Here is a 70,312-nt window from a genome sequence, read left to right on the forward strand (position 1 = left end):
TACCTTTTGGTCACAGACTTGGCGCTCCAATACGGCTTGCCAAGCAGTAGCGGTGGCTGGAGTCTTTGACAGTTTTTAGGGCCTTCCTCTGACACCGCATGGTATAGAGGATCTGGATGGTAGGGAGTTCGGCCCAAGTGATGTACTGGGCCGTATACACAACACTCTGTAGCGCCTTGCGGTCGGATGCCGAGCAGTTGCCATGCCAAGTGGTGATGCAGCCAGTCAAGACATTCTCAATGGCGCAGCTGTAGAACTTTGAGGATCAGAGTGCCCATGCCAAATCTTTTCAATAGAAAAGGGCCCATGACAAATCCTACAACAACCACCACCCCGACTCCATCCTACAATAACCACTGCCGACTCCACCACATCCCATCCCATTTACACCATCAATTAAGAGCACGTAAGGAAAGAGCGAGCCCGATATCAGTAGCAGGATATACAGTATCCATGACCTACAGAATAGTCTGTAGTCTGTGGTCCAGTGTCAGAGGGAAGCATTTGAGTCAGTGGACAGACAGACAAGACTTTCCAGTGGATACCTGACTGACCTATCAGCCCTGTGTCACCCATCCTCAGGCCATCTGCTCCAATACTTCAAGGGCTCTGCATTTATTAGCATGCCATTACACTTCACTGTATACACAGGGAGGCTAGTGAGAGGGAGCAGGAGGAGAGGAGGGAGGAATAAATGCAGGTAGTGAAGGCAGGGGCTTATTCCCCCTTGTCCGCTTTCCCGTCAATGTATATTGTTGTGCATATGGGACTTGTTTTGCCATAATTACACTGGTGCATTGAGGTTTCCACTTGAATGTTGGGGGTAGTGTCATGTAAAAAATCAAGGCAATGGGGGACAATGTGCCAAATGTTAACTTGAGGGGGGTTCTCACCTCAATAATAAATATCCAATTGGACATGGAAGGCTGGGAAGGGAAGCGTGACACTTATGGCTGTGTGTGTATATGAGTAGGGGAGGGGAAGAGGGATTGTGTCTATCTATTTTTGTCATGAATCAAATTCATTAATTCATAGCTCTTTGAACCTGGATTTTTCTTGCTTATTTTATTTTAGATACACATGGAAAAACATTGTCCATAATTGCAATTCTGAAAGAAACAGAAAGGGGGGATGGAGGGAGGGAGATAAGTATGAGTAGATTAAAGGGATGTCTCACAAATTAGTCATGCAGCCAGTATGCCACGAAGTGACAAAATGAGATGGCACCCTGGGTGTCCTCTCCTCACCATGTAGGGTGTTAACAAAAGAAACTTCACATGCAGAGCAGAAAGCAGAGTAGACGGGAGTCTCACAATTGGACTGTAACGAGAAAAATTCACATCCAAGTCCATCTTCGATCGAAACAGCAGGAAGTCAAAGGCAGTCAGTTTTGCCTTCTGCTGGAACACAGTTCCACTTAAACTTCCCAGACCCAGCAGCCATCACTACACAAAGAGATAAAGAAGGAGAAAATAAACTGTTAGCTTTTGTCTGTGTACACAAAAGTTTGGTATATTTTTAAGGGAAATCCCCAGAACTGGAATAAAAATACTATATTTTGTATTGAATTGTATTGTTGTATTTTGCTACATAGCACTGCAACTCAACTACAAGCATTACGCAGAGTGGAAGTAGCGTATGTCATGGCACTGAAAGCTGTGGCTATACTGACTCGCTTAGCTGTAGCATTGCTCTGAACATACAGTGAATTCACATTTGAATAAAGATATAAAGAAGATCCAGTAAGAGTCACTTTTCATAAATCTCTGTCAACCAGATCCCTTATCATATTTGAACATATAGTATTGCTTTCATGGAGAGAGTGGCTGCTTTGTTGTACGGTGGAGTAGAAGGAGATGAGATATGGGCCGGGTGTTGGTGGCATCTTCGGGTCGAGATCTATGTGGCACACACTCCTCCAGACCTTCTGACGTTCGTTGTCTTGGTTCGCTCTGAGCAGGTGTGAAGAATAATTAACGGATAACAGCCAGAGAAGACGGCTGTACGGTCTCATTACAGTACGCTTTGGTGCAATTTTCACAAGTATGTGTTAAATTGTAACAACTCTTTGTACAAAAGGCAGTTGTTTCAAAACTCTAAGCACATTTTCAATTGACAAAGTACAACACATGAAATCATACAGTCACTTTTTCACCAAATGTAACCAGTGTTTCATCTTACAATACATGTTTATATAAAGTAGTTGCCTTTCACAATGCAATGCTCACATTACTTTTGATATGATTCTCTTCTCTTTTGTTAAAATACATTTTACTATTACTTAATCCGACTGTTCTTAATTGATGATCATGTAAACTGTTTTGTCTACTACAACTAAATAATGAAAATGTACAGCACAAGTCAAAAGTTTTTGTATTTTGACTATTTTCTACATTGTAGAATAATAGTGAAGACATCAAAACTATGAAATAACACAAATGGAATCATGTAGTAACCACATCAACACCATCATCCCAGACCCTGAGACGGAACACTGGGACTAAAGGACAACACTTAAATGAACAGGTGTGTCCAAACTTTTGACTGGTACTGTACCGTATGTATTTTTTGCTTTTGGATTAACTCGTTGTTAAAATAACTGAATTAAAAACATAAAATTATGTTGTGTTTTGGTGGTTAAACCAATGTACTCACAGTAAACACATTAGTAAACATATTTTGGATCAATGGTTGTGTGATCAATGGTAGTGTGGTGAAAGATGTCTACAAACAAAATGAATGCACAATGAAAGGTTTTGAATATAGGACTCTGCGTTACAAGTGTTACCAATTTAGAGTATTGTACTAAGAGTTTTGAAAATTCACAACATACTTTGAAAGTATTACCAAAGGGATAAAAAACCTGTAATGACTATAGATCTGGTCTGGTCTCATTGAACAGACTCTCTTCCACATCCATCTGACAGCTTCTGTAGGAGATTTATATTGTAACATGTGCATTAAATATGTAAAACACTATGTCAAATTACAATTCAATATAAGCTCTAGTAGAGACATATCACTCATGAAAAAAATTGGTTTGTACAGTAAAATCTGAGATTTGAACTAGAAGTTGTGTTGTGTAGTTCTAATCTAAACAGTCTCATTCATTCAGAGCATCAGGAAAAGGGGACAGGCTGCTGGTCTGCTGGCCAGGGAGAGTGATCAGCAGGTGTTCCTCCAGTGAGGGAGATAAAGCGATGAGACTCTGAACTGAGAAGCCCCCTAAAGGCCAGAGGCACAGGACTCTGCCTCCTGGCTGTCTGAGCACTAATCTGCTTCCCTCCATTTCAGCAGGGCTCCAACTCGAGGAGCCCTACAGATGCAGGTTGATGCTTATTGTCATGATTCTTGCCCTGGAGGCAGAACTGAGCGATTTCCGCTAGAAGGACCAGCTGCGAAATCAAAATTGGCTATATCGTAAAAATTCCTGAAAACAAAAATGTGCTTTTTGTTCTTAATTTTAGTTTGGTGTTAGGCATTAGGGTTAGCGGTGTAAAGTTACGGTTAAGGTTAGGGTTAATGTTAAAAATCAGATTTTATGGCTGCTAGTGACCACTCTGCAGAGCTGCCTCCGGGGCAAGATTCATTACAATAAATTCCAAGCTGCTCCACAGACGCACATACACAGGGACACTTAGTGTATGCACTGAGCCAGAGATACCTGCACACAAACATATCAACAAACCCAGAGAAACCATGCAGACAAAAAGACACGGATTCTGTCTCAAAGATGGCTGCCGCTGTATAGTGTCTGTAAACATTCAAACTGTTCACAATTGTGAATATTCTCTCTTTTATACCTCGTTCTCTCTCTTACACACACACATACAAACTGAAAGCTAATGCACACACACACACACACACACACACACACACACACACACACACACACACACACACACACACACACACACACACACACACACACACACACACACACACACACACACACACACACACACACACACACACACACACACACACGCACACACACATACACAGCTGGCTGGTAAGTAGAGGGCTTGCAACAGTGCCAGCTGTACCGTTGCAGCAGCCAACCTAGGATCCAGCCAACCATAGGATGAGTGGTGCCAGGCAACCCAGGGAGCACATTGAGAGGGGGGCCATTCATACCTCAGTGGGGAGGGGAGGGGAGAGGAGAGGAGGAGGAAGGAGCCAGGGCTGCTCTGGGATCAGCATGGAGGATCCTCCCACAGAGACACAGATGGGCGACTTCAGCTGGAGCTCTGCACCAAGACTAGTCATGCTGCATCTGGAATAGCGTGATCAGTTTCCTGGTCACAGCAGAGCCACAGAGGACCTGCCCTTTGGGTCTCACCCATATCCCAGGGCTAAGAACATATGTATCTCTATTTATTGACCCATTGGGCATGGTAACACACTGTGTGGTTAAAAACAAAGACAGAGGGCAGGACACTTCCTCACTGGTCAAAATGCAAGAACATTATTCAGAAAAAGGTGAAATCCTCTAGAGAATGTTTAGAAAAATGAGTGCATATTTCCAAACCACCGTATGTTTGCATAACCTCATCTATTTATATTTGAGTGGGACTGTAATGACATGAAATCTTTCAACTATGAAATATTAGTAATATTACAATTTTATTAGCATTAGCTGTAATTTATGAATGACACCATACAGGGTTTTTTATGGAACATTTTTGTTCAGTGAAGAAATCTTAGGGTTATTTATTTGGATCAGTGAACAAGAACCCCGAGGGTTCTGATCAAATAACCCCACAAAATACTTTTATATTCAGTAAATTGTTAAGGGATGCCAAGCAAGGGATAGAACCCTTTTTGGTTCTACAGTTGAAGTCGGAAGTTTACATTCACTTAGGTTGGAGTCATTAAAACTCATTTTTCAACCACTCCACAAATTTCTTGTCAACAAACTATAGTTTTGGCAAGTCGGTTAGGACATCTACTTTGTGCATGACACAAGTCATTTTTCAACAATTGTTTACAGACAGATTATTTCACTGTATCACAATTCCAGTGTGTCAGAAGTTTACATACACTAAGTTGACTGTTCCTTTAAACAGCTAGGAAAATTCCAGATAATGATGTCATGGCTTTAGAAGCTTCGGATAGGCTAACTGACATCATTTGAGTCAATTGGAGGTGTACCTGTGGATGTATTTCAAGGCCTACCTTCATAATCAGTGCCTATTTGCTTGACATCATGGGAAAATCAAAAGCAATCAGTCAAGACCTCAGAAAAAAATTGTAGACCTCCACAAGTCTGGTTCATCTTTGGGAGCAATTTCCAAACGCCTGTAGGTACCACGTTCATCTGTACAAACAATAGTACGCAAGTATAAACACCATGGGACCATGCAGCCGTCATACCGCTCAGGAAAGAGACGTGTTCTGTCTCCTAGAGATGAACGTACTTTGGTGCGAAAAATGCAAATCAATCCTAGAACAACAGCAAAGGACCTTGTGAAGATGCTGGAGGAAACAGGTACAAAGGTATCTACAGTGTATCCACATTAAAACGAGTCCTATATCGACATAACCTGAAAGGCCGCTCAGCAAGGAAGAAGCCACTGCTCCAAAACCGCCATAAAAAGCCAGACTACGGTTTGCAACTGCACATGGGGACAAAGATCATACTTTTTGGAGAAATGTCCTCTGGTCTGATGAAACGAAAATAGAACTGTTTGGCCATAATGACCATCATTATGTTTGGAGGAAAAAGGGGGACGCTTGCAAGGCGAAGAACACCATCCCAACCGTGCAATACGGGGGTGGCAGCATCATGTTGTGGGGGTGCTTTGCTGCATAAGTCAGGAAGTTAAAACTTGGTCGCAAATGGGTCTTCCAAATGGACAATGACCACAAGCATATTTCCAAAGTTGTGGCAACATGGCTTAAGGACAACAAAGTCAAGGTATTGGAGTGGCCATCACAAAGTCATGACCTAAACCCTATAGAAAATTTGTGGGCAGAACTGAAAAAGCGTGTGCAAGCAAGGAGGCATACCAACATGACTCAGTTACACCAGCTCTGTCAGGAGTGATGAAAGAAATAATAGCTGAAATAAATATTTCTCTTTACTATTATTCTAACATTTAACATTCTTAAAATAAAGTGGTGATCCTAACTGACCTAAAACAGAGAATTATTACTAGGATTAAATTGTCAGGAATTGTGAAAAACTGAGGTGAAATGTATTTGGCTAAGGTGTATGTAAACTTCAGTCTTCAACTGTATTTAGCAGTATATTAATTTTTCTGACGCTCTAGAGACACCCACATGAAATAATATACATGAAAAATACCTTGATCATGTGTCGTACTTCCTATAGAATGTTCAGATCAACTTTCAGATCAACTTTATTATCGCACCAGGGTGAAATTCATTTGGTCATGTGCTTAAATAGATGGTACATGAAAACACAGAAACTACACAATCAAATGAATTGTGCTACAGCTACACATTTAAAGTGAAAGTGCAATATGCTGTATACTCAAGGGACCAACAGACTATCCATTATACAGCCTAATGGCTGTTGGAGTCCCCATATCTATCTGTTTTGATTTTCTTTTTAAGAAGTCTCTTTCCCCTTGTCCGGCTGCTGCTGTGACTAAGTTTTGAGTGAAGGGGTACTGTCCTGCAAAATGCTTTCAAGTTTTAGGAGGATGAGTTTTGTGTACGGGTTGATGGCTGATTCTTGATCTATACCAATTATCCTTCCCGCCGTCTTGATCAAGCTCTGAAGCTTGACTTGGTCTTGTGCTCACATGTTTCCAAACACGCATATCAGATAAAGGACAGCACACTCTGCAGGACAGATTTATAGAACACACAGTCTCTGTTGCAATTTCTTTATCTTTGCAAGGGCACAGTCATTGAATTTCAGTGTATTGTCTATTTCACTTCCCAGGTATTTATATGTGGTCACTCTATCGACTGATTCCCCATTGATCTTCGTAGGAGGTAGTGCAGTTTTTTATTCCTTCTGAAATCGATTTCCATCTCTTTTGTTATAGTATATGTTGTAGTATAATGTAAAATACTATAATAAATACTACAGTATTATCCGCTATAAAACACTGTAGTAAATAGTACAGTAATGTCTGCAAAAACACTACAGTCCACAAAAACATTCAACTTTTTTAACTACAGTAAATACTAGAGTATTTCATTTGAATATACCCTGCACATTCCCCTCCCCCATATCCCAATTTGTGCCACTCATAAGTGAGAAACCTAAATGCCAAGTCCTAGACCCCAGTCCTACCTACAAGCTATGGAAAATGTCATCTTTTAGTATTTCTCCAGTGGGTTTCCTCAAGGAGAAAGTCTCCATTATCTGTCAAAGATAATAAATCAATAACACTATAGTAAATACTACAGTCAATACTACAGTATACTACAATCTGCAAAAACACTACATTATTTACTATATTATACACTACAGGTCTCTTTTACTACAGTATTCATACTATAGTTAACTGTAAATACTTCAGAATACTACAGTAAAGTCCGCAAAAACACTACAGTGAATACTAGCATTTATACCATAGTATATACTATAGTATTTTTTCATGTGGGGCAGCTCCGTACTAACACACTAACAAACGCTAAAAATCAGAGAGTTGCACTGCACCAACTAGCTCTAATGCTGGATAACCTCTGAAAACCCCACAGCACCTCTTCTCTAAGTTAGAAGAGGAGACCTCCAGTCAAAAGGCATGCGGTCAATTTCCTGGGTACTGAGATGTTAAGTATTTACTTGTGTTTTTTTAAGGAGTGAGTTTCTCAGAAATTCACGGTGTCACATAGGTTAAGTACCACCTTAAGGTACGAACATTTTAAACTGAAGGCAATTAGCCAATAAATAGTTTTTTAAAGCAAGCGGTTCGAAGGGAGACCGAACATCGTCATTTAAAAAGTGGGTTTGTATTTTTGCACCGCTCTAAAAAAAACTTATGCAGAAAATAGGACCATTGATTTTAAATGCATGTTTCAAAGCACTATATACGTACATGTCAAAAATAAATCAAATAAATTGATTAAGACAAAAGAAGAGAGGAAAAGGCTTGACAATCAAAATAAACATCTCTTATTTTAATTTACCTTGTTAGATTAATGAAATTACAGAACAGACTGAGATGGAGAGATTAATTTACCTTGTTAGATTAATGAAATTACAGAACAGACTGAGATGGAGAGATTAATTTACCTTGTTAGATTAATGAAATTACAGAACAGACTGAGATGGAGAGATTAATTTACCTTGTTAGATTAATGAAATTACAGAACAGACTGAGATGGAGAGATTAATTTACCTTGTTAGATTAATGAAATTACAGAACAGACTGAGATGGAGAGATTAATTTACCTTGTTAGATTAATGAAATTACAGAACAGACTGAGATGGAGAGATTCATTTACCGCCAAGGAAAAAGTTGTTGTAAACACTGTAGAATACTTTGTTCATATTTGTACTTTCCAGAACAAAGTTTAAAGTTGTATTTTCTTTTTAGGTTAACTGAAACACTGATGTCTATGGCACTGTAGTTGAGTAGGGAATATATAGTTATATTTTAAAATCATCATCACTATATGACATTATTGGGGCCCAGCAATTAGTTATTCTGTAAACGACGGAAATGATTACAATTTTCTGATTACTCTTTTAGTAGAATTGCCGCCTGCATTTCCTAAAATGCTCCTCTTTCCTCTCTCCTCTCTCTGAGCACTTACCCTCTGCCTCGCCGCTGTACCACAGGAGATGCCAAAACCTGGATGACTGCTGAAGGATAATCATCGCCATGACAGCAATGACAACAATACACCAGATGGATCGCTCAAACGCCTGACGTCCGCTTCCTGGCTGGCCAAATGTCCTGTGTTACCAACAACAGTGCCAAGAATTGGGGAGGTTGCCCATTGATATATCAACATAGCCTTTGTACTCATCTGAAATGAACAGTCTCAAGGAGACTGTTAGACTAAATGTATAATACCTTAGAGAGGGTTACTGGAGCAGCATCGACTGTCCAGTAACATGATCAATCCTTCTCCCAGTCCACCTTAGAGAAGAAATCATTACTTGACTATTCTATCATTCTGCACTTGAAAGTGATGAAGTACTTGTTCGTTATTGCGGTCCTTTGTTAAATTATGTATTTTGTTCAGGAACAGCGATGCATTGACTGGCCTGTTCTTTCATGTCCTACAGTGACTGATTTGCAGCTGGGTAGTGTGTTCCCATTGTTAAGGGCTCAGGTAAGACCCTAGGAGCCAGGTCTGATGGTGAGAGCCCCCTGTCTGTTGCTGTCTGTCTCCAGCCCTTGGGCCCTGGGGAGGGACTGGTGGTCACTAATGGTCCTGGGTCCTGGATGGGAGGCCTCTCACACTGGGCTGTCCTCTCTGAGACTGCTCCTGGCCTGACACCTCATCCATCTACACCTAGTTGGGCCACCAGGGGGCCATCAGTACCCTAACCTAATGAGGAGGAGAGGGTGGCGGGGGTGTCCTTGTTTCTTACCCTACCTGCCACATGTCCTGTCACCACAGCTCACTGGTGCTACAGTACCACTGTGACTAGACAAGGTGACCGCAGTGAAGTTAGTCACTGGAACCAACTGAAAATATTATACCACCATCTCTACTCTACACCCAGATTGTCAATACTAAATCACTGTCATTTATAACTCAATATTGCCTCATCAATTGTTCAACTTTCACCTCGCTGTGCTCCATCCAGTTAACTTTTCATATCATTAGCAAATAGAGACTGAAGCTTTAAAATGCGGTCGATTGCAGAGAATGAAAGTCTAATGAAAAGTGGGTTAAGTGCGCTCAGCTCAGTGGTGCGTGTGTTTGAGTGTGTGAAGGGTTATAGCGGAGCTGTGAGTTTGGTAAACACACATCCGAGTGCTCATTAAAAGCGTCTCTCACAGGGCTGGCAATGGACTCTGTGTGTCTACCTCCCGTCTACCGCTACATGCTAATCAGGCTAATTAGCCTCAGATTCTCCTGAGTGTCCTAATGATTCCGTTTCAGAAAGACAAAAAATGCAAAGGACTCCCGAGGAACATCAATCAGACCTTTTTAAATTGAATGGCATTTTCATTTGCTCATGTTTTGGGGATTTAAGAGCTTATATAAATGTACTCAAGGTGTGCACGGTTCTAGTGTCAACAATTGATAGATCTAGGGAGGGGTCAGACAATAACAACATAAAAGAAAATAACCCCTAAATATTCAGCTGATTTCACTAATGATACATATATACAAGAAAACATGGCTAGTGTGCTTACTGTACCAACCACATACTACAATCAAATTGAAGAGCTATTTTCCAAACAACAAACTAATGCAAAAAAATAAGTTACTTTGTCCTACAGCCACCCGTCACTCTCCCTCTGCCTCCCTCCTGGACATTCAGCCCCCCAGTCTGAGCTGTCACCCAGCATCAGTGGTAGTGTCAGTGAAGCAGGGAGCAGACAGCATGTGTGTTCTTCAGTCAGAGGGTCAGAGTCTCAGGGCTCAGCGGGCATTGTTACGGAGATGCCATCTGCTTGAACCTGTCTCTCTCTCACTCCCAGCATCACACCCGCCTGCATCACAACTCTCCAGTCCCTCTGTCCTGTCTGTCAGTGTCACCACCACAACCACCACCGGTGGCAGTAGGGGTCTTTGAAAGTGACCACGAACTACCACAGTCCTGGTTGAATGTTGAGCAGGGGAGGAATGGATAGGTCACAAGAGGAGACGACTAAGAAGTAAACTGACCCTGTCGGCCCTGTTGAGATGCAACACCAACCTCCTGGTTACAGAGGAGCAGAAGAATGCAAATGAAGGAAAAGAGAATTAGCAGCTGCTGAGGTTTGATGAGGCGAAGAAGAATCGGAATGTGTTGGGAATGTGGAATGTGTTATTTATAAGGAGAAGAAGAAGAGAAGGCGACGACAGGAAAACAAACAGTGAGGTTTCAATATTTGCCCTTCATTCTTATCAGCGGAGCTGTTCCCCTCTCATCCCATTCTCCATGCTCTGGAGCCGAGGCGGCTGCAGCACTGGAGCCAGAGGAAAGAGAAAATTGAACGATCAAGTAACAGGCTTTGTTGAAACAATGGTTGCTGGGGGCAGTGGGAGAAGAGAAGGCTTCACAAACAGCCAATAAACACTGTGTCCCTGGAGGGAACCAACTGGAGAATAAGGATGGGACAAGACTTCTGATAACCTACCCTTGCTTTGCCTGGCCTGTCCTCAGCCCACGCCTGCATACACACACGCACTACAAACACACACACGCAGGAAGCCTCCTCTAAACTTGCGTTCCGGCATGCAGGATTAAAGTGATTTGCTGAGATTAAAGTGCCACCAGTTAAATTCAAGCAGGTTTTTTAATGGTTTAATTCATGGGCTAGGAGACAGGCTTAAATAAGATTGTCAAGTGTGGTCAATTAAGCTCATTAGTTGTTTTAAGGGGCTGCTCGCATTCCCACTTCTGTAATCAGATCCTTTGAAAATTAGAATGAATTAGGAAGCCGGGTCCCATTCTCGTCTGTTGGTGAGCGCGCAGGGCCTAGGAGCCTGGGGCGCTTCCATTTATCAGGGCCAAGGCCTGTAATCTGGTGACAGTCACAGTCTGGAGCGCTAAAGGCCCCATTTAGAAATGTCCCATTTACGAAGCTCCGAGACACTGATGCCAGTGAGGGTGTACAGACACAATGAAACATCATTGATCTAAGTCAGTTACACAGTAAGCCTGTGTAAAAGAGCCTAGTATATGATGACGTGTTTAAGTTTCTATTATGACATTGTAGTTGTATGTAGATAACCCCTGCAGGGCATAAGTTCAGTTGCATCAGTTTGTTTTCCATGTTCAAGCAATCATTCGATGTGAGTAAGACATTTACTGCTGCCCTTTAATTATTTGTTACTTTAATTAATTTATTTTTTGGTGTATTTTTCTTAAAACTGCATTGTTGGTTAAGGGCTTGTAAGTAAGCATTTCACTGTAAGGTCTACCTGTTGTATTCGGAGCATGTGACGAATACAATTTGATTTGATTATTCATCAGAATGTGCGGGGGTACAGCCAATGGCAGACTATAAACGCAATATTCAATATCTGTAAATTTGACTAAATATTAGCACTTCACTCCACAGAGTTGTGGGCAATAACCTTCAATCTGGATAACAACACAAAACAAATGATAAAGCTAGAGAAACGTATTGACCAAAATTACCATTACAATCAACACCCAAACATGTCGTAGAGTAAACATTTAGAACGTATCCCCAAAAGAAAACGAGACTCCTCGACGGACACAGACCATTTATACTTTTCACCACTGGGAATGTTAAGTGTGGAAACCGACTTGCTAAAGTCGATAAATGATCAATTTTGTACCATACTTGAACTAGTCAGTAAAGGTATAAAGGAGTTGGAGGCGAGCCTCGAGATGAGTGACGGAAAAGCTGTGACAATGGAGAAAGAAAGAAACAAGATTAAAGGTGCACTCGATACTACTGAAACAGACGAAGGTCTGTACCAACTCTTCAAGGTGAATAGACTAAAAGGGAAACGTGTAGCTCTCGTAGTCGATAAACTGTATATTGATAATCAACTGTTCTGAGACACCAAGACTACTCCATGGCTTTTCTAAATAATACCAAGTTCCCATAGAGTTGAATAATGTAACACCCAATACTATCCAGGGGGCGTGTAATAAGAAAAACAGGAAAACAGTACAATACAACAATTGATCAAGAAATACACTATACCATTCAATATAGGAAATGTTTCAATCTTTCTATTTAAAAATAGATCAAAGACAGCAAGAAAGGATCATTATTGAAATAATACTTCTTCAAATATAAGGAACTGGAACACAAAAGTACTCAAAAGCCCGAAATTGGTAGGAATCAACATGGTAGGGATAAAAAAAAAAACAGTAAACAGAGGACATAGAAGGCACAGTATGTGGGTATGTGTAGGTGTGTTGTGATGGGAGGTGGTGTGTGTTTTTGTGTTTGGAAAAGTGTGGAGTTAAGTGAGTGAAAATGCCAGAGCCCATGTGTGTCTGTGAGCAGGAGTGGTGACAGAGAGAGCTTTAAATTTTGTGCATATATGGGATATACATTTTAAAATGAATTACAAATATAGTTTATTTATTTCTTGTTCTATCATGATGGAATGTCACCAACCCTATACCCTAGTCACCCACCTGAGTGACCCATACACTAAAGAGAAGTCCTTATCTGTTTTATAGGCCTACTGCAAGTAACCTATACGCAGCCAAGACAGAAAGATTAATGTGGTCAGAGACCCACTAAAGCAGCAGCGCCCTCTCAAGAGTCTGAGCCTGCCTGGCAGGGTTGGTCCAACAGAGCCAAATGCCCCCGGATGGGTGAGCATAATATACAAGGAATTTATCAAAGCTGCTAATGAGAACCATGACAACCTTGTACCTAGCCAATGGGAATTCCGGTGGGGTGCCCCCACCCAGGTAGTGGCAGTGCTGGCAACACTAGCTGCAGTAACCCATGGGGAGGGGGTCATACTCGGACAATCAGAAAAGGGTGAAATTATTGTGGCCATGGTGGCATAAAATTATCAAAAGGTCTGAGATGCTTTGTAACGGTAATCCTGGTTATAGGTCAAAATCCTTCGTATGAACTGCCTACATTATTATGCAGATTATTTGTTAATTCTGGAAATAGATCAAATATATGAAAGATTTTTTTATATGCAGTACCAGTCAAGGTTTTAGAACACCTACTCATTCAAAGGTTTTTCTTTATTTTTTACTATTTTCTACAATGTAGAATAATAGTGAAGACATCAAAACTATGAAATAACACATGAAATCATGTAGTAAACAAAAAAGTATTAAACACATCAAAATATATTTGATATTTGAGATTCTTCAAAGTAGCCACCCTTTGCCTTGATGACAGTCACCTGGAATGCATTTCAATTAACAGGTGTGCCTTGACAAAAGTACATTTGTGGAATTTCTTTCCTTCTTAATGCGTTTGAGCCAATCGGCTGTGACAAGGTAGGGGGGTATACAGAAGATAGCCCTATTTAGTAAAATACCAAGTCCAATACCAAGTTCTGGAAAGAACAGCTCAAATAAGAAAGAGAAATAACATTCCGTGATTACTTTAAGACATGAAGAAACTTGAAACTTTGCATTTTCTTTAAGTGCAGTTGCAAAAAGCATCAAACAATATGATGAAACTGGCTCTCTGCTGCAGAGGATATGTTCATTAGAGTTACCAGCCTCAGAAATTGCAGCCCAAATAAATGCTTCACGGAGTTCAAGTAAGAGACACATCTTAACATCAACTGTTCAGAGGACACTGCATGAATCACGCTTTCATGGTCGAATTGCTGCAAAGAAACCACTACTAAAGGACACCAATATGAAGAAGAGACTGTGCCAAGAAACGAGCAATGGACATGGTCTGATGAGTCCAAATTTGAGATATTTGGTTCCAACCGCCATGTCTTTGTGAGATGCATAGTAGGTGAGCGGATGATCTCTGCATGTGTAGTTCCCACCGTGAAGCATGGAGGAAGAGGTGTGATGCTGTGGGGGTGCTTTGCTGATTACATTGTTAGTGATTTATTTAGAATTCAAGGCACACTTAGCAAGCTTGGCTACCACAGCATTCTGCGGCGATAAGCCATCCCATCTGGTTTGTGCTTAGTGGGGCTATCATTTGTTTTTCAACAGTACAATGACCCAAAACACACCTCCAGGCTGTGTAAGGGCTCTCTGACCGAGAAGGAAAGTGACGGAGTGCTGCATTAGATGATGACAGCTGGCCTCCACAATCCCCCAACCTCAACCCAATTGATATGGATTGCAGAGTGAAGGAAAAGCAGCCAACAAGTGCTCAGCATATGTGGGAACTCCTTCAAGACTGTTGTGAAGCTTGAGAGAATGCCAAGAGTGCAAAGCTGTCATCAAGGCAAAGGGTGGCTACTTTGAAGAATCTCAAATATGAAATATATTTTGATTTGGTTAACACTTTTTTGGTTACTACATGATTCCATATGTGCTAGTTCGTAGTTTTGATGTCTTCACTATTATTCTACAATGTAGAAAATAGTAAAAATAAAGAAAAACCCTTGCATGAGTAGGTGTTTGAAAACTTTTGACTGGTAGTGTACATGTAGGCACATGTGGACACAAAATGTTGTCAGGTAACTAATTCTGTTCTAGAAAAGATGGGAGAGTGGGGGGTGATATGTCAAAGGACTGGCAAAGGAAAGCAAGACCGTTAATAATTAGGATACCACACTGTGCAATAAGTGACTGAAAAGCCAATTCATAATTCACAGTAAAGAAGACTCGGAAGTCAGAGTGAAGTTAAGATTTAAAATCTTTTTTTTTTTCTCTCGATACAATGAAACAATTGAAAGATAGTCCTTGAATCTGACCTTGAGTGAGAGTAAAAAGTTGAAAGGGAGGGGCAGCTACCATCAAAGGCAAGGAATGCGTAGGTGTGTCCAAACGTTTGACTGGTACTGTATATATTTACAAAAATATATATGGCGGATTTGGAAATTATGCAGACAATTATATTGATGGAAGCCACAATATTAAAGCTGATCCACCCCTAAAAAATACAAAACTTCATTCATCAGTTTATATGTCCTTACACAAAACATTGGGGGACAACCACAGTCAATGCTGTAGACCCATGCTGTTTTCTATCCTACATACACGCAACCCAGATATGTAATTACAGGACCTTTCAGAAGAAGTTAGCCAAACACAAAGCACAGGAACATGGAACAAACATCTCTTATCACAGACAAACAAGTCTTCAAAGGATTTTGAAAAACCAAGTCTATCAAGAGAAACAGAGCTGAAACAGATAAAGGTTATGACATCAGCAGTACTTCTGTCAGCGTTGGAACGTGGGTATAAATTGACAGTAGTTGATATGAGTTCTGCTAGTTTTAAATCCTCTTTGAAAACAAGAGAGAAGTACATTTTTTTGTCCACATTTTGGGTCCCGTTGGGCATAGAAGGGTTTTAAATGTGAACACTGGGGTGAGAACTCACCATGCCATCTGGCCTTTGAAACCTGCCAGCACTGTGCCTGTCCATCACACAGTCAGAATGAAAGAGAAATGAGAGAGCCAGGGGCAGAGAGATAGCAAGAGATACCTTGAGAAAGAGGTAGAACGTATTCTTGTTTCCATCCTTTGTCTGTTTGTTAGGAAATAGGTAGAGCCAAATCCTGTCTTTAGCAGCCCATAATTCAGCTTGCGATACACCCAAAGGACTGGTTTCCTAAGTTGCAGTTCCGGCTTAACATGATCTAAAGTAAATACACCTTTCCTATGTGTACTAGAGATCAGTTTTGAACAAAGACTGAATCTTTCTCCTGTCTCCTGGTCAGCACCTTCTCGTAAATTTACTGTAGCACAGTAGTGAAAAACAGATTTACTGTAGCATAGTAGTGAAAAACAGATTTACTGTAGCACAGTAGTGAAAAACAGATTTACTGTAGCACAGTAGTGAAAAATAGATTTACTGTAGCATAGTAGTGAAAAACAGATTTACTGTAGCACAGTAGTGAAAAACAGATTTACTGTAGCACAGTAGTGAAAAACAGATTTACTGTAGCACAGTAGTGAAAAATAGATTTACTGTAGCATAGTAGTGAAAAACAGATTTACTGTAGCATAGTAGTGGAAACAGATTGACTTACTGTAGTACAGTAGTGGAAAACAGATAGATTTACTGTAGCGTAGTAGGGGAAAACAGATAGTTTTACTGTAGCATAGTCGTGGAAAACAAATTTACTGTATCCTAGTAGTGGAAAACAGATTTACTGTAGCATAGTAGTGGAAACAGATTCACTGTAGCATAGTAGTGGAAAACAGATAATTACTGTATCATAGTAGTGGAAACAGATTGACTTACTGTAGCATAGTAGTGGAAAACAGACAGTTTTACTGTAGCATAGTAGTGGAAAACAGACAGTTTTACTGTAGCACAGTAGTGGAAAACAGACAGTTTTACTGTAGCAAAGTAGTGGAAAACAGATTCACTGTATCATAGTAGTGGAAAACAGATAGATTTACTGTAGCATAGTAGTGGAAAACAGATAGATTTACTGTAGCACAGTAGTGGAAAACAGATAGTTTTACTGTAGCATAGTAGTGGAAAACAGATATATTTACTGCAGCACAGTAGTGGAAAACAGATAGTTTTACTGTAGCACAGTAGTGGAAAACAGATAGATTTACTGTAGCACAGTAGTGGAAAACAGATAGATTTACTGTAGCATCGTAGTGGAAAACAGATAAATGTACTGTAGCATAGTAGTGGAAAACAGATAAATGTACTGTAGCATAGTAGTGGAAAACAGATAGATTTACTGTAGCATAGTAGTGGAAAAGAGATAGATTTACTGTAGCATAGCAGTGGAAAATAGATAAATGTACTGTAGCATAGTAGTGGAAAACAGATTTACTGTAGGTCAGTAGTAGAAAACAGACAGTTTTACTGTAGCACAGTAGTGGAAAACAGACAGTTTTACTGTAGCATAGTAGTGGAAACAGATAGATTTACTGTAGCATAGTAGTGGAAAACAGACAGTTTTACTGTAGCACAGTAGTGGAAAACAGACAGTTTTACTGTAGCATAGTAGTGGAAACAGATAGATTTACTGTAGCATAGTAGTGGAAAACAGATAGATTTACTGTAGCATAGTAGTGGAAAACAGATAGTTTTACTGTAGCATAGTAGTGGAAAACAGATAAATGTACTGTAGCATAGTAGTGGAAAACAGATAAATGTACTGTAGCATAGTAGTGGAAAACAGATAGTTTTACTGTAGCACAGTAGTGGAAACAGATTGACTTACTGTAGCGTAGTAGGGGAAAACAGATAGTTTTACTGTAGCATAGTAGTGGAAAACAGATTTACTGTATCATAGTAGTGGAAAACAGATTCACTGTAGCATAGTAGTGGAAACAGATTCACTGTAGCATAGTAGTGGAAAACAGATAGATTTACTGTAGCATAGTAGTGGAAAACAGATTCACTGTAGCATAGTAGTGGAAAACAGATAGATTTACTGTAGCATAGTAGTGGAAAACAGATAATTACTGTATCATAGTAGTGGAAACAGATTGACTTACTGTAGCATAGTAGTGGAAAACAGATAGATTTACTGTAGCATAGTAGTGGAAAACAGATTCACTGTAGCATAGTAGTGGAAAACAGATAGATTTACTGTAGCATAGTAGTGGAAAACAGATAATTACTGTATCATAGTAGTGGAAACAGATTGACTTACTGTAGCATAGTAGTGGAAAACAGATAATTACTGTATCATACTAGTGGAAACAGATTGACTTACTGTAGCATAGTAGTGGAAAACAGACAGTTTTACTGTAGCATAGTAGTGGAAAACAGACAGTTTTACTGTAGCACAGTAGTGGAAAACAGACAGTTCTACTGTAGCATAGTAGTGGAAAACAGATTCACTGTATCATAGTAGTGGAAAACAGATAGATTTACTGTGGCACAGTAGTGGAAAACAGATAGATTTACTGTGGCACAGTAGTGGAAAACAGACAGTTCTACTGTAGCACAGTAGTGGAAAACAGACTCACTGTATTACAGTAGTGGAAAACAGATAGATTTACTGTAGCACAGTAGTGGAAAACAGATAGTTTTACTGTAGCACAGTAGTGGAAAACAGATAGATTTACTGTAGCACAGTAGTGGAAAACAGATAGTTTTACTGTAGCACAGTAGTGGAAAACAGATAGATTTACTGTAGGTCAGTAGTGGAAAACAGATAGATTTACTGTAGCATAGTAGTGGAAAACAGATAATTACTGTATCATAGTAGTGGAAACAGATTGACTTACTGTAGCATAGTAGTGGAAAACAGATAATTACTGTATCATACTAGTGGAAACAGATTGACTTACTGTAGCATAGTAGTGGAAAACAGACAGTTTTACTGTAGCATAGTAGTGGAAAACAGACAGTTTTACTGTAGCACACTAGTGGAAAACAGACAGTTCTACTGTAGCATAGTAGTGGAAAACAGATTCACTGTATCATAGTAGTGGAAAACAGATAGATTTACTGTGGCACAGTAGTGGAAAACAGATAGATTTACTGTGGCACAGTAGTGGAAAACAGACAGTTCTACTGTAGCACAGTAGTGGAAAACAGATTCACTGTATTACAGTAGTGGAAAACAGATAGATTTACTGTAGCACAGTAATGGAAAACAGATAGTTTTACTGTAGCACAGTAGTGGAAAACAGATAGATTTACTGTAGCACAGTAGTGGAAAACAGATAGTTTTACTGTAGCACAGTAGTGGAAAACAGATAGTTTTACTGTAGCACAGTAGTGGAAAACAGATAGATTTACTGTAGCATAGTAGTGGAAAACAGATAGTTTTACTGTAGCACAGTAGTGGAAACAGATTGACTTACTGTAGCGTAGTAGGGGAAAACAGATAGTTTTACTGTAGCATAGTAGTGGAAAACAGATTTACTGTATCATAGTAGTGGAAAACAGATTCACTGTAGCATAGTAGTGGAAACAGATTCACTGTAGCATAGTAGTGGAAAACAGATAGATTTACTGTAGCATAGTAGTGGAAAACAGATTCACTGTAGCATAGTAGTGGAAAACAGATAGATTTACTGTAGCATAGTAGTGGAAAACAGATAATTACTGTATCATAGTAGTGGAAAGAGATTGACTTACTGTAGCATAGTAGTGGAAAACAGATAATTACTGTATCATACTAGTGGAAACAGATTGACTTACTGTAGCATAGTAGTGGAAAACAGACAGTTTTACTGTAGCATAGTAGTGGAAAACAGACAGTTTTACTGTAGCACAGTAGTGGAAAACAGACAGTTCTACTGTAGCATAGTAGTGGAAAACAGATTCACTGTATCATAGTAGTGGAAAACAGATAGATTTACTGTGGCACAGTAGTGGAAAACAGATAGATTTACTGTGGCACAGTAGTGGAAAACAGACAGTTCTACTGTAGCACAGTAGTGGAAAACAGATTCACTGTATTACAGTAGTGGAAAACAGATAGATTTACTGTAGCACAGTAGTGGAAAACAGATAGTTTTACTGTAGCACAGTAGTGGAAAACAGATAGATTTACTGTAGCACAGTAGTTGAAAACAGATAGTTTTACTGTAGCACAGTTGTGGAAAACAGATAGTTTTACTGTAGCACAGTAGTGGAAAACAGATAGATTTACTGTAGCATAGTAGTGGAAAACAGATAATTACTGTATCATAGTAGTGGAAACAGATTGACTTACTGTAGCATAGTAGTGGAAAACAGATAATTACTGTATCATACTAGTGGAAACAGATTGACTTCCTGTAGCATAGTAGTGGAAAACAGACAGTTTTACTGTAGCATAGTAGTGGAAAACAGACAGTTTTACTGTAGCACACTAGTGGAAAACAGACAGTTCTACTGTAGCATAGTAGTGGAAAACAGATTCACTGTATCATAGTAGTGGAAAACAGATAGATTTACTGTGGCACAGTAGTGGAAAACAGATAGATTTACTGTAGCACAGTAGTGGAAAACAGATAGATTCACTGTAGCACAGTAGTGGAAAACAGACAGTTCTACTGTAGCACAGTAGTGGAAAACAGATTCACTGTATTACAGTAGTGGAAAACAGATAGATTTACTGTAGCACAGTAATGGAAAACAGATAGTTTTACTGTAGCACAGTAGTGGAAAACAGATAGATTTACTGTAGCACAGTAGTGGAAAACAGATAGTTTTACTGTAGCACAGTAGTGGAAAACAGATAGTTTTACTGTAGCACAGTAGTGGAAAACAGATAGATTTACTGTAGGTCAGTAGTGGAAAACAGATAGTTTTACTGTAGCATAGTAGTGGAAAACAGATAGATTTACTGTAGCACAGTAGTGGAAAACAGATAGATTTACTGTAGCATAGTAGTGGAAAACAGATAGATTTACTGTAGCCAAGTAGTGGAAAACAGATAGATTACTGTAGCATAGTAGTGGAAAACAGATAGATCACTGTAGCATAGTAGTGGAAACAGATTGACTTACTGTGAAACTTTAAGTGACTGAAATAAGCTTTTTCTGAGCAGCTGTAGCACAGTCTCACTTCCTAAACACATGGATCAGTGCCTTTTCCCATCCCATGTTATGTTGTGAATGTAGTAGTGCCAGATGAAGTGCCAGATGATATAGCAGTGTACAGTTGAGCATTGATACAAGGTTGGGTACGAGCATGAAAGCAAATAGTGCACATCACAGCATTATCCTCTAGTGAAGACATCAACCTCAAACAATTCATTTAGACAAGTTAATCTTCAATGATGATTCTCTGTCCACTTTTTTTTAGCCCATTAATCATTCAGACAACTTTTCATTCCATCCTCCATCTTTTGAAGTCATCTCTCCATCCCTACCCTCGTATTTCCCTATTTTCCTATCACCCAGCCAGATGCTATGAGGATGGGGAGAGAAACAGAGTGGTGAGGGAGAGAACGGCAGAGGCATACACGCACGCACGCACGCACACACACACACACACACACACACACACACACACACACACACACACACACACACACACACACACACACACACACACACACACACACACACACACACACACACACACACACACACACACACACACACAAACAAACACGCAAGCAAGCAAGAAAACATGCATCCATGCACACGCACACACAAGTCTTTCCTGCATGTCTCCACTGGCTGTCCTTCACACCTGGGCAGTCCTGGCTCTTCCAGCTGACTAGTCAGTGCTGGCATCCTCTCTCAGGAGGACTGGGGGGTTTAGAGTGGACATAGAGCATGACTGTGCTCGCAGAGGTGTGACACACTCAGACCACAACCACTGTCTGCACACGAGCCGCTGATGCAATCACAAAGATGCATGTAAACCACAATCACTGTCTGCACACGAGCCACTGATGCAATTACAAAGATGCATGGACACATAAGCACAGAAAGATTATATGATGCAAATACAGAGTAACATTTTGAAGGTGCAAAAATGCGGAGAAAAGTATTTGAATACTTGAATTTTCTGCAATCGCCTGCATTGTGTTCATTGCCTAGGATGCGCTGTTCACTATAAAACTTCATAAAAAGTTGCCACCCTTGACATTTTGAAGTAGGCTACTGTGAGTAATGCAGACTTTTTGGCAACATCTCTGAATCTTTTGAATTTTCAGAAAGCCCACAGTTAAGTGCATATAATGAGACACAAGTGGATAAACAAGGTACACAAAATCCCACAATGAGACATTCTAAACTATTTCAGTAAAACACAAAGTATATGACAGGCCAGAAAGTGCTGATTCTATTTTACTAGGCTCAAATATGATACTCTCTCTGTTCCCCTCTCTCTGTTCCCCTCACTCTGTTCCCCTCACTCTGTTCCCCTCTCTCTGTTCCCCTCACTCTGTTCCCCTCTCTCTGTTCCCCTCTCTCTGTTCCCCTCTCTCTGTTCCCCTCTCTCTGTTCCCCTCACTCTGTTCCCCTCACTCTGTTCCCCTCTCTCTGTTCCCCTCACTCTGTTCCCCTCTCTCTGTTCCCCTCTCTCTGTTCCCCTCACTCTCTCTCTCTCTACACTCCACTAACCCTTTTTCAGCTGGTCAATCTGGCCAACGGCAATGTGACTTTGTCTCCCATGTAAAACATCTCCAGGGTCATCCAAATGATGCTAGCTGAAATCATAAATCATAAAATTGTGTTAATAAAATTATTACAAGTACTTCAGTAGCACACATTTAATATTCTTGGAATGACTGGTAATAGTCGAAAGTATGGCCCAAACAAGTTTGAGATTTATTTTTGTATAATTAAAATGTTACCTCTATTTTAACTGGGCGACCCATTGAGACCAATACCTATTTCATATGGGAAACTTGCATACACAGAATTTACAAAATACAAAATATAAAAAATTGCAAATAAACTCAAGAAAAAAAATCACATTCCTCAGCAAAGAGGTTTCCAATCAGCTGCCAATCAACATGTTGAACTGCCTGAGAGGCACCAGAACATCCAGTTATTGGGAACAAAAAAAACTAAAAGCTGCTTTACCGAACTCTGAGGAGCCCGAAGAGATATCTAGACTTAGCCATCCCTGAGATCGGGTATGGCACGTCTAAGGTTATTAATGTTAGATGTGGCAGGAGTTTTTGTAAGAGAGCTTTATAAATAAAAAGAGAGCAATGAATCGACCTATGTGACTTCAATGAGGGCCAGTCTACTTTCTGGTAAAGAATGCAGTGATGTGTACTGAACCTGTCACCCTTAATAAAACGAAGTGCGCACCGGCTTTAAATCTGCGCTTTTTTTCACTACCTTAATTTATCTGAATGTGCAACCCTTATATTTAGCATCACAATTAAATGTTTTGCAATTCCCTTTTCAGCACAACGAGGGCTACTGTATAAGTAGAACACAAAACAAATTGACATAATTTCACCCTTGTTGAAATGAGTGGACCAAGGCGCTGCGTGCGTAGAGCTCCACATTATAATTAATAGTGAAACTTACAACCAAAACAACAAAGAATATAACAAACGTGCAGTAATGCAGTGCTCAAGGCAACTAAACACAAACAAGATCCCACGAACAACAGGTGGGAAAATGCTGCCTAAATATGATCCCCAATCAGAGACAACGATAGACAGCTACCTCTGATTGAGAACCATACCAGGCCAACATAGAAAACGAAAAACTAGAGTACCCACCCTAGTCACACCCTGACCTAACCAAAATAGAGAATAAAAAGGCTCTCTTAAGGTGAGGGTGTGACACATAAACTGTTGCATTTACGCAGATTTTTGCTGGGGTCCTCAAACCTGATCAGGTTAAAGCCGTTAAATGCAGTTTATCATAGCGCACTTCGTTTTAATAGGGCTGTGGCAGTCGTAAAATTTTGTCAGCATGCAAAAGATTGCCTGTCTCACGGTAATTGACCGTTAATGAACATAAACATGTTAGCATCTCCAGGGCTCCATGCATAGAAGCTACATACTTTCACACCCTGATCTGTTTCACCTGTCTTGTGCTTGTCTCCACTCCCCCACCAGGTGTCTCCCATTTGTCCCCATTATCCCCTGTGTATTTAGACCAGTGTTTTCTGTTTATCGGTTGCCAGTTCGTCTTGTCTCGTCAAGCCTACCAGTGTGTTTTTTCGTACTTCTGGTTGTCTAGTTCCTGTTTTCTAGTCCTTCCGGTTCCAACCTTTTCTGCCTGCCCTGACCTTGAACCTGCCTGCCATACCATTCTGCTGCCCTGACCTCGAGCCTGCCTGCCATACCATTCTGCCTGCCTGCCCTCGAGCCTGCATGCCATACCATTCTGCCTGCCTGCCCTCGAGCCTGCCTGCCATACCATTCTGCCTGCCTGCCCTCGAGCCTGCCTGCCATACCATTCTGCTGCCCTGACCTTGAGCCTGCCTGCCATACCATTCTGCTGCCCTGACCTCGAGCCTGCCTGCCATACCATTCTGCCTGCCTGCCCTCGAGCCTGCCTGCCATACCATTCTGCCTGCCTGCCCTCGAGCCTGCCTGCCATACCATTCTGCCTGCCTGCCCTCGAGCCTGCCTGCCATACCATTCTGCCTGCCTGCCCTCGAGCCTGCCTGCCATACCATTCTGCCTGCCTGCCCTCGAGCCTGCCTGCCATACCATTCTGCCTGCCTGCCCTCGAGCCTGCCTGCCATACCATTCTGCCTGCCTACCCTCGAGCCTGCCTGCCATACCATTCTGCTGCCCTGACCTCGAGCCTGCCTGCCATACCATTCTGCCTGCCCTGACCTCAAGCCTGCCTGCCATACCATTCTGCTGCCCTGACCTCGAGCCTGCCTGCCATACCATTCTGCCTGCCTGCCCTCGAGCCTGCCTGCCATACCATTCTGCTGCCCTGACCTCGAGCCTGCCTGCCATACCATTCTGCTGCCCTGACCTCGAGCCTGCCTGCCATACCATTCTGCTGCCCTGACCTCGAGCCTGCCTGCCATACCATTCTGCTGCCCTGACCTCGAGCCTGCCTGCCATACCATTCTGCCTGCCTGCCCTCGAGCCTGCCTGCCGCCCTGTACCAATCTGACTCTGACCTGGTTTACGAACTTCTGCTTGTCATCGACCTGCCCCTTGTCTATTAATAAATATCAGAGACTCTAACCATCTGCTTCTTGTGTCTGCATCTGGGTCTCATCCTGTGTCGTTATACATACAAGCTGATGTTCGCCTTTTGAACATTTACATTTTAAAAAGTCTAATAAATAAATGTAATATACACCATCACAATAAATCCATTATTTATTTTAAGCAACTTTAGTTTTGAATGATACAAACCTTAGAATGTCTTAGAAATCATAACATATATGGGCTGCATGATGCGACTATAGGCTATTGATTATTTGAGAAAGTTGCAAAAAATGCTTGCGCTCAGTTCCTTGCGTCAGGGGAATAAGGGCAGGGAAAAAAGAGATGTCATCTGTATGCACTGGAATAGCGAATGGAGGCCGTGGGTTTTTCAATGATGCAAGGTAGGCTACTTGGGTTTTATAGAGGAATATGTGCTTCATATGAGCAGCTATATAAATGACAACACTTATTTCACTCCATGCATCAACCACTTTGAGGAGCATGTTCTCACTGCTGGACAGGTGATATTCCTGTTTGAGGAGCATGTTCTCGCTGCTGGACAGGTGATATTCCTGTTTGAGGAGCATGTTCTCGCTGCTGGACAGGTGATATTCCTGTTTGAGGAGCATGTTCTCGCTGCTGGACAGGTGTTATTCCTGTTTGAGGAGCATGTTCTCGCTGCTTGACAGGTTATATTCCTGTTTGAGGAGCATGTTCTCACTGCTGGACAGGTGATATTCCTGTTTGAGGAGCATGTTCTCGCTGCTGGACAGGTGTTATTCCTGTTTGAGGAGCATGTTCTCGCTGCTGGACAGGTGATATTCCTGTTTGAGGAGCATGTTCTCGCTGCTGGACAGGTGATATTCCTGTTTGAGGAGCATGTTCTCGCTGCTGGACAGGTGATATTCCTGTTTGAGGAGCATGTTCTCGCTGCTGGACAGGTGATATTCCTGTTTGAGGAGCATGTTCTCGCTGCTGGACAGGTGTTATTCCTGTTTGAGGAGCATGTTCTCGCTGCTGGACAGGTGATATTCTTGTTTGAGGAGCATGTTCTCGCTGCTGGACAGGTGATATTCCTGTTTGAGGAGCATGTTCTCGCTGCTGGACAGGTGATATTCCTGTTTGAGGAGCATGTTCTCGCTGCTGGACAGGTGATATTCCTGTTTGAGGAGCATGTTCTCGCTGCTGGACAGGTGATATTCCTGTTTGAGGAGCATGTTCTCGCTGCTGGACAGGTGATATTCCTGTTTGAGGAGCATGTTCTCGCTGCTGGACAGGTGATATTCCTGTTTGAGGAGCATGTTCTCGCTGCTGGACAGGTGATATTCCTGTTTGAGGAGCATGTTCTCGCTGCTGGACAGGTGATATTCCTGTTTGAGGAGCATGTTCTCGCTGCTGGACAGGTGATATTCCTGTTTGAGGAGCATGTTCTCGCTGCTTGACAGGTGATATTCCTGTTTGAGGAGCATGTTCTCGCTGCTGGACAGGTGATATTCCTGTTTGAGGAGCATGTTCTCGCTGCTGGACAGGTGATATTCCTGTTTGAGGAGCATGTTCTCGCTGCTGGACAGGTGATATTCCTGTTTGAGGAGCATGTTCTCGCTGCTGGACAGGTGATATTCCTGTTTGAGGAGCATGTTCTCGCTGCTGGACAGGTGATATTCCTGTTTGAGGAGCATGTTCTCGCTGCTGGACAGGTGATATTCCTGTTTGAGGAGCATGTTCTCGCTGCTTGACAGGTGATATTCCTGTTTGAGGAGCATGTTCTCGCTGCTGGACAGGTGATATTCCTGTTTGAGGAGCATGTTCTCGCTGCTGGACAGGTGATATTCCTGTTTGAGGAGCATGTTCTCGCTGCTGGACAGGTGATATTCCACCCAAACTCTGTATGTCATGGGCTCTCCACCCTGTTCCTGCAGCTACCCAGTACTCTGTATGTCATGGGCTCTCCACCCTGTTCCTGCAGCTACCCAGTACTCTGTATGTCATGGGCTCTCCACCCTGTTCCTGCAGCTACCCAGTACTCTGTATGTCATGGGCTCTCCACCCTGTTCCTGCAGCTACCCAATACTTAATTTGGGAAAACAAGTGATATCTGTTTGGGAACATCGATAGTAAACATGTTTTCTCTACAAAACACATTTCACTAAACTGTTGACAGCCCGTTTGTACGCTCGAGGAGGGAATAAAGAAGAGAGAGGAGGAGGAAACGCACGGTGCTGAGATTTTCTGTATAGCTACAGTATTCAATACATTATAAAAATGATTATTACTAGGCTATTCAAACTCTTTATTAAATTCACTAATTGTAGGCTAAGTGTAAGCCACCCTGCACAAGCAATGAACCAACAGAATTGCCTAGGGCTATACGTTCTCTCCCAGACACGTGGATAGACATTTTGGACACGTGGATAGACATTTAGGTCCATCCAGTATGCATATTACTACAGTCCACTCCCAAAGGCGATTACTAGAATTTGTTTTAATTTGGATTAGTGGCTAAACCAATTATGTACCAAAAATATCTTAAATTAGTTTTGTTTTAGTTTTACTGCGGTCATAACTCATGACTGCTTGTGTGGAGGTAATACAGTCACTGCAACAGCTATAGGTCCGCCAAGCAAAAACATGATAAAAATTAATTTGTAAGAATGCAGTGTACAGAAATTGATTGCTCAGTGGAAAATATCTAACTAGTCAGTGACAACGGTGGGGAGTTTAAAGTTTGGGACAGCAACTATGTGAGCTTATTACACTATTATAGACACTATGTCCTGGGATTTCCTATGATCTTCCATGTCGAACTCCCTACCTTCTAACTCTTCTTGTGTGGAGCATCATAGAGCAGAACATTACATGTACATGTTTGTGAGAGTTTCTGCTTTTCATAGATGGGTCATAATAGCTTTTAGCTCAAATCAGGTGTTTTTTGTCCAAGACTGGAGATGGGAAACATTGATATAGATGATGTCACCATAGTCTAGGAACGGTAGGAACCATGCTAGATTACAGAGATGTAATTTATAGATCGGCAGGTAAAGGTGCTCTCGAGGGGCTAAATGCTCTTTACTATTCTTTGCCACCAATGCTTCTTATAGGACACATCACTGCTCTGTATTCCTCTGTAAACTGGCCATCTCTGTTCTGTATACCTTCCGCAGGACCTACTGGTTGATGCCTATTTATAAAACCCTCTAAGGCGTCCCTCCCCTCTATCTGAGATACCTACTGCAACCTTCATCCTTCACATGCAGCACCCATTCTGCCAGTCACATTATGTTAAAGGTCCCCAAAGCACACACATCCTTGGGTCGCTCCTCTTTTCAATTTGCTGCAGCTAGTGACTGGAATGAGCTGCAAAAAACACTCAAACTGGACAGTTTTATCTCCATCTCTACATTCAAAGACTCAATCATGGACACTTACTGACACGTGTGGCTGCTTTGCATGATGTATTGTTGTCTCTACCATTTTGTCCTTTGTGCTGTGCCTAACAATGTTTGTGCCATGCTTGTGTTGCTGCCATGTTGTGCTGCTGCCATGTTGTGTGGTTATCATGTTGTGTTGTTGTCATGTTGTGCTGCTGCCATGTTGTGTTGCTACCATGTTGTGTTGTCTTAGGTCTCTCTTTAAGTATTGTTGTGATGTGTGTTTTGTACTACATTTTTTTGTTTTAATCCCAGCCCCCGTCCCCACAGGAGGCCTTTTGCCACTTGCTAGGCTGTCATCGTAAATAAGAATGTGTTCTTAATTTACTTGCCTGGTTAAATACAAATTCATTTTTTATTAAAAAAAATACATAATGGTCCCGTTGAGACTCCTGTGAAAGAGAGTTTTTGTTTCCTCTCCTCCCCACTGATTGTTTCTATTTTCTTCATCTATTTGCCCACTTATCTTCTGTTTGGAATGGTAGGATTTGTTATTGAAATGAATACAATACAAATTGATTATCACAGCAGCATGTGAGCCTTTGAAAATATACAGAAACAGGCACACAAACACACACGCACGCACAACCAACAAATAGAGACGTTTTCACATACTCACACTGTAAGGGTGGTAATGACAGAGAACACATGATACTGTAATCAAGATGGGCGGGGGAACATACAGGGTTCTTTTCAGAATACACAATGCACAGTAACCATGCATCAACACAAAGACATGGCTATATCAAATTGTGTGGACACAGGAATAAAAACATGTCGCCTTTATTTAACTAGGCAAGTCAGTTAAGAACAAGTTCTTATTTACAATGACGGCCTACCCCGGCCAGACCCTAATCAGGACGACACTGGGCCAATTGTGCACCACCCTAAGGGACTCCCAATCACGGCCTGGAATCGAACCAGGGTCTATAGTGACGCCTCTAGCACTGAGATGCAGTGCCTTAGACCGCTGCGCCACTCAGGAGCCAAAATATTCTGTAGCACATTTATAATACACTGCATGCTGCTATCGCTCACAGTCAAATAGGTCTGGTGCATATCTGCATGCAGGCTTCCTTTTCACAGTTTGTTGACACCATAGAATTAGGAATTAGAATAATGAGTATTTAATAGGATCTCTATGGTTGACACTCGATTTCATTGAAGAGGAAGCTGTGAAAATAATGGAGGCATGAGGGGAGTCACGAATGGATGGAAAAAACTGACTTAGAGAGCCTGCTTTACCTGGGGCTGTTTCCCTGGCAACACACCCTTGGGATGGAAAGAAGACAAGCACATGGTTGCATTTACAGCTTTCAGGGTTCGTTCAAGAGGTGTGCCATCCACAGAAACACGGAACCAAACTATACAGACATTATAGAGGGTTGGAACACACTATAAGTTCTGTGTTCATAATAGCTAATAGCTAATAGCTTTTTTTTCTTTCTTCCTGTCTTCCACACTTGCCTCGGTCCCATCCGTATCTTTTGATATGGTATTCAGTTACTACCTTCTGGACAGGCAGAACATCTGTCTGAGCGCTGGAGAAAAGCTCCTTCCCTGTGGATGCCATCACACTGCTGATAGACAGCCTAGCCTGCAGCCCTGCCCCTTTTAACGCTCAACTTCAAAGACGTTTTATCATAGACCAGATAAACACTTGGGTGCGCGCAAACACACGCACACACACGCAAACACACATGCACACGCAAGCATGAACACACACTCACACTGCATGTTCCTTTTATAAACTGAGCATGGTTTTACTAGAATCATGACTTAATGTCTTTGTTGATCCATTTATGTTTACTGAAAGAGCTCTTGTAAAAAGCCGTCTCAGCTTTTCCCAGCTCAATTTTTTCATCTTATCCACTCCTAACCTACCTGACATGTCACCAGGTCTCATTTTATAGCAATTTCACAGTCTTTGGGAAAGCAGAATAAAGCCATGTTTTGAAAAGTGTTTAGATATACAGTATATCATGCCCTCAGTAGCACAGAAGGCAATATTGAACATTTCCCTGGCGAAAGCTTTATACTTGCATCATTAGTAAACCAGGACTTATCCTGCACAGTGCTTCTGCCTGGCTGTTTGGCAGGTGGCAGTGTCCCCAGACCAGGAACAATGATTTGCGGTGATGCGATAGTGGAGACGAACAGAGAGCAGCACCACCATTTCCCCTGAGGGATTGAGAGATAGCATCCTGTGATTCAGCTGAGGGCCCACCGCCTCAGACTGCCTGTCTAGCACCCCACCTGCCCTGCCCTGCTGTCCGTCTGTCCATGCCCACACACCAAACCACACACCACACAACACAACCTAGGCCTGCGAGGCTTTTACTCATCCTACAAACTTATGCACCACTGCTGTCCAAAAGCTAGCATTAGGTTAGCCATCACATCAAAGAGCATCCCGGTTGAATCTTTATCTTTCATGTTCGGTGCAGCACTACATTAGCTATTTGATCATACTTTGTGAGTATCTTGGTCACGTCCATTGGTGAGCAGTGCTATATGATATAAACCATATGAGTTCTGATATGATATTGACCGACACAGAGGGTTGCTACTGCTTGCAGTATTTACTTTTGCTGCTGTATGTGCCCTTAGAAGTGTTTCATGTTGCCATGGTCACCTGCTGCTCCACCCACACATGTTGTATTTCTGTGGGCTACACTACAGTGCCAATGGTTGGTCTGGCGTTGGCAGAGGTAGAGGCAGAGGTAGAGGCAGAGGCAGAGGCAGAGGTAGAGCTGGGCCACTGCCAGAACAACAACTGTCTTTTATCAGGAACCCAGCTTAAACACTGTACCACCTTCTAATAGGCTAGTGCCAAGGCCCCCATTTTGTTTTAGATAGCCCTACTCGAGGTAGAAACAAACCAAAAATCTCAAACGTCTCCCATTTATAAAATAGGGAAAAAAAGTAAAAAGTGGTTACATTTATAGATACTGTATTGTGACACACACCCTAAACTCAAAACTTGCAGAATAATGCCTGGCACATAAGCCCATGTAACCCAATATTGCAAGCTCTGATATTACACAAATGTGCAATACAAGTAGTCAGTTGTCTTCCCTACATACACAAACAAACAGCATTATCCCCGATGTCCACCAAGTGCATATGTGTTTTGTTTATTCCATACTTGACACGCATGTGCTTCGCTTTTCAACTCGCTAAAAGCTAGTTAGTTGGAGTCGGTGTGTGTACTTCCTAGTTTGTTGGAGTCTCTGTGTGTACTTCCGTTTGTACCACCGCAAGGTAAAGCAATTGCACAAGTTGAAAATATTGAATGCATGCGGTACAAACGGAGCGTAGGTTTGCGTACTGCTCCATTGAAAATGAATGAGTTTGATGCATCTGGTGGACATGAGGTATTAGAATATCTTAACATCTTGGATCTTATTGTGCAGTGCAGTATAGTTTCAAAAGGGTGAAGTATGGTTGCAAAAACAGTCTGTAGGTCTAGACAAAAAGACGAGACCGATTGATAAAGACATGCAAAGGCACATACTGTGTCACACAAATGCATGCTTTATGTATGCAACTCATAGGTGAGAGGAATGTAGTATGGTTCATGCATTGCTCTCATATTGAAATCATATCAGTGTGTGTTTTTCTAATGTCCATCTGTTTTTCCACATCAGGTTTGTAGCCTGGCTATCTGTGTGATGGGCAGCATGAGTTATTTATCTCATCAAGCTCACCCTCTCTTTCCCTACCCCTTTGATCACTGTGGATGTTTCAAACTGCAACAGCACAGAAAATGCCTTCTCATATTCATAAGCATGTAATATAGATGAACAATGCATACATAAATAGTATAGAGTCGTTACATATTCAAATAAATTAAACATTCATATTTACATTCACAACAAAGTGGATATTGCAATTCTCCTGGTTGTGAACAATGTATAAAGGGCATTTTCATATAGACACTGACTACATAAGGAAAACGAATTGAGATTCAAACGAGGTGTGTTATTCATGGTAATGCATTCTCCTATGCGTTTCTATGTTGGTGGACAAGACCATGGTTCATAAGAGAAAATAAATCAGTGTGACGATCGTTGTTTGAAGGATGGTCGGACCAAGATGCAGCGTGGGGTAGGTTAATCATATTTATTTATGTGAACCAGCAACAAAACAATAAAGAGTAACAAAACAAAACGTTCAGCTTTGTAGGGCTAAAAACCAACAATACAAAATCAAGATCCCACAAACAACAGGTGGGAAAAGGCTGCCTAAATATGATCCCAAATCAGAGACAACGATAGACAGCTGCCTCTGATTGGGAAACATACCAGGCCAACATAGAAAATAAAAAAACTAGACTACCCACCCTAGTCACACCCTGAACTAACCAAAATAAAGAATAAAAAGGCTCTCTAAGGTCAGGGCGTGACAATCAGCAATAAGCCATCACAACAAATACAAATTAATACATATATTTTCTTATATTATTTCAAGCAGAGTAGTCTGTACATTTACTATTAATCAGCAAGATTCAACTGAGTATCGCTAATCAACCCCCCAAATAATTAATGAGAAAAATGGATCATATCCGTGTCACTTTAGAAAACATTGTTGATAATGAGTTGTTAACAATAAATATACATATATCAAGCTAATGACTAACTGGTTAGTCGCCACTGACGTAGCACATCGCCCCACTGCAGCCCCCGCATGGCGGGGGGGCCCATGAGCTGACCAATGAATTCATCACTGCAAGCTCAACATAAATTGCAGTCTTCATGGGTCAGGAGACTGTAGAAACAAGAGACTGTAGAAAAAATTGTTGTCAAATCAAAACACACTAGCTAACTAGCTAGCTTTCGCATTAGCATTGTTATCTAGCTATGTTGAAAGAGCAATTTGCCATAATATTCATGGACAGGAAACAAATAGATGGAACCCAGAATGAACATACTCATTTAGCTATTCAAAACCAAAAATAAAACTGAAAGATTCAAACAAAAAACAAATAAAAGACATTGAATATTTACAAAATGTACAAGAGAACTCTGCCTAGGCGAGAGACAATGACAAAATGTGTAGAATAGCAGAAAATTTGCTCTAAAACTGCAATATCTTCTCTTAGAATCATGACAAAATCTGTAAAATAGCTTGATATTAGCTATAAAACCGCAATTTTTCTCTCTGCCCCGTGGCTGTATTGCTCGGGGTGTCGTGGACGAAAGGAGTCAAACACAGGAGACAGAGAGTTCAGAGTAGCGTTCCAAATTTAATTCCCCACACGGGTGAAAACACGACGCTACTCTAAAACAAATGCTTCACCACAAACAAAGTGAGAAACACGAATAAACATAAACCAACGAACACGTATCCTGACACACAAGAATGTACAGACTGTACACACAACAATCCCGCACACCCAGCAGGCCGGGCTGCTGGGTAATAAAGTCCCACAAATCACCCTAACCACAAACAGGTGTCAAAAATCAACAAAAAGGGAGGGGGAGGAAAAGTCAGTAGCAGCTAGTAGGCCGGTGACGACGACCGCCGAGCGCCACCCGAACAAGAAGGGGAGCCACCTTCGGTGGGAGTCGTTACAGTACCCCCCCCTGATGCGCGGCTCCCGCAGCGCGCCGACACCGGCCTCGAGGACGACCCGGAGGGCGAGGCGCAGGGCAATCCAGATGGAGGCGATGGAAATCCCTCAACATCGATGGATCCAGAATGTCCCCCACCGGTATCCAGCACCTCTCCTCCGGACCGTACCCCTCCCAGTCCACGAGGTACTGCAGGTCCCTCACCCGGCGTCTTGAGTCCAGAATGGCTCGTATCCTATACGCCGGGGACCCCTCGATGTCGAGAGGGGGAGGAGGGACCTCCGGTACCTCACCGTCCTGCAGAGGACCAGCTACCACTGGCCTGAGGAGAGACACATGAAACGAGGGGTTAATACGATAATAGGAAGGGAGTTGTAATTGATAACACACCTTGTTTATTCTCCTCAGGACTTTGAAGGGCCTTACACACTGCGGACCCAGCTTCCGGCAGGGCAAGCGGAGGGGCAGGTTTCGGGTCGAGAGCCAGACCCTGTCCCCCGGTACAAACACGGGGGCCTCACTGCGGTGGCGGTCAGCACTCCTCTTCTGCCGTCCACTAGCTTGGTGATGTGATTCCTGGACGGCCCTCCATGTCTCCTTGGAGCGCTGCACCCATTCCTCCACTGCAGGAGCCTCGGTCTGGCTCGGATGCCATGGTGCCAGGACCGGCTGGTACCCCAATACACACTGAAAGGGGGACATGTTAGTAGAGGAGTGGCGTAGAGAGTTCTGGGCCATTTCGGCCCAAGGGATGTATCTCGCCCACTCCCCTGGCCGGTCCTGTCAATACGACCGCAGAAACCTACCCACCTCCTGGTTCACTCTCTCCACCTGCCCATTACTCTCAGGGTGATAACCGGAGGTAAGGCTGACCGAGACCCCCAAACGCTCCATAAACGCCCTCCATACTCTGGACGTGAACTGGGGGCCCCGATCAGAAACGATGTCCTCCGGCACTACGGGGTGCCGGAAGACGTGGGTGAATAATGCCTCCGCAGTCTGCAGGGCTGTAGGGATACCGGGCAACGGGAGGAGACGGCAGGACTTAGAAAACCGATCCACAATCACCAGCACCGTAGTATTCCCTTGAGACGGGGGAAGGTCGGTCAGGAAATCTACGGATAGATGTGACCAAGGCCATTGTGGAACGGGGAGGGGTTGTAACTTCCCTCTAGGAAGGTGCCTAGGAGCCTTACTCTGAGCGCATACCGAACAGGAGGAGACATAAAACCCAACGTCCTTAGCCAAAGTAGGCCACCAATACCTCCCCCGAAGGCTCCCCACTGTCCTCTTCACCCCAGGGTGACCCGAGGAGGGTAGGACGTGAGCCCACCGAATCAATTTGTCCCAAACACCAAGCGGCACGTACTTCCGCCCCGCCGGACACTGAGGAGGAGCGGGTTCCGCCCTTAATGCCCGCTCGATGTCCAAGTTCACTTCCCACACCACTGGTGCTATAAGCCTTGAGGCGGGAAGGATGTGGGTAGGTTCGGTGGGCCGATCCTCCGTGTCAAAACAACGGGACAGTGCATCCACCTTTCTGTTTTGGGAGCCCGGTCTGTATGATAGAGTAAACTGGAATCGGGTGAAGAACATGGCCCACCTTGCCTGACGTGGGTTCAGTCTCCTAGCTGCCCGAATATACTTCAGATTCTGGTGGTCGGTCCAGATGAGAAAAGGGTGCTTAGCCCCCTCAAGCCAGTGTCTCCACACCTTCAGAGCACTGACCACCGCTAACAACTCCCGGTCCCCCACATCATAGTTACGCTCCGCTGGGCTGAGCTTCTTAGAGAAAAAAGCGCAGGGATGGAGTTTTGGTGGCGTATCCGAGCGCTGTGATAGCACGGCACCTACCCCAGCCTCGGACACGTCCACCTCCACTATGAATGCTAGAGAGGGATCCGGATGCGCCAACACGGGCGCATCCGTGAACAGCGCCTTCAACCTGTTGAAAGCTCCGTCCGCTTTTGCTGACCACTGCAAACGCACCGGACCCCCCTTCAGCAGTGAGGTAATGGGAGCTGCTACCTGGCCAAAACCCCGGATAAACCTCTGGTAGTAGTTGGCAAAACCCAAAAACTGCTGCACCTCTTTTACCGTGGTCGGAGTCGGCCAATTACGCACGGCCTTAATGCGTTCATCCTCCATCACCACCCCCGAGGTGGAAATGCGATAACCCAGAAAGGAGACGGCTCGTTTGGAGAACACACACTTCTCAGCCTTGACATATAGGTCATGCTCCAGCAGTCTACCAAGCACTTTGCGTACTAGAGACACATGCGCGGCGTGAGTGGCTGAGTAGATCAGAATGTCATCGATATAAACAACCACTCCCTGCCCGTGCAGGTCCCTGAGAATATCGTCTACAAAGGATTGGAAAACGACGGGAGCATTCTTTAACCCATACGGCATGACGCAGTACTCATAATGGCCCGATGTGGTACTAAATGCGGTTTTCCACTCGTCTCCCTTCCGAATACGCACCAGACTGTACACGCTCCTGAGATCCAGTTTTGTGATGAACTGCGCTCCGTGAAATGATTCCATTGCCGTAGCAATTAGAGGTAGTGGGTAACTAAACCCCACTGTGACGGCATTTAGACCTCTATAATCAATACACGGACGCAAACCTCCCTCCTTTTTCTTCACAAAAAAGAAACTCGAGGAGACGGGTGAGATGGAGGACCGAATGTACCCCTGTCCCAGAGACTCAGTGACATATGTCTCCATAGCCACCGTTTCCTCTTGGGACAAAGGGTACACGTGACTCTTGGGAAGCGCAGCGTTTACCTGGAGATCTATCGCACAATCCCTACCCGGTCGATAAGGTGGTAATTTAGTCGCTTTCTTTTTACTAAAAGCGATTGCCAAATCGGCATACTCGGGGGGAATGCGAACCGTGGACACCTGGTCTGGACTCTCCACCGACGTGGCACCGATGGAAACTCCCAGACACCTTCCAGAACACTCCTCTGACCACCCCTGGAGAACCCCCTGTTTCCACGAAATAGTAGGATTGTGACTAGCCAGCCAGGGAATCCCCAGTACCACTGGAAACGCAGGCGAATCGATGATGAAAAAACTTATACGTTCCTTATGATCCCCCTGCATCACCATGTCCAGTGGAACCGTGGCCTCCCGGACCAAACCTGACCCTAATGGCCGGCTATCTAGGGAGTGCACGGGAAAAGGAGAATCTATTGGCACAAGCGGAACACCTAGCTTGATGGCGAGTCCGCGATCCATAAAGTTCCCAGCTGCACCTGAATCGACTAGTGCCTTATGCTGGGAAGAGGGAAAAAAATTAAGAAAAAAAATTAAGACAAACATATGACAAACAGGGGGTTCTGGGTGAGTCTGCTGCTTACTCACCTGAGGTGACCGAGAAATGTTCCGCCTGCCATCTCGACCCCCAGATGGACCCCCCCAGCACCGATCGGCCGTGTGTCCTCTCCGACCACAGCTGGTGCAGGGGGGAGCCTCCTCCTCCGGTACCCCTCGGCACGGCTCCTCCCAACTCCATGGGAATGGGTGCAGGGGTGCTGGGTGGTGGAACGCACAGGACCCTCTCCGAACGGCCGCGGGAAGCCAGCAGATTGTCCAGCCGGATGGACATATCAATAAGCTCATCCAGGGAGAGAGCTTCATCCCGGCACGCTAGCTTCCTGCGGACATCCTCCCGGAGACTACATCTGTAGTGATCTATAAGGGCCCTGTCGTTCCACCCAGACCCCGCGGCCAAGGTCCGAAACTCCAACGCGTAATCCTGGGCGCTCCTCTTCTCCTGCCTGAGATGAACCAGTCGCTCTCCCGCTGCTCGGCCCTCAGGTGGATGGTCGAACACTGCACGAAAGCGGCGGGAAAATTCGGGGTAGTGCTCCTTCGCTGAATCTGGGCCATTCCAGACAGCGTTAGCCCACTCCAGAGCACGACCCGTTAGGCAGGAGATGAGGACACTCACCCTCTCCGCTCTCGAGGGAGTGGGTCTCACGGTTGCCAGGTACAGTTCAGTTGTAACAAGAACCCCTGACATCCCACTGCCGCTCCATCATACTCCCTCGGGAGCGCAAGACAGAGAGCGCTGGAGCCGGAGGATGGTGAGAGAGGAGAGGAGGAATCCTGAGCTGGAGAGACTGCAGGTGGAGAGAGGAGACCACTCCTCTCCCATCGGTCCATTCTCTCCATCATTTGATCCATGGCGGAACCGATGCGATGGAGTACGGTAGTGTGATGTAGCACCCGTTCCTCCATAGATGGGAGTGGGTTTGCCGCTGCTCCTGCTGACTCCATTGCGATAAGTGGTGCGGGATTCTGTATTGCCCGGGGTGTCGTGGATGAAAGGAGTCAACCGCAGGAGACAGAGTTCAGAGTAGCGTTCCAAATTTAATTCCCCACACGGGTGAAAACACGACGCTACTCTAAAACAAATGCTTCACCACAAACAAAGTGAGAAACACGAATAAACATAAACCAACGAACACGTATCCTGACACACAAGAATGTACAGACTGGACACACAACAATCCCGCACACCCAGCAGGCCGGGCTGCTGGGTAATAAAGCCCCACAAATCACCCTAACCACAAACAGGTGTCAATAATCAACAAAAAGGGAGGGGGAGGAAAAGTCAGTAGCAGCTAGTAGGCCGGTGACGACGACCGCCGAGCGCCACCCGAACAGGAAGGGGAGCCACCTTCGATGGGAGTCGTTACAGTGGCAAAATAAATGAATACTCGGACCTTGCGGTGGGCTTTTTTCATGTTTTCCTCACGTCAAACTATAATAATATGTGAATAATGATAATTTCATATCACTCAGATTCAGGAGTAATTCTCAGAAGTGCAGGTCAGCTCAGGCAAGTCCTTTCAACTATCAAAAAACGTTGTTTCAAAACAATGTCTCCTCAACATGTTTTTCTAAATCAAATCAAAACAAATTTTATTTGTCACATACACATGATTAGCAAATGTTAATGCGAGTGTAGCGAAATGCTTGTGCTTCTAGTTCCGACAGTGCAGTAAAATCTAACAAGTAATCTAACAAATTCACAACAACTACCTTATACACATGAATGTAAAGGGATGGAATAAGAATATGTACAGTCGTGGCTAAAAGTTTTAAGAATGACACAAATATTAATTTTCACAAAGTCTGCTGCCTCAGTTTGTATGATGGCAATTTGCATATACTCCAGAATGTTATGAAGAGTGATCAAATGAATTGCAATTAATTGCAAAGTCCCTCTTTGCCATGCAAATGAACTGAATCCCCCAAAAACATTTCCAATGCATTTCAGCCCTGCCACAAAAGGACCAGCTGAACCATGTCAGTGATTGTCTCGTTAACACAGGTGTGAGTGTTGACGAGGACAAGGCTGGAGATCACTCTGTCATGCTGATTGAGTTCGAATAACAGACTGGAAGCTTCAAAAGGAGGGTGGTTCTTGGAATCCTTGTTCTTACTCTGTCAACCATGGTTACCTGCAAGGAAACACGTGCCGTCATCATTGCTTTGCACAAAAAGGGCTTCACAGGCAAGGATATTGCTGCCAGTAAGATTGCACCTAAATCAGCTATTTATTGGATCATCAAGAACTTCAAGGAGAGCGGTTCAATTGTTGTGAAGAATGCTTCAGAGGGCAGCAAAGAAGCCACTTCTCTCCAGGAAAAACATCAGGGACAGACTATTCTGCAAAAGGTACAGGGATTGGACTGCTGAGGACTGGGTTAAAGTCTTATACTCTGATGAATCCCCTTTCCGATTGTTTGGGTAATCCGGAAAAAAGCTTGTCCGGAGAAGACAAGGTGAGCGCTACCATCAGTCCTGTGTCATGCCAACAGTATAGCATCCTGAGACCATTCATGTGTGGGGTTGCTTCTCAGCCAAGGGAGTGGGCTCACTCACAATTTTGCGTAAGAATACAGCCATGAATAAAGAATGGTACCAACACATCCTCTGAGAGCAACTTCTCCCAACCATCTAGGAACAGTTTGGTGACAAACAATGCCTTTTCCAGCATGATGGAGCACCTTGCCATAAAGCAAAAGTGATAACTAAGTGGCTCGGGGAACAAAACATCGATATTTTGGGTCCATGGCCAGGAAACTCCCCAGACCTTAATCGCATTGAGAACTTGTGGTCAACCCTCAAGAGGCGGGTGGACAAACAAAAACCCACAAATTCTGACAAACTCCAAGCATTGATTATGCAAGAATGGGCTGCCATAAGACAGGATGTTGCCCAGAAGTTAATTGACAGCATGCCATGGCGGAATGCGGAGGTCTTGAAAAAGAAGGGTCAATACTGCAAATATTGACTTTCTGCATCAACTTCATGTAATTGTCAATAACACTTATGAAATGCTTGTATTTATACTTCAGTATTCCATAGTAACAGCTGACAAAAATATCTAAAGACACTGAAGCGGAAATTAATATTTGTGTCATTCTCAAAACATTTGGCCACGACTGTACATATAAATATATGGATGAGCGATGGCCGCGCAGCATAGGCAAGATGCAATAGACGGTATGAAATGCAGTATATATATATATGAGACGAGTATTGTAGGATATGTAAACATTATTAAAGTGGCATTATTTAAAGTGACTAGTGATACCTTTATCAAATCCATGTATTAAAGTGGCCAGTGATTTGGGTCTGTATGTTAGCAGCAGCCTCTCTATGTTAGTGATGGCTGTTTAATAACCTCTTGATGCTAGGGGTCAGATTCTTTTTTTTATTTTAAATAAGGTTCCCAAGGTAAACGGACTATTTCTCAGGTCCAGATCGTAGAATATGCATATAATTTACAGATTAGGATAGAAAACACTCCAAAGTTTCCAAAACATTGTCTGTGAGTATAACAAAACTGATTCTGCAGGCGAAAAAAAGAGAAAATCTAACCCGGAAGTGATATGATTTTTTTTATCTGTGTTTCCTGGCCCGTCTTTCTTCCATTTAAAGGGGTATCAACCAGATTAATTTTCCAATGGATTCCTCAGGCTGTGACCAGGCTTTAGACATAGGTTCAGGCTTTTATTTTGAAAAATGAGCGAGATCTTTCAAAAGTAGTCAGGTGTCCTCAGATTAGTTCCTGCGCGGGAGAGGGTAGCGCTCCATTTGCTTTTTCTCGCTTATTGAATAGGTTACGGTCCGGTTGAAATATTATCGATTATGTTTGTTAAAAACAACCTGAGGATTGATTATAAAAAACATTTGACATGTTTCTACGACCATTACGGATACTTTTTGGAATTTTCGTCGAACGGAACGAGGCTTTGGTTTTCTGAACATAACGCGCAACCCAAATGGCGTTTTTTTGTTTTTCGTTTTTTTTTTCATGTTTTTCAGTCTCTCGGTCCTAGCTTTGATGCACCTGTACTGACCTCGCCTTCTGGATGATAGGCGGGTGAACAGGCAGTGGTCAGATGGTTGTTGTCCTTGATGGTCCACCCATCCTTTAGGCCTTCCTGTGACATCGGGTGCTGTAGGTGTCCTGGAGGGCAGGTAGTTTGCCCCCGATGATGCGTTGTGCAGACCTAACTACCCTCTGGAGAGCCTTGCGGTTGAGGGCGGTGCAGTTGCCGTACCAGGTAGTGATACAGCCTGATAGGATGCTCTCGATTGTGCATCTGTAAAAGTTTGTGAGGGTTTTAGGTGACAAGCCAAGTTTCTTCAGCCTGCTGAGGTTGAAGAAGCGCTGTTGTGCCTTCTTCACCACGCTGTCTGTGTGGGTGGACCATTTCAGTTTGTTCGTGATGTGTACGCCCGAGGAACTTAAAACTTTCCACCTTCTCCACTACTGTCTTGTCTATGTGAATAGGGGGGTGCTCCCTCTGCTGTTTCCTGGAGTCCACAATCATCTCCTTTGTTTTTTTGACGTTAAGTGAGAGGCTGTTTTCCTGACACCAGACTCCGAGTGCCCTCACCACTTCCCTGTAGGCCATCTCCTCGTTGTTGGTAATCAATTGTGTCACCTGCAAACTTGATGATTGAGTTGGAGGAGTGCATGGCCACACAGTCATGTGTGAACAGGGAGTAGAGGAGGGGGCTGAGCACACACCCTTGTAAGGCCCCAGTGTTGAGGATCAGTGAATTGGAGATGTTGTTTCCTTCACCACCTGGGGGGTGGCACGTCAGAAAATCCAGGACCCAATCGCACATGGTGGGGTTGAGACCTAGGGTCTTAAGCTTAATGATGAGCTTGGAGGTTACTATGGTGTTGAATGCTGAGCTGTAGTCAATGAACAGCATTCTTACATAGGTATTCCTCTTGTCCAGATGAGATAGGGCGGTGTGCAGTGTGATGGCGATTGCATCGTCTGTGAACCTGTTCAGGCGGTATGCAAACTGAAGTGGGTCTAGGGTGGCAGGTAAGGTGGAGGTGATGTGATCCTTGACTACTCTCTCAAAGCACTTCATGACAGAAGTGTGTGCTACTTGTTTTCCACGGTTTCTGGTTGGGATAGTTTTCTTTAGGATAGTCATTTAGTTCAATTATCTATGCCTTATTTGGTACAGGAACAATGGTGGCCATCTTGAAGCATATGGGGACAGCAGACTGGGATAGGGAGCAATTGAATATGTACGTAAACACACCAGCCAGCTGGTCAGCGCATGCTCTGAGGACGCGGCTAGGGATGCCGTCTGGGCCAGCAGCCTTGAGAGGGTTAACACGTTTAAATGTCTTACTCACGTCAGCCACAGAGAAGGAGACGGGGGGCCCGCAGTCCTTGGTAGTAGGCCGTGTCGATGGCACTGTTTTATCCTCAAAGCGGGCAAAGAAGGAGTTTAGCTTGTCTGGAAGCAAGACGTCAGTGTCTGTGACATGGCTGGTTTTCTTTTTGTAGTCCAAAATTGCCTGTAGACCCTGACACATACGTCTTGTGTCTGGGTCGTTGAATTGCGACTCTATTTTTCGCTTGTTTGATTGCCTTGCGGAGGAAATAACTACACAGCCATTTTCCCCGACTTCTTTCCATGGTTGAATGCTGTGGTTCGCGATTTCAGCTTTGTGTGAATGCCGCCGTCTATCCACAGTTTCTGGTTGGGGTAGGTTTTAATTGTCACAATGGGTACATTATCTCCAATGCACTTCCTAATAAACTCACTCACCGAGTCAGAGTATAAATCGATGTTATTGTCTGAGGCTTCCTGGAACATTTTCCAGTCCACGTGATCAAAACAATTTTGAAGCGTGGATTCCGATTGGTCAGACCAGCATTGAATGGTTCTAGTCACGGGTACACCCTGTTTGAGTTTCTGCCTATACGACGGTACGAGCAAGATGGAGTCGTGGTCAGATTTGCCGAAGGGAGATAATGCGGTCAGCATTTGATTGTAAGGAATTCTAGGTCAGGTGAAAAAAAGGACTTGAGTTCCTGTATGTTGTTATTGTTACAACATGAGTCGTTAATCATGACACATACACACCCGCCCTTCTTCCTACCAGTGACATGTTTGTTTCTGTCGGTGCGACGCATGAAGAAACCCATTGGGTGTACCAACTCTGACAACATATCCCGAGTGAGCCATGTTTCCGTGAAACAGAGAATGTTACAATCTCTGATGTCTCTCTGGAAGGCAACTCGTGCCCTAATTTCATCCACCTTGTTGTCTAGAGACTAGAAATTGGCGACTAATATGCTCGGAAGCGGTGGGTGGTGTGCTCGCCTTCTAAGTCTGACCAGGAGGCCGCTCCATCTGCCTCTCCTGTGGCGACGACGTTGTTTTAGGTCGGCCTCTGGGATAAGATCCCATTTCCAGGGTGGAGGTCCGAACAAAGGATCCGCTTCGGGAAAGTCGTATTCCTGGTCGTAATGTTGGTATGTTGACATTGCTCTTATATCCAATAGTTCTTCCCGGCTGTATGTAATAACACTTCAGATTTTCTTGGCTAACAATGTAAGAAATAATATAATAAAAATACGATTTACTGCACAGTTTCCTAAGGACTTGAAGCGAGGCGACCATCTCTATCGGCGTCATCTTGCTCTGGCCATGTTTACGTTTCTCAAATATAGTTTAACACCTCTAGGTCCGTCCTCTACAAAGTTTTCTGTGAGTGTTTGCCCCCGATGTTCAAAGCTCCAAAGCTCATCTGTTCTTCTGGCACATTTGTCTGTGTTAAAAGTAGCTTTTTTCAGCCCTTTGATCAGTGTTCATTGTTCCAGATTGAGTTAACAACCCTTTAAGTATATAACTGTGTCAGTAAGAGAATGACAGTATTGAAGAATGTTACATCTCCTTACAAGAAGTTGAGGATTTGAAAAAAAAGTGGTGATTCGGTATGCATTTCTGTGCAAAGGGTATGCTTCAGAGCCATTTAGAGAATACGGAATATATCTCTGGTATGTTCTATGTTGTATAAATGCACATTTAGTTGATCTAATTGAAAATCTATTTTTAATCATTGAACTGAGGACATGAAAGTCCTTGCCTTCCATAATTTCCCAGCGGTATAGACCTTAAAATTACAAATGGTACATGTAGTTCGAATTCCTAAAAGAGTTAGCTGCTAAGCTACATCTCAGTCATAATGAAATATACAGTAAGTTCGCCTCCAAAGTGATGAGCATCATTACCCTGATGCTAATTGTTTCAGTAATCAACATACCAGCCCAAACAGGGATTAACAAAAACTGAAGAGACCCTCAAACTCAACATCCGTTTTGGTCATGCTCTCTAGTTAATGTTAACCATCGCCCATCTGGTAAGCATAAGCAACAGCAGTAGCACCATGGTTATTTCCATTGGATAGCTGTAGAGTTGAAATCATGAAAAACAGAAAAGGACACTTGAAAAGCTTGTTTAATCCACCCGGAACATAATCATTTTACACCATATTTTCAGTCTCCCTAATATAATGACTATTCATTAAACAAACTAAAGGACAATTTGTAGACACAGTATGGAGCCTGTAGAGTATTAACATATGTGATGAATCATTATTATTCTCTGCATGTGCTGTCTCCCTAACTTCTCTCTACCAGCGCACCTGACTGGAGCCGCGTCCCACCACTGATGACATGTAGGCCTACAGGCCGGCTGGATAATCATTCCTGTGCAGATGACTCCCAGGCCAGGCAGTACACAATAGAGCACTAATGAGCTGATAAGAGTCCTGGGGCAAAACTGGTGCTGGAGCTGGGGCCACTGGAGCCTCAGTCTCTGGGGCTGCACATGAGAGACTGACTGAGGAGAGGAATCCCTTAGTGGCCCCAAGCTAACTCTGACTCCAACTCTACAGAGGTTAAAGTCAAACTTCCTCCCCAGCAGCAACTATACAGCCCAGAACACATGGTAATCTATATTAGCGTGAGATTAATAGACATTCAAAAACGTGAAATTGCAGGGCTGAAGATGCAAAGCACTTAGTGCCAGAATAGACCAATTCTCCTGTCATGAGGAATACACTGTATTCAAAGTGTCACAGGGTGATTACTGTATTCAAGGTGATTACTGTATTCAAGGTGTCTCAAGGTGATTACTGTACTCAATGTGTCATGAGGTGATTACTGTATTCAATGCGTCATGAGGTGATTACTGTATTCAAGGTGATTACTGTATTCAAGGTGTCTCAAGGTGATTACTGTACTCAATGTGTCATGAGGTGATTACTGTACTCAATGTGTCATGAGGTGATTACTGTACTCAATGTGTCATGAGGTGATTACTGTATTCAAGGTGTCATGAGGTGATTACTGTATTCAAGATGAGGTTTTCAAAATCAGGTTCAGCTAATGACAGTGACTGAGCACTCATAAAGATGTGCAGAATACATGCTGGTAGTCTGGACAGTACAGCACAATTTAGTGTGCTTTAATATTTCCAATTAAAATGAACAACTTTTCCAACTCTTAGAAATATTTACATATGAATACCAACATCAAAGCTACCCTGACAACAGTTGTGTTCTTAGCGGCTGTATTGACAGTGACAGTGCCATTGCCTTTCCATTGAGAGGGTGCCTGCTGGATTCAGTTGCAGAATGTCATCACTTGGTTGACGGAAGGCTTGGGGACAACATTTTGACACATTTTAGAAAATGTGGGCATCCCAGGAGTGTGTGGAGGAAAGTGTCCCATCCAGGTGGTGTCAGACAAACTAAACAGTGCATTAGGGTTTCAGGTGACACCTTCACACTTCCACTCTCTCTTTAATCTCCAATTTGCCTGTCTCTTTCCTCTCATCTCAACTACTGCCTTATCACCACAGCCACCCAATGGGAGAGACTCTGATGACAGCCCCAGTCAGTGTCACATGGCTACAGTGTTTAACACCTAATGCCAGAGCGGCGAGGCATCACACTTCACAGGAATCAAGGCAGCAGCGTCTTTGAGGAATATAGTGTATAAACACGGTGCTGCTACCACATGAATGTATTTCTTCTGGAGATGTTTCTCTATTTTTTTCATTCGTCCCCGGAGGAGCTGGCTGGAGGGAGGGAAGTTTCTCCAGACTAAAGACGTTGACCTTTACAAATAGAAGTGTACCCAGGACAAGGCCATCCCTCTATCTCTTGATTTCTGCTTTATTCCAGCCTCCCACATACATTTCAGAACCATGCCAGTACAATTTCAACACAAGAACTCTTACAATGCGGGCCAAACTTTTCCTGAAATATGTTGTTCAATGGTGAAAGCACTCAATCTGTGGAGACCAAAATGTCTGGTGAAAATGTTTACCATAAATCTGAATAACTAACATTCGGAAACACTCACAGGAATAGCCTTGTGAAAGACAAAAACATGTTTAGCAGCATGGTCTGGTCAATTTAGAAATTGAGGTTTCAAAATTGACTTTCAAAACTCGAATTCTATTCACAGACAGTGCCTTCAGACATTATTCATATTTTCTTGGGTTACAGCCTGAATTTAAAATAGATTCAATTGAGATGTTGTGCCATTGGCCTACACACAATACCACATAACATCAAAGTGGAATTATGTTTTTCCAAATTTTTCCTAATTAATACAAAAAAATGAAAAGCTGTAATATCTTGAGTCAATAAGTATTCAAACCCTTTGTTATGGCAAGCCTAAATAAGTTCAGGAGTAAAATGGGCTTAACAAGTCACATAATAAGTTGCATGGACTCACTGTGTTCAATAATAGTGTTTAACATGATTTTCTAATGACTACCTTATCTCTGTACCCCACACATAATTATCTGTAAGGTCCATCAGTCGAGAAGTGAATTTCAAACACAGATTCAACCACAAAGACCCAGTAGGTTTTCCAATGCCTCGCAAAGAAAGGCACCTATTGGTAGATGGGTACAAATACAAAAGCAGACATTGAACATCCCTTTGATTACGGCAAAGTTATGAATTACACTTCGGATGGTGTATCAATACACCCAGTCACTACAAAGATAACTCAGTTGCCGGAGGGAAAGGAAATCTCTCAGGGATTTCACCATGAGGCCAATGGTGACTTTAAAATCGTTACAGAGTTATTGGCTATGAAAAGAGAGAACTGAGGATGGATCAACAACATTGTAGTTACTCGACAATACTAACCTAATTGACAGAGTGAAAAGAGGAAGCCTGTACAGAATAAAAATATTCCAAAACATGCATCCTGTTTGCAACAAGGCACTAAAGTAATACTGTAAAAAATGAGGCAAAGCATTTAACGTTTTGTCCTGAATACAACATGTTATGTTTGGGGCAAATCCAATACAACACATTACAGAGTACCACTCTCGATCTTTCAAGCATAGTGGGGGCTGCATCATGTTATGGGTATGCTTGTAATCATTAAGGACTGGGAAGTTTTTCAGGATAAAAAAAGGAAATAGACTGGAGCTAAGCACAGGCCAAATCCTAGAGGAAAACCTGGTTTGGACTTAGACCTCCCAGACACTGGGAGATGAATTCACCTTTCAACAGGGCAATAACCTAAAACACAAGGCCAAATATACACTGGAGTTGCTGCCCAAGAAGACAGTAAATGTTCCTGAGTGGCCGAGTTACAGTTTTGTCTCAAATCTAATTGAAAATCTATGGCAATACCTGAAAATGGTTGTCTAGTAATGATCAACAACCAATTTAACAGAGCTTGAAGAATTATTTAAATAATAAAGGGAAAATGTTGCACAATCCATGTGTGGAAAGCTTTTAGAGACTTACCCAGAAAGACTGACAGATGTAATCGCTGCCAAAGGTGCTTCTACAAAGAATTGACTATGGGAAGTGAATACGTAAAAGAGATAAATGTATTGATTTTCAATACATTTGCTAAAATTTCTAAACATGTTTTCACTTTGTCATTATGGGGTATTGTGTGTAGATGGGTGAGAGAAAAAACAGCCATTTAATCCATTTTGAGTTTAGGCTGTAACACAACAAAATGTGGAATAAGACAAGGGTCATGAATACTTTCTGATGGCACTGTATACAAGGGCCCATGCACACACACACTGAATCACTGAGGGGGAGCAGCATAACATGCAGTGTGCCAGCCGACGTGGGTGTTGAGCGATACCAGAGGTGACAAATGAAAGCTGGCACGGTAAATGAGTCTGCAACCATTTTGGTATGCTATGAGTGGGGATAGATAGGACACAGAGGAGGGAGGCAGATTGCTTATGTCAGAGATCCCCATTCTGCCTGCTCCACTGAGAGGTGCCTGTGGAGGGAGGATGGCCTCCTCTACAGGGTACCAATGGAGTAGGGTGGCACCACCTGGGCACACACACACACACACACACACACACACACACACACACACACACACACACACACACACACACACACACACACACACACACACACACAATGCCCATGCTGTGTTGCAGACACAGTGAGACTGGAGGAGGAAGAGGAGAGCACTTGGAGAAGGCCAGCTGGTGTGTCTGTGTGTTTGTGTACTCTGAGAATTGCAGTGCTCCATACCATTCCCAGTGGGTTTCCATCTCCTCTCCACTCTCCATCTCTCCATCTCTCTCTATTTCTTTCTTACACCATCCCTCTATCTTCCTCCTCCCTACCTCCCTCTGAATTCCCTTTCTCTCACCCATCACTCTCTCTCTTTCCTTAGCTCCATGTCAGTGAACCCATCTCAGTGAGTGCCTGAGGGGGGAGAGAGAGAGTAGAGAGAGAGAGATAAAGGGGAGAGAGAGAGAGCGGGAGAGAGAGAGAGGGAGCCCATTATAAGCCAGATGACTAGCTGTGTTCCAGTGTCATGCCTTAGCTGTCTCACTGTCAACATACAGTTTCAGTAAGTCAACAGTGAAAAACATTCACTTACCGTAGTCTATTTAGCATTTAGACTAGGAAAGCTATCGGCCGAAGCTATGAAAAATATACATTGAGCTATCACACTGGGGCAGTGGATTCTGCTTAGTTTTTGTACGTTTGTTAGGAAAACAGCTAATTATTTATTTGCAGGTGAGCCTTGCCAATGCAAAGGTAATCTAGCATCTAATTAAGGACACTATTGTTTTAGGTGTTCCCCAAAGAGAAAACAGCACTGTGCACTCCACTTCAAAAAGATATTTCTGTAGCTATTTCTGTAGCGTAGCAGTCAGACGTCTTTGTCTTTGTCCTGTCGTGTCCCTTGTATATATATTTTTATATATTTTTCTTCGCATATCGTTTAAAAATATTTTCCTAAACCTCAACTTCTAAATACTCTCCTGCAACCCGCCTCACCCAATGTGGCGTGGATCTGTTTTTTTTTCTAAAGTATTTCTATTTACTTCGGATCTGGAGTCCCTCAACTGAAGCTAGCCAGCTAACTACCTACCAGCTATCAGTCAGGAAACCATTGCTAGCGGTCATCAGCTAACGTTTGGCTTGGAAAGCTCTCGCCAGTTCGTACAACGTGACTCAAACCAGAGCATAACGGACCTATTTTTTTTCTCTCCATATCCCCGGATTCCTACAGCAAACTCTGAACATTTTCATCTGGATCTTCGCAATTAGCTAACCGCAATCCTGGGTGACTACTCCTGGCTAGCATTTCCATCCCGGAGCAAGTACCAATTAGCCTAAAGCTAGCCTGGCTAGGGCTCCTGGGCTACCACCGAAGCCCACTCCTGGGCTACAATATCCGGACCCCTTCTACTGCCGGTACGGGGCACGGAACCCCGCCAATCCTCTACGACTGGAATATCGACATAATCTGCCCGAGGATTCCTGAAGGCCCATTCTGCTAACCGCGGCCTGCTAGCTACCTAGAGCTACTTGGAACCCTACTAATCCACGACTGTTCTATCAACGTCACACAAAATCAGACTTACCTCCATCGCGATGTCCCCCAAAGGCCCTTCTGCTAACTTGCTAGCCCCAGTCTACTAACTGCTAGCTTGTTAGCCCCGGCCTACTAACTGCTAGCTTGTTAGCACCGACCTGCTAACTGTCTGAATTGCCGTTTCCGCAGCCAGCCCAACCACTCACTGGACCCATATGTTCACTTGGCTACGCATGCCTCTCTCTAATATCAATATGCCTCGTCCATTACTGTCCTGGTTAGTGGTTACTGTCTTATTTCACTGTAGAGCCTCTAGCCCTGCTCAATATGCCTTAACCAACCATGTTGTTCCACCTTCTACATATGCGATGACATCACCTGGTTCAAACGTCTTTAGAGACTATATCTCTCTCATCATTACTCAATGCCGAGGTTAACCTCCAATGTACTCACATCCTACCTTACCATTGTCTGTACACGATGCCTTGAATCTATGCTATCGTTCCCAGGACCCAGCTCCTTTTAATCTCTGTTCCGAACGTGCTAGACGGCCAGTTCGTATAGCCTTTAGCCGTACCCTTATCCTACATTTACATTTACGTCATTTAGCAGACGCTCTTATCCAGAGCGACTTACAAATTGGTGCATTCACCTTATGACATCCAGTGGAACAGCCACTTTACAATAGTGCATCAGATCTTTTAAGGGGGGGGGGGGGGGGGGGGGGGGGGCAGAAGGATTGCTTTATCCTAGGTATTCCTTGAAGAGATGGGGTTTCAGGTGTCTCCGGAAGGTGGTGATTGACTCCGCTGTCCTGGCGTCGTGAGGGAGTTTGTTCCACCATTGGGGGGCCAGAGCAGCGAACAGTTTTGACTGGGCTGAGCGGGAACTGTACTTCCTCAGTGGTAGGGAGGCGAGCAGGCCAGAGGTGGATGAACGCAGTGCCCTTGTTTGGGTGTAGGGCCTGATCAGAGCCTGAAGGTACTGAGGTGCCGTTCCCCTCACAGCTCCGTAGGCAAGCACCATGGTCTTGTAGCGGATGCGAGCTTCAACTGGAAGCCAGTGGAGAGAGCGGAGGAGCGGGGTGACGTGAGAGAACTTGGGAAGGTTGAACACCAGACGGGCTGCGGCGTTCTGGATGAGTTGTAGGGGTTTAATGGCACAGGCAGGGAGCCCAGCCAGCAGCGAGTTGCAGTAATCCAGACGGGAGATGACAAGTGCCTGGATTAGGACCTGCGCCGCTTCCTGTGTGAGGCAGGGTCGTACTCTGCGGATGTTGTAGAGCATGAACCTACAGGAACGGGCCACCGCCTTGATGTTGGTGGAGAACGACAGGGTGTTGTCCAGGATCACGCCAAGGTTCTTAGCGCTCTGGGAGGAGGACACAATGGAGTTGTCAACCGTGATGGCGAGATCATGGAACGGACAGTCCTTCCCCGGGAGGAAGAGCAGCTCCGTCTTGCCGAGGTTCAGCTTGAGGTGGTGATCCGTCATCCACACTGATATGTCTGCCAGACATGCAGAGATGCGATTCGCCACCTGGTCATCAGAAGGGGGAAAGGAGAAGATTAATTGTGTGTCGTCTGCATAGCAATGATTGGAGAGACCATGTGAGGTTATGACAGAGCCAAGTGACTTGGTGTATAGCGAGAATAGGAGAGGGCCTAGAACAGAGCCCTGGGGGACACCAGTGGTGAGAGCGCGTGGTGAGGAGACAGATTCTCGCCACGCCACCTGGTAGGAGCGACCTGTCAGGTAGGACGCAATCCAAGCGTGGGCCGCGCCGGAGATGCCCAACTCGGAGAGGGTGGAGAGGAGGATCTGATGGTTCACAGTATCGAAGGCAGCCGATAGGTCTAGAAGGATGAGAGCAGAGGAGAGAGAGTTAGCTTTAGCAGTGCGGAGCGCCTCCGTGATACAGAGAAGAGCAGTCTCAGTTGAGTGACTAGTCTTGAAACCTGACTGATTTGGATCAAGAAGGTCATTCTGAGAGAGATAGCAGGAGAGCTGGCCAAGGACGGCACGTTCAAGAGTTTTGGAGAGAAAAGAAAGAAGGGATACTGGTCTGTAGTTGTTGACATCGGAGGGATCGAGTGTAGGTTTTTTCAGAAGGGGTGCAACTCTCGCTCTCTTGAAGACGGAAGGGACGTAGCCAGCGGTCAAGGATGAGTTGATGAGCGAGGTGAGGTAAGGTAGAAGGTCTCCGGAAATGGTCTGGAGAAGAGAGGAGGGGATAGGGTCAAGCGGGCAGGTTGTTGGGCGGCCGGCCGTCACAAGACGCGAGATTTCATCTGGAGAGAGAGGGGAGAAAGAGGTCAAAGCACAGGGTTGGGCAGTGTGAGCAGAACCAGCGGTGTCGTTTGACTTAGCGAACGAGGATCGGATGTCGTCGACCTTCTTTTCAAAATGGTTGACGAAGTCGTCTGCAGAGAGGGAGGAGGGGGGGGGAGGGGGAGGAGGATTCAGGAGGGAGGAGAAGGTGGCAAAGAGCTTCCTAGGGTTAGAGGCAGATGCTTGGAATTTAGAGTGGTAGAAAGTGGCTTTAGCAGCAGAGACAGAAGAGGAAAATGTAGAGAGGAGGGAGTGAAAGGATGCCAGGTCCGCAGGGAGGCGAGTTTTCCTCCATTTCCGCTCGGCTGCCCGGAGCCCTGTTCTGTGAGCTCGCAATGAGTCGTCGAGCCACGGAGCGGGAGGGGAGGACCGAGCCGGCCTGGAGGATAGGGGACATAGAGAGTCAAAGGATGCAGAAAGGGAGGAGAGGAGGGTTGAGGAGGCAGAATCAGGAGATAGGTTGGAGAAGGTTTGGGCAGAGGGAAGAGATGATAGGATGGAAGAGGAGAGAGTAGCGGGGGAGAGAGAGCGGAGGTTGGGACGGCGCGATACCATCCGAGTAGGGGCAGTGTGGGAAGTGTTGGATGAGAGCGAGAGGGAGAAGGATACAAGGTAGTGGTCGGAGACTTGGAGGGGAGTTGCAATGAGGTTAGTGGAAGAACAGCATCTAGTAAAGATGAGGTCAAGCGTATTGCCTGCCTTGTGAGTAGGGGGGGAAGGTGAGAGGGTGAGGTCAAAAGAGGAGAGGAGTGGAAAGAAGGAGGCAGAGAGGAATGAGTCAAAGGTAGACATGGGGAGGTTAAAGTCACCCAGAACTGTGAGAGGTGAGCCGTCCTCAGGAAAGGAGCTTATCAAGGCATCAAGCTCATTGATGAACTCTCCAAGGGAACCTGGAGGGCGATAAATGATAAGGATGTTAAGCTTGAAAGGGCTGGTAACTGTGACAGCATGGAATTCAAAGGAGGCGATAGACAGATGGGTAAGGGGAGAAAGAGAGAATGACCACTTGGGAGAGATGAGGATCCCGGTGCCACCACCCCGCTGACCAGAAGGTCTCGGGGTGTGCGAGAACACGTGGGCAGACGAAGAGAGAGCAGTAGGAGTAGCAGTGTTATCTGTGGTGAGCCATGTTTCCGTCAGTGCCAGGAAGTCGAGGGACTGGAGGGACGCATAGGCTGAGATGAGCTCTGCCTTGTTGGCCGCAGATCGGCAGTTCCAGAGGCTACCGGAGACCTGGAACTCCACGTGGGTCGTGCGGGCTGGGACCACCAGGTTAGGGTGGGCGCGGCCACGCGGTGTGAAGCGTTTGTATGGTCTGTGCAGAGAGGAGAGAACAGGGATAGACAGACACATGGTTGACGGCTACAGAAGAGGCTACGCTAATGCAAAGGAGATTAGAATGACAAGTGGGCTACACGTCTCGAATGTTCAGAAAGTTAGGCTTACGTTGCAAAAAATAAGAATAAAATACAAGATCTTATTGACTAAAATGATATAGTACTGCTGGCTGGTGAAGTAGCCTGGCTAGCAGTGGCTACGTTGTTGAAAGTGAAGCTGGCTAGGTAACCTCGACAATTTCACTAAATTTCTCTAAACTACACAATTATCATGGATACAAGGACAGGAAAGACAACTAGCTAACACTACGCTAATCAAGTCGTTCCGTTGTAATGTAAGTTTCTACAGTGCTGCTATATCCTACTTCTCCTCTGTTCCTCTGATGATGTAGAGGTTATTAAACCAGGTCCTGCAGTGCCTAGCTCCACTCCCACTCCCCAGGTGCTCTCATTTGTTGACTTCTGTAACCGTAAAAGCCTTGGTTTCATGCATGTTAACATTAGAAGCCTACACCCTAAATTTGTTTTACTCACTGCTTTAGCACACTCTGCCAACCCGGATGTCTTAGGCGTGTTTGAATCCTGGCTTAGGAAAACCACCAAAAACCCTGAAATCTCCATCCCTAATTATAACATTTTCCACCAAGATAGAACTGCCAAAGGGGGCAGTGTTGCAATCTGCTGCAAAGATAGCCTGCAGAGTTCTGTCCTACTATCCAGGTCTGTACCCAAACAATTCGAGCTTCTACTTCTAAAAATTCACCTTTCCAGAAACTCTCTCACTGTTGCCGCTTGCTATAGATCACCCTCTGCCCCCAGCTGTGACCTCGACACCATCTGTGAATTGATCGCTCCCCATCTAGCTTCAGAGTTTGTTCTGTTAGGTGACCTAAACTGGGATATGCTTAACACCCCGGCAGTCCTACAATCTAAGCTTGATGCCATCAATCTCACACAAATCATCAAGGAACCCACCAGGTACAACCCTAAATCCGTAAACATGGGCACCCTAATAGACATTATCCTGACCAACTTGCCCTCCAAATACACCTCTGCTGTCTTCAATCAAGATCTCAGCGATCACTGCCTCATTGCCTGTATCCGCCACGGGTCCACGGTCAAACGACCACCCCTCATCACTGTCAAACGCTCCCTAAAACACTTCTGCGAGCAGGCCTTTCTAATCGACCTGGCCCGGGTACCCTGGAAGGATATTGACCTCATCCCGTCAGTTGAGGATGCCTGGTCATTCTTTAAAAGTTACTTCCTCACCATATTAGACAAGCATGCTCCGTTCAAAAAATGCAGAACCAAGAACAGATATAGCCCTTGGTTCACTCCAGACCTGACCGCCCTCGACCAGCACAAAAACATCCTGTGGCGAACTGCAATAGCATCGAAGAGCCCCCGCGATATGCAACTGTTCAGGGAAGTCAGGAACCAATACACGCAGTCAGTCAGGAAAGCAAAGGCCAGCTTTTTCAAGCAGAAATTTGCATCCTGTAGCTCTAACTCCAAAAAGTTCTGGGATACTGTAAAGTCCATGGAAAACAAGAGCACCTCCTCCCAGCTGCCCACTGCACTGAGGCTAGATAACACGGTCACCACTGATAAGTCCGTGTTAATCGAAAACTTCAACAAACATTTCTCAATGGCTGGCCATGCCTTCCACCTGGCGACTCCAACCTTGGCCAACAGCCCCGCCCCCCCCCGCTGCTACTCGCCCAAGCCTCCCCAGCTTCTCCTTTACCCATATCCAGATAGCAGATGTTCTGAAAGAGCTGGAAAACCTGGACCCATGCAAATCAGCTGGGCTTGACAATCTGGACCCCCTATTTCTGAAACTGTCCGCCGCCATTGTCGCACCCCCTATTACCAGCCTGTTCAACCTCTCCTTCGTATCATCTGAGATCCCCAAGGATTGGAAAGCTGCCGCTGTCACATCCCTCTTCAAAGGGGGAGACACCCTGGACCCAAACTGTTACAGACCTATGTCCATCCTGCCCTGCCTAGCTAAAGTCTTCGAAAGCCAAGTCAACAAACAGATCACTGACCATCTCGAATCCCACCGTACCTTCTCCGCTGTGCAATCCGGTTTCCGAGCCGGTCACGGGTGCACCTCAGCCACGCTCAAGGTACTAAACGATATCATAACCGCCATCGATAAAAGACATTACTGTGCAGCCGTCTTCATCGACCTGGCCAAGGCTTTCGACTCTGTCAATCACCATATTCTTATCGGCAGACTCAATAGCCTCGGTTTTTCTAATGACTGCCTTGCCTGGTTCACCAACTACTTTGCAGACAGAGTTCAGTGTGTCAAATCGGAGGGCATGTTGTCCGGTCCTCTGGCAGTCTCTATGGGGGTACCACAGGGTTCAATTCTCGGGCCGACTCTTTTCTCTGTATACATCAATGATGTTGCTCTTGCTGCGGGCGATTCCATGATCCACCTCTACGCAGACGACACCATTCTGTATACTTCCGGCCCTTCCCTGGACACTGTGCTATCTAACCTCCAAACGAGCTTCAATGCCATACAACACTCCTTCCGTGGCCTCCAACTGCTCTTAAACGCTAGTAAAACCAAATGCATGCTTTTCAACCGTTCGCTGCCTGCACCCGCACGCCCGACTAGCATCACCACCCTGGACGGTTCCGACCTAGAATATGTGGACATCTATAAGTACCTAGGTGTCTGGCTAGACTGCAAACTCTCCTTCCAGACTCATATCAAACATCTCCAATCCAAAATCAAATCTAGAGTCGGCTTTCTATTCCGGAACAAAGCCTCCTTCACTCACGCCTTCACAACTTACCCTAGTAAAACTGACTATCCTACCGATCCTCGACTTCGGCGATGTCATCTACAAAATAGCTTCCAATACTCTACTCAGCAAACTGGATGCAGTTTATCACAGTGCCATCCGTTTTGTTACTAAAGCACCTTATACGACCCACCACTGCGACCTGTATGCCCTAGTCGGCTGGCCCTCGCTACATGTTCGTCGTCAGACCCACTGGCTCCAGGTCATCTACAAGGCTATGCTAGGTAAAGTGCCGCCTTATCTCAGTTCACTGGTCACGATGGCTACACCCACCCGTAGCACGCGCTCCAGCAGGTGTATCTCACTGATCATCCCTAAAGCCAAAACCTCTTTTGGACGCCTTTCCTTCCAGTTCTCTGCTGCCTGCGACTGGAACGAATTGCAAAAATCTCTGAAGTTGGAGACTTTTATCTCCCTCAACAACTTTAAAAATATGCTATCCGAGCAGCTAACCGATCGCTGCAGCTGTACATAGTCCATCTGTAAACTACCCACCCAATTTACCTACCTCACCCCCATACTGCTTTTATTTATTTACTTTTCTGCTCTTTTGCACACCAGTATCTCTTCTTGCACATGATCATCTGATGATTTATCACTCCAGTGTTAATCTGCTAAATTGTAATTATTCGATTTATTGCCTACCTCATGCCTTTTGCACACATTGTATATAGATTCTCTTTTTTCTACCATGTTATTGACTTGTTTATTGTTTACTCCATGTGTAACTCTGTGTTGTTGTCTGTTCACACTGCTATGCTTTATCTTGGCCAGGTCGCAGTTGCAAATGAGAACTTGTTCTCAACTAGCCTACCTGGTTAAATAAAGGTGAAATAAATAAAATAAAAATAAAATAGATTTCATGACTAGAAGCTCAAAAGACGAAAACGTCTTTTTTTTTTTTTATTGTAAATTGAAATTTGCTATCGTAAATGTTAGCAACACCACCGCCTTTGCGGGATGCACGGGGGATATGGTCACTAGTGTAACCAGGAGGTGAGGCCTCGATAGATTCATCAGGCTTACGCCATGTTTCAGTCAGGCCAATCACATCAGGATTATGATCAGTGATTAGTTCATTGACTATAACTGCCTTTGAAGTGAGGGATCTAACATTAAGTAGCCCTATTTTGAGATGTGAGGTATCACGATCTCTTTCAATAATGTCAGGAATGGAGGAGGTCTTTATCCTTGTGAGATTGCTAAGGAGAACACCGCCATGTTTAGTTTTGCCCTACCTAGGTCGAGGCACAGACACAGTCTCAATGGGGATAGCTGAGCTGACTACACTGACTATGCTAGTGGCAGACTCCACTAAGCTGGCAGGCTGGCCTGCTGCCTGGCCTGCACCCTATTTCATTGTGGAGCTAGAGGAGTTAGAGCCCTGTCTATGTTGGTAGATAAGATGAGAGCACCCCTCTAGCTAGGATGGAGTCTGTCACTCCTCAGCAGGCCAGGCTTGGTCCTGTTTGTGGGTGAGTCCCATTATCTACAAATTCTATCTTTTGGGAGGGTCAGAAAACAGTTTTCAACCAGCGATTGAGTGCTGAGACTCTGCTGTAGAGCTCGTCACTCCCCCTAACTGGGAGGGGGCCAGAGACAATTACTCGATGCCGACATATCTTTCTAGCTGATTTACACGCTGAAGCTATGTTGCGCTTGGTGACCTCTGACTGTTTCATCCTAACATCGTTGGTGCCGACGTGGATAACAATATCTCTATACTCTCTACACTCACCAGTTTTAGCTTTAGCCAGCACCATCTTCAGATTAGCCTTAACGTCGGTAGCCCTGCCCCCTGGTAAACAGTGTATGATCGCTGGATGATTCGTTTTAAGTCTAATACTGCGGGTAATGGAGTCGCCAATGACTCTGGTTATCAATTTGTCAGAGCTAATGGTGGGAAGCTTCGGCGTCTCAGACCCCGTAACGGGAAGAGTAGAGACAAGAGAAGGCTCGGCGCCAGACTCCGACTCGCTGCTTAATGGGGAAAACTGGTTGAAAGTTTCTGTCGGCTGAATGAGCGACACTGGTTGAGCATTCCTACAGCATTTCCCTCCAGAAGCCATGAAAAAGTTGTCCGGCTGCGGGGACCGTGTGAGGGGATTTATACTACTACCTGTACTTACTGGTGGCATAGACGTTGTTTCATCCTTTCCTACACTGAAATTACCCTTCCCTAACGATTGCGTCTGAAGCTGGGGTCGCAGCACAGCTATCCTCACCGTAAGGCGATTGTTCTCCTGTGTATTATGAGTACAGCGACTGCAATTAGTTAACCTGTTTGGGCTGCAGGGGCAGTATTGAGTAGCCGGATAAAAGGGGCCCATTTCAAACGGCCTCGTACTCAATTCTTGCTCGTACAATATGCATATTATTATTACTATTGGATAGAAAACACTCTCTAGTTTCTAAAACCGTTTGAATTGTATCTGTGTAAAACAGAACTCATTTTGCAGCAAACTTCCTGACAGGAAGTGGAAAATCTGAAATCGATGCTCTGTTCTAGGGCCTGCCTATAAATGTCCTTGATATATATCAGTATACATGCACTTCATACGTCTTCCACTAGATGTCGACAGGCAGTGAGAAGAAATGGAGTGTGTAACTTGATCTGGGGTCGAACAAAAGCTCTTTGTATGATGTGTCACCAGTTTTCTGGAGAGCGCGTGAAGGGACCTGGTTTTGCCTTCTGTACAGCTGCCGTTATAGACGACTAATATCTCCGGCTTTGATTTTATTTGATACACGTGACAATATCATCGTAAAGTATGTTTTTTCAACAGTTTTATTCAATTATTGAAATTTTTTCTGGACGTTAGGCGTGTTGCGTTGTGTGCCTTTGTTCAGGAAGGAGAGCTTCGCAGCACTTTGCTAGCTTTCCGTGCTAATTGACTGGAGAAGAGGACATTCTAAATCCAAACAACGATTGTTCCCGACAAAGGACCCCTTGTACAACATTCTGATGAAAGATCGTCAAAAGTAGGACCCATTTTATGATGCTATTTCATATATCTGTCGAACATGTGAAATAGTAGTTTGCGCCTAGATTTTGGGTACTCTCTTGCTATACCTAAGCTGGATGTCGTAATGAAGTTATTTTTAGAATTCTAACATGGCAATTGCATTAAGAACTAGTGTATCTATCATTTCCTATACAACATGTATTTTTTAGTAACGTTTATGTATAGTTATTTGGTCAGAATAGTTGAGTGCCATAAAAATATCTGCACATTCTGGGAAAAAGATGCTACGTTAGCACAATGTATAACCACTGATTTCAGCTCTAAATATGCACATTTTCGAACGAAACATAAGTGTATGTATAACCTGATGTTATAGGACTGTCATCTGATGAAGCTTATCAAGGTTAGTCAAAAATTATATATCTTTTGCTGGTTTATTCGCTATTGCTAAGGTGCCTATTGCTATCACTAATGTGCCTTGATGAATGAATGCGGTAGTGTGGTAGGCTATTGTAGTAAGCTAATTTAATGCTATATTGTGTTTTCGCTGTAAAACACTTAAAAAATCGGAAATATTGGCTGGATTCACAAGATGTTTGTCTTTAATTTGCTATACACCATCGATTTTTCAGAAATGTTTTATGATGAGTATTTAGGGATTTGACGTTGGTGTCTGTAATTACTCTGGCTGCTTCGGTCCTATTTGTGATGGTAGCTGTGATGGTAGCTTCAATGTAAAACTGATTTATACCTCAAATATGCACATTTTTCGAACAAAACATAGATTTATTGTATAACATGTTATAAGACTGTCATCTGATGAAGTTGTTTCTTGGTTAGTTTGGTTGGTTCTTGGTTAGCTAGGTTGGTTTTGTGCATGCTACCTGTGCTGTGAAAAATGTCTGTCCTTTTTTGTATTTGGTGGTGAGCTAACATAAATATATGTGGTGTTTTCGCTGTAAAACATTTAAAAAATCGGACATGTTGGCTGGATTCACAAGATGTTTATCTTTCATATGCTGTATTGGACTTGTTAATGTGTGAAAGTTAAATATTTCAAAAAAATATATTTTGAATTTCGCGCCCTGCACTTGAAGTGGCTGTTGTCATATTGTGCCCGGCTTCGGGCTTGCAGCCCAAAGAATTAATGTTACTACTTAGCTACGGCTTTTGAAGGTGCTGATGAACCATGTCCAGATAAAGCGTCCGGCGTGAAAAAGTTGAATGAAAAAAAAAACTAAAACTAAAAATATAAACGGTAATTAAAAAGTAAAAACCGTAAAGTTGTCAGGTAGCAAAGTAAGGTTGGCAACAAAACGCACAGCAGCACGTCTGCAAGTTGCAAGTTCAAGAGGAAGTGACGAGCTGGAAGTGTTTAAATCTAGTATCGGCTTCCTATATTGCAACAAAGCATCCTTCAGTCATGCTGCCAAACAGACCCTCGTAAAACTGACCATCCTACCGATCCTCGACTTCGGCGATGTCATCTATAAAATAGCCTCCAACACTCTCCTCAACAAATTGGATGCAGTCTATCACCGCGCCATCCGTTTTGTCACCAAAGCCTCACACACTACCCACCACTGCGACCTGTACTTTCTCGTTGGTTGGCCCTCGCTTCATACTCGTCGCTAACCCACTGGCTACAGGTTCTCTACAAGTCTCTGCTAGGTAAAGCCCCGCCTTATCTCAGCTCACTAGTCACCATAGCAGCACCCACTCGTAGCACGCACTCCAGCAGGTATATCTCACTGGTCACCCCCAAAGCCAATTCCTACTTTGGCCGCCTTTCCTTCCAGTTCTCTGCTGCCAATGACTGGAACGAACTGCAAAATCACTGAAGTTGGAGAATCATATCTCCCTCACTAGCTTTAAGCACCAGCTGTCAGAGCAGCTCACAGATCACTGCACCTGTACATAGCCCATCTGTAAACTGCCCATCTATCTACCTCATCCCCATACTGTAATTATTTATTTATCTTGCTCCTTTGCACCCCAGTATCTGTACTTGCACATTCATCTTCTGCACATCTACCATTCCAGTGCTTAATTGCTATATTGTAATTACTATGCCACCATGGCCTATTTATTGCCTTAACTCCCTTATCTTACCTCATTTGCACACACTGTATATATATACTTTTTTGTTTTATTTTTTTCTACTGTATTATTGACTGTATTGACTTCCATGTGTAACTCTGTGTTGTTGTATGTGTCGAATTGCTATGCTTTATCTTGGCCAGGTCACAGTTGCAAATGAGAACTTGTTCTCAACTAGCCTACCTGGTTAAATAAAGATGAAATAAAAAACATAATCAGGCTATCATCCACTCTCATAGTGGCCTTCAACAAAGGCATTATCTTAGCTGTACCACAATTATTGTCACAAACACTTTACAGGTCTTGCTCGAAGACTGATTACCTTTTAGGTAAAAGAGAGGGACAGTATGAGAAAAAGATGGATAGCGGATTTAGCATGGGGAAGAAAGGTAAGTAGTGTTGTCTAAAAAGTTTGATTTCAATATGGTTTGCAGAGAAATGTGGCAGCAATTGAAAGATTGTCACAGTGCAGGAACTACAAAGGTCCCACCGGCTACAAGCAGATCAAAATACAATTTGCAGGAACGTCATCTGTAGGCCGTTTCAAATCAGAGACTTGTCATCTGGCTATAATGAAATGCCACCCACCAGGTAAGACGAAGCCAGCCTGACAACTGTTCATCTGAGCTTCCTACAGGATATCCTGCCCATAGTTTGACTTACTGGGTTGACAGACAGGTACTACTTCTGTGACACACACACATTCATGCATGCAAGTCTGCACACACACAAACACACAAACACACCCAGGTACACCCAAGAGGGGGTCCAGTATGCACACCTGAGGGCTATTCTTGGGGTTAACATGAAGTTCCTCACACTGACAGGGTGTCAATACAAAGCAATTTACAGGCTCATGAAAAATCGACCCCTCAGATAACAGGCAATTTCTCAGCTCTCATGGCAGCAAAGAAGGGCCAAATAACCAAAAAGAAAGAGGGCTGGAGAGCATGCTGTGATTAGGAGCACATTGACCCGCTGGAGATGCCTTAGTCACACACAGACACATACATACGTATGCATGAAGCACGGCCACAGATACAGTGCCTTCAGAAAGTTTTCATACCACTTGATGTTTTGTTGTGTTACATCCTGAATTTAAAATAAATTCAATTGCGACTTTTATCACTGGCCTATACACACAATACCTGAAAACATCAAAATGGAAATATGTTTTACAATTTACTTAAAAAGGAAAAGCTTAAATGACTTCAGTCAATAAGTAGACTGCTCAAAAAAATAAAGGGAACACTTAAACAACACAATGTAACTCCAAGTCAATCACACTTCTATGAAATCAAACTGTCCACTTAGGAAGCAACACTGATTGACAATACATTTCACTTGCTGTTGTGCAAATGGAATAGACAAAAGGTGGAAATTATAGGCAATTAGCAAGACACCCCCAATAAAGGAGTGATTCTGCAGGTGGTGACCACAGACAACTTCTCAGTTCCTATGCTTCCTGGCTGATGTTTTGGTCACTTTTGAATGCTGGCGGTGCTCTCACTCTAGTGGTAGCATGAGACGGAGTCTACAACCCACACAAGTGGCTCAGGTAGTGCAGTTCATCCAGGATGGCACATCAATGCGAGCTGTGGCAAAAAGGTTTGCTGTGTCTGTCAGCGTAGTGTCCAGAGCATGGAGGCGCTACCAGGAGACAGGCCAGTACATCAGGAGACATGGAGGAGGCCGTAGGAGGGCAACAACCCAGCAGCAGGACCGCTACCTCCGCCTTTGTGCCAGGAGGTGCACTGCCAGAGCCCTGCAAAATGACCTCCAGCAGGCCACAAATGTGCATGTGTCTGCTCAAACGGTCAGAAACAGACTCCATGAGGGTGGTATGAGGGCCCGACGTCCACAGGTGGGGGTTGTGCTTACAGCCCAGCACCGTGCAGGACGTTTGGCATTTGCCAGAGAACACCAAGATTGGCAAATTCGCCACTGGCGCCCTGTGCTCTTCACAGATGAAAGCAGGTTCACACTGAGCACATGAGCACGTGACAGACGTGACAGAGTCTGGAGACGCCGTGGAGAACGTTCTGCTGCCTGCAACATCCTCCAACATGACCGGTTTGGCGGTGGGTCAGTCATGGTGTGGGGTGGCATTTCTTTGTGGGGCCGCACAGCCCTCCATGTGCTCGCCAGAGGTAGCCTAACTGCCATTAGGTACCGAGATGAGATCCTCAGACCCCTTGTGAGACCATATGCTGACACATGCACATTTGTGGCCTGCTGGAGGTCATTTTGCAGGGCTCTGGCAGTGCACCTCCTTGCACAAAGGCGGAGGTAGCGGTCCTGCTGCTGGGTTGTTGCCCTCCTACGGCCTCCTCCACGTCTCCTGATGTACTGGCCTGTCTCCTGGTAGCGCCTCCATGCTCTGGACACTACGCTGACAGACACAACAAACCTTTTTGCCACAGCTCGCATTGATGTGCCATCCTGGATGAACTGCACTACCTGAGCCACTTGTGTGGGTTGTAGACTCCGTCTCATGCTACCACTAGAGTGAGAGCACCGCCAGCATTCAAAAATGACCAAAACATCAGCCAGGAAGCATAGGAACTGAGAAGTGGTCTGTGGTCACCACCTGCAGAATCACTCCTTTTTTGGGGGTGTCTTGCTAATTGCCTATAATTTCCACCTTTTGTCTATTCCATTTGCACAACAGCATGTGAAATTTATTGTCAATCAGTGTTGCTTCCTAAGTGGACAGTTTGATTTCATAGAAGTGTGATTGACTTGGAGTTACATTGTGTTGTTTAAGTGTTCCCTTTATTTTTTTGAGCAGTGTATTTAACTCCTTTGTTACGGCAAGCCTAAATAAGTTGAGAAAAACGTAATGTCACATAATAAGTTGCATGGATTTACTCTGTGTGCAACAATAGTGTTTAACATGATTTTTGAATGACTACCTCCTCTCTGTACCCCACACATACAATTATCTGTACGGTCCCTCAGTCGAGCAGTCAATTTCAAACACAGATTCGCTCACAAAGACCAGGTAGGTTTAGGTAGGTGCCAGGTAGGTGCCCCGCTAAAAAGGGCACCTATTGGTAGAAGGGTACAAATAAAAAAGCAGACATTGAATATCCCTTTGAGCATGGGAAGTTAATAATTAAACTTTGGATGGTGTATCAATACAAGCAGCCACTATAAAAGATGCAGGCATTTTTCCTAACTCAGTTGTTGGAGAGGAAAGAAATCGCTCAGGGATTTCACCATGAGGCCAATGGGGACTTCAGAACAGTTTCAGATTTTAATGGCTGTGATAGGAGAAAACTGAGGATGGATCAACAACATTGTAGTCACTCCACAATACTAACCTAATTGACAGATTGAAAAGAAGGAAGCCTGTACAGAATGAAAATATCCCAAAACATGCATCCTGTTTGCAACAAGGCACTAAAGTAATACTGCAAAGATATGGCAAATCCATTAACTTTTTGTCCTGAATAGAAACTGTAATGTTTGGGGCAAATCCAATACAACACATTACTGAGTACCACTCTCCATATTTTCAAGCATACTTGTAATGCTTGTAATCTTAAAGGACTGAGGAGTTTTCTGGATCAAAAATAAACGGAATGGATCTAAGCATATGCAAAATCCTAGAGTAAAACCTGGTTAAGTCTGCTTTCCACCAGACACTGGACAAACAACCTAAAACACAAGGCCACATCTACACCGGAGTTGCTTATCAAGAAGACAGTGAATATTCCTGAGTGGCCAAGTTACAGTTTGACTTAAATCTACTTGAAAATCGATGTTAAGACTTACAGTAAAAAGTCTTACTGTTTAGCAATGATCAACAACAATTTGACAGAGAAAAATAATGGGCAAATATTGTGCAACCCAGGTGTGCAACGCTCTTAGAGACCTACCCAGAAAGACACAGCTGTAATCGCTGCCAAAGATGATTCTAACATGTATTGACTCAGGGGTGTGAATACTTATGTAAATGAGATATTTCTGTATTTCATTTCCAATAAATTTAGAAACGTTTCTAAAAACATGTTTTCACTTTGCCATTATGGGGTATTGTGTGTAGCTGGGTGAGGGAGAATAAAACCATATTTAATCAATTTGGAATTCAGGCTGTAACTCAACTAAATGTGGAAGAAGTCAAGGGGTATGAATACTTTCTGAAGGCACACATGGACTACCGGTCAAAAGTTTTAGAACACCTACTCATTCAAGGGTTTTTCTTTATTTTACTGTTTTCTACATTGTACAATAATAGTGAAGACATCAAAACTATGAAATAACAAATATGGAATCATGTAGTAACCAAAAAAGTGTTAAACAAATCAAAATATATTTGAGATTTGAGATTCTTCAAATCCTCCACCCTTTACCTTGACGACAGCTTTAAATACTCTTGGCATTCTCTCAACCAGCTTCACCTGGAATGCTTTTCCAACTGTCTTAAAGGAGTTCCCTCATATGCTGATCACTTGTTGGCTGTTTTCCTTCACTCTGCGGTCCGACTCATCCCAAACCATCTCAATTTGGTTGAACCCTTGAATGAGTAGGTGTTCTTAAACTTTTGACCGGTAGTGTACATGTAGGCACATGTGGACACAAAATGTTGTCAGGTAACTAATTCTGTTCTAGAAAAGATGGGAGAGTGGGGGGTGATATGTCAAAGAACTGGCAGATGAAAGTAAGACCGTCGATAATTAGGATACCACTCTGTGCAAAGAGTAACTGAAAAGCCAATTCATAATTCACAATAAAGAAGACTTGAAAGTCAGAGTGAAGTTAAGATTTAAAATCTATATATTTTTTATCTTTATACAATGAAACAATTGAAAGATAGTCCTTGAACCTGACCTTGAGTGAGAGTAAGAAGTTGAAAGGGAGGAGCAGCTACCACCAAAGAAGAGGAATGTCAAACGCTCCCTGGCACGGCTCCAAAGATCAAACACACACCATGGACATTTGGGGTAAATCAAAGGGCCAACAGTCCCAGCAGTGCACCTCCAATTCCCCCGGAGACAGTGAGAAAAGTTAAACAAAGACCACAAACCATTTTTCCCATCCATATAAACTGCAGTTCAGCAGCATGCCTGTTACTCTTGACTTCCTTTTAAGATCATGAGTTAGATGTTTGAACACTTCCCAGTTATTTAAATGAATCAATGAATAGTTTGGATGCAGTTGCAGAGACAGACCAGACAGACCAGACGGACCAGACGGACCCGACGGACCCGACGGACCCGACAGACCCGACCGACCCGACCGACCCACCCGCCCACCCACCCAAAGGAAGGAGACGGCGCATCACAGTGAACAATGTGGCTAATGCTATCCCCTTCTTCTTTCTGTCTGGAACCCTCTTATCTTCTCATTTCATGAATCATAAACTTGTGAAATAAGAGTGTTGAGGCGAATAAAGTAGGACTGTGTAACCATGGAGACACAGGTAGCACTTGGGGCGGTGCTACAGTGTTTAGAAGCACCCTGCAGTGGCGGAGCAGCACCTTTCCCAGGGAAAAGCTTGATGTTAGCAGCATGGCGTTCTGTTGGAGCCAATGAGTTTGATCACGCATGACTGATAAACAATAGACAGGAAAAGTAAAAGGGATGAAAAGGTGAGAGAGGACCCTGAGGTTCTTAGTTTTAAGAGACAAACCTTTAGAAATACACCCTGAAGATGACATACAAATCATTAAAATCCAGACGGAAAATATTTACACAAGAAATCATACAAATCATACATACAAATCATTAAAATCCAGACGGAAAATATTTACACAAGAAGCCACCTAATATCACACAGTCAAACTCTTCAGTCATTTAGTAAAATGAGGAAGTAAACAGAGTCCTCTACAGAATTGTTCATTGTTGTAAATGTGTTCTATATGCAGGTAGAACTCATTATACTGTTAAAATAAAGTGATGTGTATCTTCTTGAGGAATGAACACATTTCATTCACTGTAAGGATCTCTGACTCTTAGTACTGTATTTGCTGTATAATCTGTCAGACACGTATAGGGCTTTGATAAGGGAGCAGATGTAAAGACGTTGGATTAAAGAGGTTTATCCTGTCTAATTAAGCACTCCTGTTATAGCTAGTGTTCTAGTTATTCTACGTAAACGTTCTTAGCTCACACCCACTCGTTCCGTTAAGACCTCAGAAGCATGTTATTAACATCCAATCATACATACAAAAGGTGAACAAAAAAATGGCATTAAAGTTTCAAAGCAATAGAGGAACAGTAGAGAAGATATACTCATACAGTATTTCCAGTAGGAATATGTCACATATTGGGACCACAGTCAAAGAACAAAGCCCTTTGCACTAAGTTAGGTAGTAGAGACACATAAAGACATTCACTGACACACATACACAAAGAAGACATACTGTACAGCTTCTGAGGTGCAGGGTGTTCAATAGTGTGATCTGTGCCTTTGAACGAAGCAGTCTGTGGAAGGTCAGAGCCAATCAGCCGGGGCTCTCTGGGGCTCAGAGAAGCATTTGGGCGGTTCCTCTGGGATGCCCCGCCACCCCTTACCTCCCTCCATCCCCCTATCCTACACCAGTCCCTGTCCCCTTTTCATGGTCCTGGAGGATCCCCCTTGGCTCACTCTCAAAAGACAGGCCCACCAGGGACAGCCCCCCCCCCCCCCCCCTTCAGCGCCCCTTGGCCCCGTCTGGAGAGGAGAATTGAATGAGTGTGCAGGAAGATGTGGATAAGAGGAGAGCAATTAATGTCTCTGGCCTTCTTTTCAGAGACCCACATGGACCTAGCATGGAGGAGGAACAGAACAGAACTGAGCTGCTTGTTCACAAACACCTGGTACAACACAACACAGGAAGAAACAAACAGACCAGGGGAAGATCTCAATTGTATACTCCCCGCCTCCTCTCTCCTTGTCTCCTTCTCAAAATCCATTCGATGAGAAAGCCAGAGGTCCCTCCCCTCTGACCTTCTCCAATGGGTTTTGAGAAGGAGACAAGTACAGAAGAGAGGACACGAGGAGTATGCAATTGAGATCTTCCCCAGGGAATTCATTCCAGATCAAGGCCAGGGTCTGGGGCCAAAGAGGGGATTATGAATCTGTTCCTTCACTCCGAGACAGATCAGGCCCATATGGACAGAGACCATGTCAGCAGCAGTTTGGTATCAGTGAGCAGAGGAGCCATTGATCCTACAATGAAGAAAACAGGAAAGACATAGCAACAGATCTGTCTTTTCAATTACTTTAACTTTTTAGTAACTTTTCCAGAATACTATATTCTGTTGTTTTCACTGTTGTGTCTGCACAGTCATACACAACGAGCTGATTGTTACAGCATTGATTATTGTGTGAGATTTTTGCAGGGTAGTCTATTAAGTGCACCTTAGATATCATTTAAACCCCATTAGAAGCACATCCAGTATATTCCAGGGTACACGAGCAAGCCTGGCTGGTCACTACAGTAGTGTAATTAAGTTGTTCACAGAGGAGAGGGCTGTGCTGGAACTGGATCTGGAGGACACCCTGTCCTCTGTTCCCGGCTATCCCGTCTCTCTCTGTGGGGGCCCGTGCCATGTGGTGATGAATAGGCAGCATGCAGACGGGAGGACACACAATGTAGGTCAGGCTCAGGGGGTTGTTTGCTGGGGGGCAGCTAGGGGCCACAGGGGGGCCAAGGGGCTGCTGTTCTCCTGTGGGGGGGAGCACATACCTGCTGCAGTATGATGTATGGTGCTCCTGTACCCCCTTACCTTTCCCTGTCCCCCACCAATCCCCAACTCCCTACACAGAGACATGGTGAGGTCATCTGTTATGGAGGGAGCAAATTAGCGCCCCAGCATATGCATTATGTTCTGTAGTCCCACCTTGGCTTGCTTGCACATCTGGAATGCCATCTAGGGGAGGTAGGACTATAGTTCATAGAGTTGGGTTGGTTTGAGGTGCATTGTGTGATTTAGTAGGTTAGTGTGCAGTAGTAATTACCTCCTTTTCTAGCATCAACACCATTAGCCATATTTTAGTTGCATCGCAATTGCATCGTTTTCCTTGCTGTAGTCTCTTTCTGAACTATAACATGGAATGATAATAAAAACATAACGGTGTATTGCAAGCAATAAACCAGTTATCTTCCTGCTTATATACTCCACTAAAACTGACAGTTACCTTTACCCAGTATATTTCACCAGGAAAGCCATTGTTGTTGACATGCTGTGATTGAAATGTCTGCATTTTCTTATAGAGGTATTTGAACTAGGTTTTATTTGCCAACTAATGGTTGTATTTGGCACACTTGCAGCTGAACAGATTGCCGCTAGCTCCAACCAATAATAATGCATCTCTCAGGGTTTTTCAGACT

At 43.9% G+C, this 70,312-nt stretch overlaps 1 protein-coding gene across 1 annotated transcript; it reads right to left on the reverse strand.

Annotated features, from left to right (window-relative positions):
- Positions 1-26,206: 26,206 nt before the first annotated feature.
- Positions 26,207-27,067, reverse strand: LOC129829299 (involucrin-like). Its single transcript, XM_055890981.1, has one exon. It carries the CDS (start codon positions 27,065-27,067, stop codon positions 26,207-26,209), a length of 861 nt encoding a protein of 286 aa, XP_055746956.1.
- Between the last annotated feature and the right edge of the window lie 43,245 nt (positions 27,068-70,312).

Source organism: Salvelinus fontinalis, chromosome 31 (assembly GCF_029448725.1).
Source record: "Salvelinus fontinalis isolate EN_2023a chromosome 31, ASM2944872v1, whole genome shotgun sequence".
NCBI lineage: Eukaryota > Metazoa > Chordata > Actinopteri > Salmoniformes > Salmonidae > Salvelinus > Salvelinus fontinalis.

Coding starts and splice junctions, on each gene's coding strand:
- LOC129829299 (XM_055890981.1), bottom strand. CDS start 27,067: ATGCTCCTCAAACAGGAATATCACCTGTCCAGCAGCGAGAACATGCTC.